Consider the following 72,089-nt stretch of genomic DNA (forward strand, 5'->3'; position numbering starts at 1 on the left):
TTGAAAAGTCTAGTAAAGATCATGTTGTACATGTATATAAGCCCAGATAAACCAATGATAGTGGAAAACTAAGCTTTCATTAAAATATTAAATGTGTACACATGCATTGATTTACAGTGGTGTCTAGGATACTGATAAGTACAAAAAGCAAGTTGCAGAGTAGTGGGTATAGTAAGAATTTATTTTTGTATAATATATATCTGCATAGTTGCCAGGGTCTATGTGTGGGATGGACAGTGTGACTACAAGGAGATAATATGAGAGAGTTCTCAAAGAGGATGGGATTTTTCTGAATTCTAACTATTTTGTGTCCTAAATGTGGTAGTGATTACACAAATATAACTAAACACACACACACGTGTGTGTGTATATTATACGTATCTCCATATAACTGAGAGTAACATCAGCAAGATGGCAGACTTGGAGGCTCTAGGACCTTATTTCCTCATGGAAACACTAAATAAGCAACTAGAAACTAACTAAAGTAATTTTACAGGTGTCCTGGAAATCAGCCAAAGATTTATAGCAACCAAACAGACACTTAATGAAGGGGAAAAAAAGCCACATTTGAAATGGTGGGAAAATTTTATAGCATTTTTATTTACCGTTGCCTGTCTCTTGTGTGGCATGTAACAGGAAAAAAAATAGACTTCACGTTAAAACTGTTACATGACACGAAGAAGGACATTATATAATGATAAAAGGATCAATTCATGAAGAAAATACAGCAATTGTAAACATATATGCACCAAACAGCAGAGCTCCTAAATATGTGAAGCAAACATTTATAGAACTGAATGGAGAAATATATGTATCTACAATAATAGTAAGAGACTTTAATACTCCATTTTCAATAATGAATACAAAAACCAGAGGGGAGATCAGTAAGGAAATAGAGAACTTGAACAGCACTGTAGACCAAATGGACATAACAAGCATTTAAAAAACACTCCCGGCAAAAATAGCAGAATACACATTCTTCTCAAGTGCACATGGCTAGGATGTGGAGAAACTGAAATTCTTTTGTGCTGTTGGTGGGAATGTAAAATGATATATTCACTATAAAAAATAGTATTGTGGGTCCTCAAAAAATTAAAAATATAATTATCATACTATTCATCAATTCCACTTTTGGATATCTACCCAAAAGATTAAAAGCAAATACTTAAAGAGATATTTGTACACTCATATTCATAGCACCGTTATTCACAATAGTCAAAAGGTGAAAGCAACCCAAGTGTCCACTGACAAATGGATAAATTAACACAATAGAATATTATGCAGCTTTCAATATTAAGGAAGTTTGGACACATGCCACAACGTGGGTGAAACTTGAAATGAAATGAGCCAGTCACATAAAGAAAAATATTGTATGACTCCACTTATCTAAGATACGTAGAGAAGTCAAATTTATAGAGGCCAAAGTAGAATGGTTGTTTCCGGGACTGAGGCAAAGATGTGATGAAGAGTTGTCAATGAATAGATACAAAGTTTCAGTTTATCAAGATGAAAAAATTTTGGAAATGGATCATGATTATGGCTGCACAACACTGTAAATGTGCTTTACTCCAGAACTGTACACTTAAAAATGGTTAAAATAGTAAGTTTTATATGTACATTTTACCACAATGAAAAAGCACAAAATCATTGATCTATAAAGACAAAAAAGAAATTCATTTTATTGCATAACAATTAAAAATATAAAAGCATATTTATATGCATATTGCTAAAAATACAAAACTAAACTACCATTAATGTCTGCATCTCTGGAGTAGGAAAATAGACCCGGGATGGGCTTGGATACTGTTACTGTTCATTACAAATCTTGTTTCTTGTTTTAATTATCATGAACATTTTATTTAAGAATAAAACATAGTAATTTAAAATATCCCTCCCTCAGCCAGGAATGGTGGCTCATGCCTATAATTCCAGCACTTTGGGAGACCAAGGCAGGAGGAAGCCAAGAGTTTGAGATCAGCCTGAGCCACAAAGTAAGACCCCCATCTGTACAAAACAAAAGAAGCCAGGTGTGGTGACACATGCTTGTGGTCCCAGCTACTTAGGAGGCTGAGGTCGAAGAATGACTTGAGGTCAGGATTTTGAGGCTGCAATTAGCTGTGTTCATTCCACCGCACTCCAGCCTGGGTGACAGAGAGAGACCTCATCTCTACAAAAACACAAAACAAAAAAAGTGATCTATGTCTCAGCAATGTGGGTTATTCTTATTTGCATCCAACCAGACGGGGCTCAGTGTGAACTCCACTCTGAGAGGCTGCCTTTCAAATGATGAAGCACTTAGGAAAATATTTTTTTTCTTTCTCATAGATTTAGAATAGAAGTAATGCTTGCCTTGGGAGATGTATGGAATTGTACCTAGTGTGTGTATGTGTGTTTCTGTGTACCCATGCACACATACATGCTTATTCATGTGTGTATGTGGGCTTCCATGCATCTCTGGAAGCCAACCGTTATCAACTAGAAATCGGAAGCCTAAAGACATCTGTCTGCCTCTAAGCTGGGTAAGGACACTTGTGAAAGGACAGAACATAAATTGCTTACTCTACATTCTTCTGCTGAACTTAAAGTGAATTCTCCAGCATCTCAACTCTTCTTGATGGCATTGAGTTGCAACCACAAACTGTTCTGTTAGAGCCTCCCTAGGCAGTGTTCTAGACAAAAAATTCAGACTTGGGCAGACATAAAAGTGGCAAAAGGGTAATAAATTTCAAGATGAGGCCAGTTCCTGCGGAATGGAGCTTCTTGAAAGGCAAATGGAAATTTGCATTGCAGAGTATATAACAGTGGTTCCTAGGACAATCTTTTTGGGGACAAATTTGTAACAAAACCCGATAATAGTGTAGTAGTTGAATTCATGTGTACAGTCTAGATTGGAGCAATATCATTTGACAGTATTGGTGAGTTTCTTGTGCAGGCACAGACCAGCCATTGTCAGGCTGATCAGATTCAATAAAATACATTCAGTTAAAAGAAGGGCCCGGGCCAGGCATGGTGGCTCATGCCTGTAATCACAGCACGTTGGGAGGCCGAGGCAGGCAGATCACAAGGTCAGGAGTTCGAGACCAGCCTGGCCAATATGGTGAAACCCCGTCTCTACTAAAAATACAAAAATTAGCCAGGCATGGTGGCAGGTGCCTGTAGCCCCAGCTACTCGGGAGGCTGAGGCAGAATAGCTTGAACCCGGGAAGCGGAGGTTGCAGTGAGCTGAGATCGCTCCACTGCACTTCCAGCCTGGGTGACAGAGCAAGACTCAGTCTCAAAGAAAAAAAAAAAAAAAAAGGGCCCTAAGATGGTCTTGGATGACAGGACTCACATTCTTTGCTGGGCCTTTGCTGCTTGATCTGCCAGACTGCTGAATTCCTGCTCTGCATTTCTCCCATAAGACAAGGCAGATCTAGTTCCTTAGGGACTACAGCCTTCCTTGACATATTCTACTGCACTGTCACCGCCATCAGTGGGCCACACACCCAGGCTGCAGTGGCACGGGCTGTGACTTCCTATTCTTCCTTTTCTTTTCTAGGCATATACATCCTCCTCGTCTTCCTCTCTACTGGCCTAAAGGTAGCCAGGATGTGTCAATAAAGTTTCCTTTTCTTTTACTCATACCTCCTTAGTTCTCAAAATTTTGTTCTCTTTAGTTAGGAAGAGGGAAACACTGTTTCAAATTCTACTTTGGAAAAATGAAATGCATGTTTAACCAATATTAAAAAAAAAGAATCCTTGAGGCCAAGATAGCAACCTTAGGAACTAGGGTATGGCATACAACTCTGTTTTGTTGTTGCTGCTACTGTTTTGGTCACCTTGGGGGTTTTCTTTTTCCTGAGTATTAACCCCTTGACTCCACAAACTCTTACACCAGGGGTGAGCTCTTGATTCTGCCTGGACAAACATAGCACCCCTTTCCTCTGAACACATGACTCAGTGTTATATTATATGTGTTTATTTTTATTGATTTAACAAACATGAAGCATGCTTATTATGTGTCAGGCACTGTTGTAAGCATTCTACAAACATTAACTAATTTGATACTGAAAATAGCAGAAAGTTGAATCCAGTCCATGTGGTACAGGGGACCCTAATGAAGAAATTACTTCCTGAGTTGTGGATAGAGCAAAAGGGAAAAATCAGGGATATGAGGCACTCAGAGACTAGCAAGAGTGGACAGGCTTTGCCACTTCCAAGCCTAAAGGGGCATGAATGGAAGTCGTGTGAGCAAAGAACAGTGAGAGCTGGGGCCATGCAGATGGGCCTCTCTTTGGAAGCTGTGTTCCTGGAAGGACACAGCCAGTGCCAGCAATCCAGCCCACAGTAGGAAGAAAGAAATACCACAGTCTCTGCCTCTTCTTGTCCTCCAGTCTTCTCTCAGGACCTCCCAGTGGTCAAGCCCAGTTTGAAGCCAGTTGGCCAGGTAGCCAGGGTGATACAATCCACAAGAGTTAGCCTCTCTGGGAACAAAACAGAGTAAAGAACGGACCTGCAGCAAATGAAAATAACCAGTGAACATTCAAATCATTTTAGTAAGTAAGCAGAGACAAATAAAAATAATAATAAGTAAACATTAATTATTTTTATTCTGCCTCTAACTTTACAAACCACCCACATTAACCCTTATAAAAAACTGAAGTCATAAACTAGACAAATGTCTAGATTCCAGCTGTTAGAATTCAGCAGAGCATTCAAACATCACAGAAAGAAACTCAGGAAGCCAGCTGGTTGAGCAAAGATTTTACATTTACTACTTCTTTTAGCCAGATAATTCTACGGTAATCCACAGACTTCCCTCACACCAGCCCAGCCTATGATATTGATACTTAAGGAATAAAGAGCTGTTTATATTTTGGTGGGGAGCTCATACTATCAATTTGCACATTAGTGAGGCCAGCTATTGCTCTCTTCTTGGGATCTATTGAGTGGCGGCTGGAGAGATATCTGCTGAAAAAAAAAAAAAGAAAAACCTTAGCTGTCTGATGAAATGTTTTAAATGCATAGGGTTCACCTTGGGGTTGGCTGCTGTTCAGATTTTATCCATTAATAACACACAGGGCTGCCTCTGTACTCTCCAGGGCTGATAGGAAAAATAGTACTACTTACAGGTCCTTGCTTTGCCTGAGGGAGGATATTCCAAATGCTGGTTGTGCTTCATGTACACACACGCATGTTTGTGTGCACATCTACTCGGCTCACATGCATGCAATGGTGCTTCCTGATTTTTTTTTAAATAAAATGACACAGGATTTTCCCATTTTGAAACATTTTAGAAAGGACAATACATGGGTCAAAGTGAATGTGTAAGCTTATGTTTTATCGTGACACCCAGAGCTCTAAAGCATCTTCATTCATTTTAAGTCATTTGGTATTATGTTTGGAAATGGAAAGGGAAGGCTTCAAACTGTTGTCTTCTTTTAGTTTTTGCCTGATTCAACCTTCAGCTGACATTTAATCCTAAAGGGAGAAAATTAGAATTGCTACAAGAAACCAATATAAATGTATTACTTTTAAGTGTTGTCTATCATTTATTTTATTTTATTTTTTTAACAAACTGCCCTTTTTATTCCCTCTTACTCTTTCTTTGAAACATTTAGAGAAAAGGGTGTTTAAATCAAAGTCACTAATTTCTGCCACAAGTCAGTCTTCAGATGCAACCTGCTGTTAAGAATTTGGCATCATTTTGTTAAGAAAAGATTCCCAGCACAATTCTCTGAACATAGATGATGGAGATGTCTGAATTTTGGAAATCAACGATTTGCTATGGAGAAGGGTCATTTTAGTGTTAAGATTATGGGTCATTAGGGTATAAATGCATGTCAATGGAAAGAAACACATAGATGAGGGGTTTGGAGGGTACAGAAGATCCCTGAATTGTTTCCTGAAGAGTTTTGCTACACAATTACATTTAAAATAAGAAGGGGAAAAATAAGAAGTGGAAAATTTTAGCATTTAATAAGTGAGAAGTAATTTACTCATTTTTTTCTATCTCCAAAACCCAAGTGCTTCAAGTTGATTAAAAATTTTCTATCAAGTCATTCTATACTGAATCTAAACTACTCTATTAGCTTTAAAGGAATGTGGAGCTGAAGCAAAGAGGTGTCCCCACTTCCATTCTCAGAAATGAAACTGATCATCTTAGGACACTATATCAAACACTAAAGCAATTGTCAACCTTCAACAATCTGTGTTGGAGTAAGTATTTTAATTCATATTATTTACTCTAAAATATTAGTCTTGAAGTGAATTGCCACAAAGTTACCAAGATAAGCCCCCAAATCCACAGGGGCTAGAAAGAATTGACTCCACAACCAAACTTGCTGTGGAGTCAAGGCTTAATAAATACATATTCCCTAATTAACTAAACTTTGTAAAGATGTTAAACAACACTGATGCCTTAATAATTGTTTCTACACCTATAGCTCGTTTATTTTTATATGTTATTTCTATTTTTTCCCATAACTGAGTAAAAGGGACATTAGACTTTGACATTCTTGGCTTTGAGATTAACCATGTGACTTGGGCAAGCCACTTAGCCTATTTAGGTATTGGGGGGCTTTGTTTGCTTTTTATTAGTACAATAATAAAGACAGTAAATACTTCATCATGGTTATATGAGAATCAAGTGAACTGAAACGTATTTGTGCTTTTTAAAAAGTTTTAGGTGTGAGAGAGAATTACACTGATGACATAGCATGATGACAAAATTGTATTTCTAGATCCAGTCTTTCTACCATCTCAAAAGTCATAAAAGGCACTAGAGCAATAACCATATCATTAGAACAATGGTAAAAGGACAGGCTCCAAATGGCAAAACAATGAGCATTCAATTTAAATCAAAGAAAATCTGACTTAAGGGTGGCTGAAGACAGTGGTGGCAGCCCACTACATGCCTCCTTAATACAGTACAAAACAGACAAAATAAAAAAAGAAAAAGACTGTACTTGAAAATCACATCTTCTGCATAACTTGAGGAAAGATGATGTATAATCTTTCAAATCACTCTAATTAAAAAAAAAAAAAAAGTCAATGATTTCCTGCCAGACCTCCACCCAAAGTAATGCCCCACTGTGGGGAAAGACAGAAGATGAAAGGGTGTGAAGGTGCCTAAACTTGAACTTAAACTGCTTCAGGAAAACAAGGTCTTCCCTAAGTCTGAAAAGTATCTGAGTGGATCCAGGTGATTTGGACAGGAGACAGGGAAATACTGGGTAGAAGAGGGTGGATCCCTGGCAAAGGCCCCACCTTCAAGCCTAGAAACCAGTGGCCCTAAATGGGAACAGGTATTCTTGTTTTCACACCCAGAAGTTGCCTTTTGGCCTGCCATGCCCCACTATCCTGACCAATATAAACCCCAAACCTCAGGCTCCAAGGGCAGATGAACAAAAGAGCAAAGGAGTGGTAGAACAGTGTGGCAGAGAAGGAGAGAAAAGAAGGAGTATCTGAACGTCAAGAGGAGTTCATCTGGGGACAGTCAGAGAGGAGATCAGCCAATGGACAGCCAAATTCCAGGGGAAGATCATCTTCCCACTCCATCCCCTTTCCAGTTCCCCATCCATCCCACTGAGAGCCACCTCCACCACTCAATAAAAGCCCTGCATTCACCATCCTTCAAGTCTGTGTGTGACCTGATTCTGCCTGGATGCCAGACAAGAACCAGGATACCAAGAGGGCACTGAGCTGGTTAACGCTTAAGCCGTCTGCAGACAGCAGAGCTAAAAGACAACTGTAGCACACCCACTGTGGCTTTGGGAGTCACAGGCACCCACCCCTAGGTGCTATCGTGGGGCAGAGCCCAGAAGCGCTTGCCCCCGCTCCTGCACCTGCCCATCTGTGTGATCCCTGTCCCTTAAGGGGTTCGAGCACCCATGGTAGCTGAACAGACAAGCCACATCCCCGTTGCACATCTTGCAAGGGGAGTCAGGGAACTCTCCTATTTCACAGGCATGGGCTATAAGCAAAGGTTTCAAAATATGTGCAAATTAAAGTGGTAGGCTGAATTTAACAGAGCAAGAATAATTTAAAAGGATAGGTGTGATTTAAAGTGGCATAGATTTGAGGAGGGAAAAGAAGAAGAGAGAAGCACAATTTAGCAACAGTAATGAAGAATAAAAAGAGTAAGGTTGGACAGGTGCGGTGGTTCACGCCTGTAATCCCAGCACTTTGGGAGGCCGAGGCGGGTGGATCACCTGAGGTCAGGAGTTCAAGACCAGCCTGGCCAACATGGTAAAACCCTGTCTCTACTAAAAATACAAAAATTAGCTGGGTGTGGTGGCGGGCGCCTGTAATCCCAGCTACTCAGGAGGCTGAGGCAAGAGAATCACTTGAACCCAGGAAGTGGAGGTTGCAGTGAGCCAAGATCGCACCATTACACTCCAGCCTGGGGGACAAGAGCGAGACTATGTCTCAAAAAAAAAAAAAAAAAAAAAAAGTAAGGTCTTGCCAGACAAAAGAGAACCATAAAATTGAAATGCAGCCAGGTTCAGTGGCTCATGCCTGTAATCCCAGCACTTTGGGAGGCCGAGGTGGGCGGATCACCTGAGGTCAGGAGTTCAAGACCAGCCTAGCCAACATGGTGAAAGCCCATCTCTACTAAAAATACAAAAATTAGCTGGGCACGGTGGCATGTGCCTGTAGTCCCAGCTAGTCTACTCGGGAGGCTGAGGCAGGATAATCACTGGAACCCAGGGTGCAGAGGCTGCAGTGAGCCAAGATCGTGCCACTGCACTCCAGCCTGGGCAAGAGGGCAAAACTCCATCTCAAAAAAAATATAAATAAAAATATAAATAAAAATTGAAATGCTTGCAATCTCCTATCCAAACCACAAAAACAAACAGAAAATACCAGCCAAAATATCTGGACTTTTCCTTAAAAAGCTTTAGTTGTGAGAGATAATTATACTGATGAGGACATAGCATGATGACAAAATTTTATTTCTAGTTCCAGTCTTTCTACCATCTGAAAAGTCATAAAAGGCACTAGAGCAACAACCATATCATTAGAACAATGGTAAAAGGACAGTAGCCAAATGGCAGAACAATGAGCATTCAATTTAAATCAAAGACAATCCGACTTAGAGGTGTTAGATGAGGTTGCTACTAAACTAGGAATTATACAAAATGTCTACCATAAAAACAGACAGATGACTGAAATTCACATAGATCTATTGCAGAAAATCAGGAAACAAAATTTCACACATAATAACTGAGGAACATTCCTCTGAGAAGGTGTGGAGGAGGTTTGGAGGAAGAAACAGAACATAACTGTATGTTAGCACTTCAAACAAAAATAAATATACTCAAACAAGCCATAAGTACATGAAAACCCATCTTGAGTCAGAACTTTAAAAATAAAAACAAAAATGAACAACAGCAGCAAAAAAGAAGAAATAAAAAGGGAATTGATTTAATTAGGGAAAGAAATGGAAGAAAAAGGCAAAACTGTCTCACAAATAAATAATACATTGCAAGAGGCCCAAGGAAGGATAGACTCAAATAATAATTTTATAAGGCATGGAAGAAAGATAGGAAAATAACCAAGAAAGTGAAAATGAAAGGGTCAGTGAGAAAGTAGTGAAAGTGGAAGAAAAACAAAGAATAAATAATGTTTCTTTTATTAGAGTCTCTGAAAACAAACAAAAATTTAACAATTGAACTCAGCTAATATTTCAAACTATAAACCCAAAAATGTTCCAGAAATAGAAAAAATGGAAAATTACTAAGATGGCTCACTGGGTATCTGGAAAAGTTAATCCAAAGCTTATTTTTATAGCCTTGATATCTGAAGGATAAATAGATGAGATATAGAAGCTCACTTTTTTAAATTGCATTTTTGTTTTTCTCATTTTAAATGTTGCTTCATTATTGCCTTACTTTGTATATTGGTTTAGAAGAATTTGATGCTTGTCTATTTCTTTCACCTGTGTAAGTTAATAGAGGTTTCTGTCTGGAGGCCTTGGAGATGTCATCTTTGACGTTTAATGTTTTTACCATGAATATTAGTTTGGATTTGATTATTTCACTACTTTGAGTAGAAGGAGAAACACAAACAGAAATTGCACATAGGAAATAATTATACATGTTTAAAAATAACAAACACACTACATATCAGAATCTATGAAGTATATTTAATATAGTGATCAGAGAAAAATTCCTAATACTAAACACATACATTAGTAAAAATTAAAATAAATAAAATTAAATGCCCAGTTCAGAAACTAGAACAATAAGATAAAACTAAAAGGTGCAGAAGAATGAAAGCATTAAAAATAAAGCAGGCCGGGCGCGGTGGCTCACACCTGTAATCCCAGCACTTTGGGAGGCCAAGGCAGGCGGATCACGAGGTCAGGATCATCGAGACCATCCTGGCTAACACGGTGAAACCCTGTCTCTACTGAAAATACAAAAAGTTAGCCAGGCGTGATGGCGGGTGCCTGTAGTCCCAGCTGCTGGGGAGGCTGAGGCAGAAGAATGGCATGAACCTGGGAGGCAGAGCTTGCAGTGAGCCAAGATCATGCCACTGCACTCCAGCCTGGGCGACAGAGCAAGACTCCATCTCAAATAAATAAATAAATAAATAATAAAGCAGAAACCAATAAGGTCAAGAATGGAAAAACAGTAACTACAATTTAAAAATTATAAGTTCTGGTTTCTAAGAAAACTAACAAAATAGAAGAACCACCAGCTAAATTTATCAAGAAAAATAGGATCATACAAAATAGGAAATAACAAGAGAAATAACACTGGGAAAGAAAAGTTTTTAAAAATTGTTAAGAGACTATCCTGCAGATTTCTATGCAAACAAATTTTGAAACCTTCCTAAAGAAATGCAGTCAACTGAAATTGGCCCCAATACAAATAGAATGCTTTTAGTTTCCATTGGAAATATTCCACAAAAAGTATCAGGTCTAGAGGGTATCACAGGGAATTCTACTATATGTTCAAAGACCAGAAAATAGCTTTATAAATAACAAAAGAACATTTAAAAGGAAGGAAAACTTTATAATAATTTATTTTTTGAAGCAGTATAATATTGGTATCTAAATTCCTAAAGCCAGTATAAAAAGAAAACCAAGTTCAATATTTCCCATGCATATTGAAGCAAAAACACTAAATAAGACGTTAGCACACAGAATCCAATGAATTAGCACCAATAACAAGCGGGATTGATCCAAATTATCTGGTCTTCTGCCTTAGCCTTTACGACTCATGATTTCCACTTGCTTACCATAGTTTTCATCATTCTGGTCATGAGTTCCTATTGAGGGTCACATGAACTGGCCATCAAAGAGAAAAACTGGATCATCAGAGCATTTGGAAAGAGCAATGCTGAGATAGACTCAACTTAATATTTCACCCTCAGAATGAAAACTACAAAATCTTGAGTGTTCTAAAATGATTGGTTAATATGAAAATTTTGCATTATTTATGTAGATGTAAGAATTTAGGTAGAGATTCAAAATGCTTCAGGCAATCTTACGGAAAAACATCTACATAGTCATTTTCTCCCATGCTCTCCTGCAGAAACCTTCACCCTTCTGGCTGCTATTTCTCAAAAACTTTTCATAGCTGTTTACGAAAGATTTATCCGGAGTCATTTAAATATAAAGTGACTCATGAATGGTTGTGAGTGAGTCCTTCCATTTTGCCATTTTTCCCTCTAAACTTGTTCAATTGGCTGGATTATTGAGCACTAATTTTGTGCAACCCATGAAACTAGACTCTGGGCCAGCTCCATTTTTTTTCCCTTGAATAAATTATTTTAAAAAGCTCTATTTTCACTGGGCGTGGTGGCTCACGCCTGTAATCCCAGCACTTTGGGAGGCCGAGGCGGGCAGATCACGAGGTCCAGAGATCAAGACCATCCTGGCTAACATGGTGAAAACCCATCACAACTAAAAATACAAAAAATTAGGCGGGCATGGTGGTGGGCGCCTGCAGTCCCAGCTGCTGGGGAGGCTGAGGCAGGAGAATGGCGTGAACCCAGGAGGCAGAGCTTTCACTGAGCCCAGATTGTGCCACTGCACTCCAGCCTGGGCGACAGAGCAAGACTCCATCTCAAAAACAACAACAACAACAAACTCTATTTTCTTAGTCTTACCTTTTTGTCTAAATTTCAAACTGGTATTAAACTTAGTAATAATAATAACTAATTATATAACAAAAAGATCTCTTTATTTAAGTGTATAATTCTTATTCAGGATTTTTAAAATTTCTTCCACTGAGAGTATAACATTTAATTAAAAGGGTCAGATTTTGTGATGATGTGATTTCCAATTGAGGAGCAAAAATGATCCTCTTTCTTTACAGCAGGTCTGAAGTGAGAAATTTCTGTAAGAATTTGTTGCCAGAAAAAGTAAAATCTTTGTTTCCCTAAGGATTCCACTGTGCTTTTTTTCATTCAGATGGTGAAAGCTATGTAAATTAGTGTCACACATTTTTTACCCTCACTTCTGAGAAAAAAATTAGATTCTTATTTGATATTTATTTATGGCAAGAATATTAATCTATAGGGTAGAAGTATTTTTTTTTGCTCTCTATGTCTCTTTTTATTTATATTATTTTTAAACATATGTCTTCTAACATATATATGACCATTACTAAAATAGTAAGATTTTAATTGTTTTCACCATAAAGAAATAATAAGCATGTATGGTGATTCGTGTATACATGAATCAAAGCATCATACTGTACCCAATAAATACATACTACTATTTGTCAATTAAAATCAATAAATAGATAATGTTAAAGAGAAAATATCAGGAATAAAATGTGAATGGTGTTTACTGTTATTAGTGGAGTTTCTCATCCTTTCCCTGTAGTCTGATGGGGCATTGGCAACACCTCATTCATTCATTCATTCACCCACTCAAATATTTATCAAACACCAACTAGATGGGACTGGTTGTGTCAAGGATACAGATCCTCAGAGGTAATGACAAACAAGATCTGTGGCTGTAGACTGCGACTAAGTCAAAGACTCCCAAGAGAATACTGAGCAGGCAGTGTCAGGCCTCTGAGCCGAAGCTAAGCCATCGTATCCCCTGTGACCTGCACATATACATCCAGATGGCCCGCAGCAAGTGAAGAATCACAAAAGAAGTGAAAATGGCTGGTTCCTGCCTTAGCTGATGACATTCCACCACAAAAGAAGTGAAAATGGCTGGTCCCTGCCTTAACTGATGACATTACCTTGTGAAATTCCTTCTCTTGGCTCATCCTGGCTCAAAAGCTCCCCCACTGAGCACCTTATGCCCTCTACCCCTGCCAGCCAGAGAACAACCCCCTTTGACTGTAGTTTTCCACTACCTACCCAAATCTTATAAAATGGCCCCACCCCTATCTCCCTTCACTGACTGTCTTTTTGGACTCAGCCCGCCTGCACCCAGGTGATTAAAAAGCTTTATTGCTCACACAAAGCCTGTTTGGTGGTCTTTTCACACGGACGCACGTGAAAGGCAGAGAGCATGTGTCAGCCACCCAGAACCATGGGGTTGAGCTAGCTGTGACTAGCATATGGGAGCTTAGAGCCCAGTGCAGTCTTATCACTGTAATGCTTACACACTTTGATTGACTTCCAAGTTGGGAAGGCCTGTGCTATAGTCCTGGTTAATTAATAGAAAGGATGCATGGTGGTGGTTTTAGAGAGATTTGGAGGAACTGAAACAGACTGGGAAGCAAGAATCTGAAAGGCATGGCAATCGCATCTTACAGCGAAGAGGCCAGATAAAGAAAATAAAAACTGAACAATGTAAGAAAAACTATGAGAAACACAGACTCCCTCTTTTCTAATCTTCACTCACATTTGATGACTCTGCAGCTTCACTAAAAATGGTAGGTAATTTCATAACTGTTTTAGTTAGAAAAAAATTAACATTTTATAGGACAAGAGAATCTTGAATCAGCCCTCAGCAATATCATGATAATTGGGCAAAGCAAATACTGACAAATTCAGAATGGCTATAACCAAGTTGTCATTAGTTGTGCTCAGTGTTTAGAATGTTCACAGAGTGCTATTTCTTTAAAAAAATAAAATAAAAAGCTGATTTTTTTGGCAAGAAAGTAATTGTGAAGTGTTTAAGTAAATGAAATGAGCTCTCTTTGCATTGAAATGTAAAGCTCCCATTTCCTCTCTTTAAATGTTTAAAGGATTTTTTTTGTCAGTTTCAGCATGAAGAAACATTAAAATTCATCTCATCCAAAACCTGTAGTGGATTTTTAAAAAAGATGTTAAATATCAGCAAATGGATCTGATAATCTGCAGAGTATTTCTGCTGTCAAGGAAGGACCATGGAATAAAAAAACACATGTTCCTGACTTGACATCCCTTGGCATCTTGTAAATAGCCTCCACGAATCCATACCTTAAAACTGCCAACAACAGCAAAATTGTGCACAAGTTTCTAGTAAGTTAAGCAAGCAAAGCAGAGAGAGGAAATGTGGCTAGATTGCATATAAAAACCGAGGGACCCCGAAAACTGACCCCAAAGTCATTTTACTAAAAGATACTCTCTGCATTTCTGCAGAATTGTCCTTTTATTTAAAATCAAACCGCATTTCGTGATATGTATGCATGTCTGAGTAAATAAGAATATAGAGAATAAGTACGTTAGGTGGCGCAGGGGAAGATGATGAGGTAAGTGGGAAGAATTTTTCATGTGAAAAAATAAACTGCTGAGTAATACAAAATAGACTTTTCTTATGATTAAAGGTTTTTACCTCAAGAGGATATTGAAATAATCCTTTAGCCTGGATTTCTAACACTTCAATGCTACCTTCCTCAAAGGGGGAGGAAAATCACATTTATCAGTGTGTTTTCAGATTCAAAACTCAAAAGACGTGTTTGTCTCCTGGAGTTTGGAAGTGCCTTCTTTCTTCCTGTGCAAATTGCAAATGCAAAGGCTGCAGGAGACTAAGCAAAGGCCACATAGGGTATCCTGTTGAGCAAAGCTTAGGCTATCACCACAAACCTATTTCCTTGTTTCCCCCCAACATTGGAGAGATTTGTTCCACAAGTTTGAGAGACTGGTTCCATTAACAGTTTCCATTAAGCAGTAGTTCACTCTTTTCCTTAAATTATTAACCAAGAAAATTGGCAATTAGAGCTTCTAATTAGCATAATGTATATTGACATTACCTACCACTAGTTATTATTCCAGCCCAAAGCCAAAAATATCATTTTTTTATGCTGCTTAAAATTGTACTGAGATAAATATGCATTTCTGTACATCGAAAATGATGATGGCATTTGTTGAGAATACATTGTATGATCTATGATTTATAAATATAATTATTTCATTCCTATGACAAGTCTGCAAGATCAGAATTAGACGACCTTGAGGTCTATAAAATAACATTGTTCAAATCTCATATTAGAGTTGGAAAGCTGAATTTTGAAATCCTATTTGCAGGATGCAAGTATCTATGGCTTTTTTCACCACTCCCTGAAGACTTTTTGACAAATAGCTCAGTCAGCTATAACTTATGGTCCACAAAGTTTCTGGAGACACCAGTTTGGACATATATTGCTTCTCTAAACCCTCCTTAGAGCAAAGCACTCTGATAAAAATACACATAGACATATTCCACTACCACTTCCAGTAAACACAAATAAACATGCAATGTTTAAAAGTAAAACCATTTTGCAACTTACATTTTCTATTAGTACGTATAGATCAACTTCATTTTTTTCAATGATTATTATACTGTACCACAATTTATTAAATATTTCATTATTGATGAACATTTTGATAGCATTTCTTTTTTGCTAGGCAACAATTCTGCAATATATGCATACATTTATATTTTGTGGATTTTCACTAATGTTTCTAATCCCTGCCATTCAAAATTATGGGCAAATGAATATGTACATGTTAACATTAGAAAGACACTGCTTAATAGCCCATCCAAAAGTCATGGTGACGGATTGCTGAGCCAGATGGCTGACTTTCTGGCACTCCTCCTCCCCGACAAAAGAAAACCAAAACAACAAATAAACAATAGTATTTTGATTGGACTGAAGTTACTGAGGCAGTATGCTACAGAGCACAAGGAAAACAGCAAAATCCCTGTGGAACCTAGACACCCATGATAGCACAATGGAGAGGCAAGAAAGTCGTTTTGTCTGCTACACTATCTCCCCTGCTTGGACTGGCTCAAAATCAGGGTAGACTTTCCTACGGAGGAAGGTAAGCTAGAGATCTCCTGCAGTCCTCATTATTACTTCAAATGCCAGCAATCCTTGCTACAGGAGAGTCCTCTAATTCTGACAGGCGTGGAATCAAGTTTGAACAGTAGCCTGAAGTTCCCACTACTACATTACTTGAGTAAAACCTGTGGTGGGTATTCATCACTCCTGTGATCTAAGCTCTAATGGCATGATGCAGTCTTGAAACTGAATTTACTGTGTCCGGAATTTATTCCTCCCCGTAGGTTCTTGGTCTGGCTGACTTCAAGAATGATAATAGCCTCACAGTGAGTGTTACAGTTCTTAAAGATGGTGTGTCTGGAGTTTGTTCCTTCAGATGTTCAGATGTGTTCGGAGTTTCTTCCTTCTGATGGGTTCGTGGTCTCGCTGACTTCAGGAGTGAAGCAGCAGAACTTTGCAGTTAGTGTTACAGCTCATATAGGTAGTGAGGACCCAAAGAGTGAGCAGCAGCAAGACTTGTCCTGAAGAGTGAAAGAACAAAGCTTCCACAGCGTGGAAGGTGACCCAAGCCTGTTGCTGCTGCTGGCTCAGGTGGCGAGCTCTTATTCCCTTATTGGGCCCCACCCACATCCTGCTGATTGGTCCATTTTACAGAGGTCTGATTGGTCCGTTTTACAGAGTGCTGATTGGTCCGTTTTTACAGAGTGCTGATTGGTGTGTTTATAAACCTTTACCTAGACACAGAGCACTGATTGGTGTGCTTTTTACAGAGTGCTGATTGGTGCATTTATAAACCTTTAGCTAGACACAGAGTGCTGATTGGTGTGTTTACAATCCTTTAGCTAGACAGAAAAGTTCCCCAAGTCTCCACCCGACCCAGAAGCCCAGCCAGCTTCACCTCTCACTACCGCCAGAGTGTATCCTGCACTGGGGGCCAGTAGCCACTGCCTCTCTTCATCCTTGAGTCTCTGCTATCGTAACATAATATTAACGTGAGTACCTGATACAATAAAACTCTTGCTGCTTGGAGCCTATGGCAGAAGAAACAAACAAAACCACAATGTTCAAACCCATGTGGCACTCCACTTCCTCCAGGAAACAGCCAGACCTTCACAGCAGGGAAGTTGCTGAAAAGTTGGTTGGCCAACCTCACCTGTGCATACCCATGCAGCACAGCCAGCCTGACGATGAGCCTGCGTGAACCCATGGCCTACCCAAGAGCTGGGCCTGTGGTGGCCTTCACCCTTTGATAGACTGTGGTAGAGTGGTCTGGCCCATCCTGCTCAGTACAATAACCAGTCAAGTGCCCTGTCCTACAACAAAACCGTGCTATCATTATCACAAATTTCCTCAGCTTAGACTACTTGACAATCAGACACACTAGTGACAAAGACTATGGCAGAAGAAACTGCATGAAGTCCATGTAACTGAATCTACCCAGAATCAAAATTAATGTACTGCATCCTACTGATATGCTAGGACCCAGCAACCCATAGGGAAAATGTTTCTTCCTATGAAAGCTATTCCTTGAAATTGGAAAATGCAACTATTCCACTAGATATACAGGTATCAATAAAGGGACACAAGAAACATGAAAAACTAGGAACCATGACACTTCCAAAGGAACACAGTAAGTCTCCAGTAACAGACCCCAAAGAAAGGGACATTTACAAAATGCAGAAAAAGAAATGAAAAATAATGATCTTGAAGCTCAGTAAGATATAAGATAAAACAGACAAATAATCTAATAAAAATCAGAAAAACAATTCATCATCTGAATGAGAAATTCAACAGAGATAGATACATAAAAAAGAACCCAATAGAAACCTTGGAACTAAAGAATTCAATGAATAAAATAAAAATAAATTGAGAGTTTCAACCACAAATTAGTTCAAGCTGAAGAAATAATTTTTTTGAACTTGAAGATAGGGTTTTTGTTATAACTCAGTCAGAGGAGAAAAAAAGACTTAAGAATAAGAAGAATAAAGAAAGTCTATGGAACCCAAGGGACACAGGCAAACAAATCTTTGCAACATAAGGGTGCAAGAGAGGGAAGAGATGAATAAAGACACTGAAAACTTATGTAACAAAGTATTAGCTAAAAACTTTCAAAGTATTGACAGAGATATGGACATCCAGATCCAAGAACCTCATAGGTTCCCAATCAGATTCAGTCCAAAAATATTCTCTCCAAGGCACACTGTAATAAAAATGTCAAAAGCAAAAAACAAAAAGAATTCTAGAATCTGAAAGAGAAAAGCATTAAATTACATATAAGAGAATCTCCAATTTATCATCAGCAATTTTTTAGCAAAAATTGTGCAAGCCAGGAAAGAATGGGTTGATATATTCAAAATGCTGAAAAAAAGAAAAAAAATTCTGCCACGAATACTATAGTCAGTAAAGCTCTTCTTTAAAAATGGAGGATAAATAAACACCTTCGCAGTCAGGCAACCAATGACGGAATTTATCACCACTATGTTGGTTTTAGAAGAAATGCTTAAAGGAGTAAGTACTACAACTCAAAATAAAAAGACAATAATTTCTATCATGAAAACACATGAAGTTTAAAACTCTGCAGCAGAGTTATGTTCATTAATCAAACTCAAAATATTCCAGTGTTGTAAAGTATTATGTAAATCTTTCAATCCTATAGTATGGAGGCTTAAAGACAAAATAATCAAAACAACAATAGCTATAATTAGTAGCTAAGAAACATACAATACATAAAGAAGTAAATTGAGGCAATAAAATATCAATTGTGTGTGTGGGGATAAAATCTAAAGTATTTTTATGCAAACAATGTTAAGTTGCTATTAGTTTAAATCAATCAATTATAACTACAAGACTCTTCATGTTAGACCTATGCAAATCACAAATAAATTACAGCAGATACAGAAAATAAAAATGAAAAAGGAAATAAAGTTTTGAAGCACAGAAAACTACCAAATGAAAGAGGTAAACAACAAGAGAAAAAGACAATCAAAAGATCTACAAAGCAATAGAAAAACAACTAACAAAATGGCAAGAGTAAGTCCTTGTATATCAATAACAATCGTCAATGTAATGATTTAAATTTTCCCATTAAAAGATAGAGTGGCTGAGTGAATATAAAAACAAAATCCAAATATATACTGCCTAATAGAAACACATTTCACCATTAAAGACAAAGATAGAATGAGAGTAAAAGAGTAAAGAAAGATATTTCATGCAAGTGAAAATCAAAAGCAAGTAGGCGTAGCTATAATTTTATCAGATAAAGAAGACTTTAAGTCAAAAATTAAAAAAAAAGACAGGAAGGTCAATACATAACAATAAAGGGATCAATTTAGTGAGAGGACACAACAATTCTAAATATATATGTGCCCAACACTGGAGCACCCAAATAGATAAGGTAAATATTATTAGATCTAAAGGAAGATATAGACAGCAAAACAATTATAGTAGGTGACTTCAACACCCCACTTTCAACAATGAATATATTATCCAGACAAAAAACAACAGAGAAACTGAACAACTTAACTGAAACTTCATAGACCAAATAGTCCTAACAGACATTTACAGAACGTTTTATGCAACAGCTAGGGAATACACATTCTTCTTAGCTACACATAGAAGATTCTCCAGGATAGAACATATGCTATGCCCCTAACAAGTCCTAACGAATTTAATAAGAAGGAGATTATAACAAGTATATATTTTTCTTATACACAGTAGTATAAAATTAGAAATTAAGAAAAACTGCAGAAGTTTTACAAATACATATAAATTAAACAACATGCTCCTCAACAACCAATAGGTCAATGAAGAAATTAAAAGGTAAATTAAAAAAATAAATTTGAGACAAAAATAAAAACACATTATACCAAAACACAGCAAAAGCAGTTCTAGGAGAGAATCTTATGGCAATAAACACCTACATTAAAGAAGAAGTAAAATTTTGAATAAAGAACCTATTAATACACCTCAAGAAACTAGGAAAACAAGAACAAACCAAATCCAAAATTGATAGAAGGAAGGAAATAACAAAAGTCAGAGGAGAAATAAACAAAATAGAAACCCACCAAAAAAAAAAATCAAAAAAATTAATGGAGGAAATAATTGATTTTTTTTCTTCCCAACTTTTATTTTAGGTTCGGGGATACATGTACAGGTTTGTTACATGGGTAAATTGTGCACTGTGGGGGTTTGGTGTGCATATTATTTTATCACCTAGCTAATAAGCATAGTACCTGATAGGTAGTTTTTTGATCCTTACCCTACTCTCACTCTCCACCCTCTAGTAGGACACACTGTTTATTTTTCCCTTCTTTTGGCCATGTGTACTCAACGTTTAGCTTCCATTTATAAGTTAGAACATGCAGTATTTGTTTTTCTCTTCCTGTATTAATTCACTGAGGATAATGGCCTCCAGCTCCACCATGTTGCTGTAAAGGACATAATTTTATACTTTTTATGGCTGCATAGTATTCCATGGTGTTATATGTACAACATTTTCTCTATCCAGTCCACCATTGATGGGCATCTATGTGTTGATTCCATGTCTTTGCTATTGTGTATAATGCTACAATGGGCATACGTGTGCGTGAGTCTTTATGGTATGGCAATTTATATTCCTTTAGTATATAATGGGATTACTGGGTTGAATGGTATTTCTGTTTTATTTTTTTGTTTTTTGTTTTTGTTTTGTTTTGTTTTGTGTTTTCTCTTTTGTAGCGATTGGCAGACTTTAATATTCAAGAAAAATTAATTTCATCATACGCGTTAAAAACATAGGGAATTTCATGCAGACATGAAGCTTCCAATTCAGCTTTTGTGGCAACTTTTAGAATGAGAGTTACACATAAATACAGTATATTTTATAGTTAAACTTTATAATTTTATACTGAGATTTATACAGCTTCTCCTTATATTGTACATATTCCACCTTGCTCACTTGATTAGTGTACCCTATATCTGCACTGCTTCAGAATTGGAAATTAAAGAAAAAAAACCACAAGCACCATGGACTATCTCCTCTCATTTCACAAAGTATATGAAAATGTTTGTGTATATAGGTAATTTAAGAAAAACATTTTAAACTTTAAGGCTTACCTACTTTAGTAGCTAGGACTAAAATTAATACAAAATTAAATAAATCTTCCAGCGATACTTCTGTTACTGATTGATACCACATTTTCAAATTTAGAATATATTAACTGCAAAAGCTGTAAGAAAAAAAGTGATGCAAATTTGTATAGAACATTTAAAAATCAATATTCATGACATGAGGGATAAATTAACAAATGAAGTAACTGATTTCAGAATTAACTAAAACATATGCTATAATTTAGAAATGTAACATTATTAAAGAAAACCTAATAGAAAAAAAATTAATAAAGCCAACCCACCAGTGTCAACCTGTTTTTGCCTGTGAGAAAAACAAGTATTTCTGTTTTAAGTTCTTTGTGAAATCTCCAAACTGCTTTTCATAGTGCCTGAACTAATTTTTATTCCTACCAGCAGTGTATAGGCATTTCCTTTTCTCTGCAGCCTCATGGGCATCTGTTTTTTATTTTTTAATGTCCATTCTGACTAATGTGAGGTGGTATCTCATTGCGGTTTTGATTTGCATTTCTCTGATGATTACTGATGTTGATCATTTTTTCACATGCTTGTTGGCCATGTGTATGTCTTCTTTGAGAAGTGTCTGTTCATGTCTCTTCCCCATTATTAATAATGTTGTTTGTTTTATGTGTGTTACTTTGTTTAAATTACTTATAGATTCTGAACATTAGACCTTAGTCAGATGCATAGTTTGAAAATATTTTCCCCCATTCTGTAGGTTGGCTGTTTTCTCTATTGATAGTTTCTTTTGCTGTGCAACAGCTCTTTATTTGAATTAGGTCCCACTTGTCATTTTTATTGTTGTTGCAATTGCTTTAGAAAACTTCTTCATGAAATCCTCGTCAGGGTCTATGTCCAGAATAGTATTACCAAGGTTTTCTCCTGGGGCTTTTACAGTTTCAGTTTTTACACTTAAGATCTGTAGTCCATGTTGAGTTTATTTTTGCGTATGGTGGGAGAAAGGGTCCAGTTTCAATCTTCTGCATATAGCTAGCTAGCTATCCCAGTAACATTTATTCAATAGGGGGTTTTTCCCCATTGCTTGTTTTTGCCAACTTTGTCAAAGATAAGATGGTTGTAGATTGTGCGGCTTCATTTCTAGGTTTTCTAACCTATTCTGTTGGTCTATGTGTCTGTTTTTGTACCATTATTGTGCTGGTTTTGGTTACTATGGCCTTATAGTATAGTGGGAAGTCAAGTAGTTTGATGCTTCCAGCTTTGTTCTTTTTGTTCAGGATTGTCTTGGCTACTCAGGCTTCTTTTTGGTTGCATATGAATTTTAGAATAGTTTTCAAATAATTCAGTGAAAAATACCATTGGTAGTTTCATAGGGATAGTATTGAATCCCCAAGTTGCTTTGGACAGTATGGACATTTAAACAATAATAATTCTTCCTATCCATGAGCATAGAATGTTTTCCGATTTACTTGCGTCATCTCTGATTTCTTTCAGCAGTTTTGTAATTCTCATAGTAGAGATCATTCACTTCCTTGGTTAGCTGTATTTCTAGATATTTTATTCTTTTAGTGGCTATTGTGAATGTGGTTGCAGTCTTGATTTTGCTGTCAGCTTGGATGTTATTGTTGTACAGAAATGCTACTGCTTTTTGCACGTTGATTTTGTGACCTGAAACTTTGTTGAAGTTGTTTATCATATCTAGAAACCTTTGGGCAGAGATTATTTTTTTTTAATTTATAAAATTATATCATCTGTGAAGAGAGATAATTTGACTTTCTCTTTTCCTATTTGAATGCCTTTTATTTACTTCTCTTGCCTGATTGCTTTGGTTAGGACTTCCAATACTATGTTGAATAGGCATGGTGAGAGTGGGCATCCTTGTCTTGCTCTGGTTTTTCAAGGGAAGTGCTTCCAGCTTTTGCACATTCACTATGATATTGATTGTGGTTTGGTCATAGATGGTTCTTATTCTGAGGTCTGCTCCTCTGATGCCTAATTTACTGCAGGTTTTTATTATGAAATGATGTTGAATTTTATCGAAAGCCTTTTCTGCATCTATTGAAATAAGTATGATTTTTTTGTTTTTAGTTCATTTTATGTGATGAATCACATTTATTGATTTGTGTATTTTGAACCAAACTTGCATACCATGAATAACACCTACTTGATCGTGTTGGGTTAGCGCTTTGATGGTCTCCTGGATTCAGTTGGCTAGTATTTGTTGAGAATTTTTGCATGTATGTTCATCGAGTATATTGTCCTGATATTTTCTTTTTGTTGTGTCTCTGCCAGGTTTTGGTATCAGAATTATAGTGGCCTCACAGAGTGACTTAGGGAGGAGTCCCTACTCCTCAATTTTTTGGAATAGTTTATGTAGAATTGGTATCAGCTATTCTTTATATGTCTGGTAGAATTCAGCTGTGAATTCTTCTGGTCCAGAGTTTTTCTAGTTGGTAGGGTTTTTTTGTTTGTGTGTTTGTTTGTTTGTGTTTTGAGACAGATTTTTACTCTTGCTGTCCAGGCTGGAGTGCAATGGCGCGATCTTGGCTCACTGCAATCTCTGCCTCCTGGGTTCAAGCAATTCTCCTGCCTCAGCTTCCTGATTAGCTGGGATTACAGGCACCCGCCACCACGTTAGCCCAGCTAATTTTTGTATTTATAGCAGAGATGGGGTTTCACCATGTTGGCCAGGCTGGTCTCAAACTCCTGACTTCAGGTGATCCACCTGCCTTGGCCTCCCAAAGTGCTGGGATTACAGACGTGAGCCACAGCACCCGGCCTCTAGTTGGTAGGTTTTGTTTTTTTTCCACTGATTCAGTTTTGGAACTCATTATTCATCTTTTCAGGGTTTCAATTCCTTTTTAGTTTAATTTTGGGATGTTGTATATTTTCAGGAATGTATTCATTTCTTCTATGTTTTCTAGTTCATATGCATAGAGGTATTCATAATAGTCTCTGAAGGTTTTTTTGTCTTTCTGTGGGGTAGATGGTAATATATTCTTTGTCATTTCTAATTGTGTGTATTTTTATTTTCTCTCTGTTTTTCTTTATTAGTCTACCTGGAGGTCTATCAATTTTATTTATTTTTTCGAAAAACCAACTTTTGGTTTCATTTATCTTTTTTTTTTGAGACTGAGTCTCACTCTGTCACCCAGACTGGAGTGCAGTGGCGTGATCTCGGCTCACTTCAAGCTCCGCCTCCCAGGTTCACACCATTCTCCTGCCTCAGCCTCCCGAGTAGCTGGGACTGCAGGTACCCACCACCATGCCCGGCTAATTGTTTGTATTTTTAGTAGAGACGGAGTTTCACCAGGTTAGCCAGGATGGTCTCATCTGCCCGCCTCGGCCTCCCGAAGTGCTGGGATTACAGGTGTGAGCCATCGCACCTGGCTGCGCCTGGCTACTTTTTTGTATATTTAGTAGAGACGGGGTTTCACTGTGTTAGTCAGGATGGTCTCGCTCTCCTGACCTCATGATCTGCCCACCTCGGCCTCCCAAAGTGTTGGGATTACAGACGTGAGCCACTGCGCCTGGCCCATTTATCTTTTGAATGGTCTTGTGCATCTCAGTTTCATTCAGTTCAGCTTTGGAGTTGGTTTGGTTTGCTTTTGTTTTCCTAGCTCCTCTAGTGTCATGCTGGGTTGTTAATTCGACACTTTTCTAGTTTTTTTATATGAGCATTTAGCTCTATAAATTTTCCTCTTAACACTGCTTTAGCTGTGTCCCGGAGATTCTGGTATGTTTTATCTTTGTTTTCTTTACTTTCTAAGAATTTTTTGATTTCTGTCTTAATCTTACTGTTTACCCAAAAGTCATTCAGAAGCAGGTTGTTTAATTTTCATGTAATCATATGGCTTAGAGAGGTCTTCTTAGTATTGATTTCTATTTTTATCTTGCTGTGATCTGTGAGTGTAGTATATATATATATATGTTTAGAATTGCTTTATGTTTGAGCATGTGGTGAATTTTAGATTATGTGTCATGTGCAGATGATAAGCATGTGTATTCTGTTTTGGTTGGGTGGAATGTTCTGTAGACATCTATTAGGTCCATTTGGTCAAGTGTCGAGTTTAGGTCCCAAATATCTTTGATAGTTTCTGCCTTGATAATGTGTCTATTACTGTCAGTGGGATATTGACATCTTCCACTATTGTTATGTGGTTATCTAGCCTCTATGAAGATCTTTAAGAACTTGTTTTGTGAATCTGGGTGTTCCAGTGTTAGGTGTATATATATATATATATTTAGGATAGTTAAGTGTTCTTGTTGAATTGAACCCTTTATCACTATGTTGTGCCCTTCTTATCCTTTTTTGATCATCATTAGTTTAAAGTGTGTTTTGTTTGGAATTAGAATAGCAAACACTGTTCTATTTTGTTTTCCATTTGCTTGCTAGATCTTTCTCCATACCTTTGCTTTGAGCCTATGGATATTATGACATGTGAAATGGGTTTCTTTAAAAGAGCATATAGATGGGTCTTTCTTCTTTTTATTCTTTTTTTGTAAATTTTCTGAATTTATTCTGATGCAATAATCAGTGCACAAAGATGGACATACAAGAATGTTTGTTATAGCAGTATTTACTATTGGATACAAACTAAATGTTCAACATCTGTGACTATTTAAATTGTGGTAGAGTCATAAAATGGAATTTTTATAGCCATTAGGAAGAATGATATACTTGTACATATCTTGACAAGGAAAAATGTTCATGCCATATTATAAAATTAGAAAATAGATTATAGAATATGTGTACTATTATTCCACTTTTGCCAGAATGTTTATTCACATGCATGCATTTGTATAGATAGAAAATGTCTGAAAGTACAAATATCAAAATGCTGATGGTAGTATCTGCTGGGTTGTGGAATTATGGTAACTTTTTTCTTTTCTTGTTTTTTTATTGTTATTTCAATAATTTTGGGGGAACACATAGTGTTTGGTTACATGGATAAGTTCTGTAGTGGTGATTTCTGAGATTTTAGTGCACCCATAACCCAAGCACTGTCCACTGTACCCAGTGTGTAGTCTTTTATCCCTCACCCCTCATCTCAGCCTTCCCCCTAGTCCCCAGACACCATTATATCATTATTATGTTTTTGTGTCCTCATAGCTTATCTCCCACTTATAAGTGAGAACATACAATGCTTGCTTTTCCATTCCTGAGTTACTTCACTTAGAATAATGGTCTCCAACTCCGTCCAGGTTGCTGTGAATGACATTATTTTGTGGGCTGTTTTTTGGTTCCATATGAATTTTAGGATTTTTTTTTCTAGTTCCATGAAGAATGTTGATGGTATTTCAATGGGAATTGCATTGAATTTGTAGATTGTTTTTGACAGTATGGTCATTTTCACAATATTGATTCTATCATCCATGAGCATGAGATGTGTTTCCATTTGTTTGTGTCATCTGTGACTTCTTTCAGCAGTGTTTTATAGTTTTACCTGTACAGATCTTTCGCCTCTTTGGTTAGGTTTATTCATAAGTATTTTAAATTTTTTGCAGCTGTTGTAAGAGGAATTGAGTTCTTGATTTGATTTTCAGCTTGGCCACTGTTGGTGTTTTACAAATCTACTGATTTGTGTAGATTGATTTTATATTCTGAAACTTTATCGAATTCACTTTTCAGATCTAGGAGCTTTTTGGATGAGTCTTTAGGGTTTTCCAGGTATACGATCATATCATCAGCAAACAGCAAGTTTGACTCCTTACTATCAGTTTGGATGCCCTTTATTTCTTTCTGTTGTCTAATTGCTCTGGCTAGGACTTCCAGTATTATGTTGAATAGAAGTGGTGAGAATGGACATCCTTGTCTCATTCCTGTTCTCAGGGGGAATGCTTTCAACTTTTCCCCATTCAGTATAATTTTGGCTGTGGGTTTGTCATAGATGGCTTTTATTACATTAAGGTATGTCCAGTCATGCCGATTTTACTGAGGATTTTAATCATGAAGGGATGCTAGGTTATTTGTTTGTCTGAAAAAGTCTCTCTTTCCCTCATTTATGAAGCTTAGTTTCTCTTGATACAAAAGTTGTGGCTAATAATTATTTTGTTTAAGGAGTCTAAATATATTACCCCTCAATCCCTTCTGGCTTGCAGGGTTTCTGCTGAGAAATCTGCTATTAATCTGATAGATTTTCCTTTATAGGTTACCTGATACTTTTGCCTCACAGCTCTTAAGATTCTTTCATTCGCTGGGCGCAATGGCTCATGCCTGTAATCCCAGCACTTTGGGAGGCTGAGGTGGGCAGATCACGAGGTCAGGAGATCGAGACCATCCTGGCTAACATGGTGAGACCCCGTATCTACTAAAAATACAAAAAATTAACTGGGCATGGTGGCGGAGGCCTGTAGTCCCAGCTACTCGGGAGGCTGAGGCAGGAGAATGGCGTGAACCCGGGAGGCGGAGCTTGAAATGAGCTGAGATTGCGCCACTGCACTCCAGCCTGGGTGACAGAGCGAGACTCTGTCTCAAAAAAAAAAAAGATTCTTTCATTCATCTTGACTTTAAATAACCTGATGACTATGTGCCTAGGAGATGATCTTTTTGCTATGAATTTCCTAGGTGTTCACTGAGCTTCTTGTATTTGTATGTCTCGATCTCTAGCAAAACCAGAGAGGTTTTTCTTGATTATTTCCTCAAATGAGTTTTCTCTTTTAGATTTCTCTTTTTCCTGAGGAACACCAATATTCTTATGCCTGGATGTTTAACATAATCCCAAATTTCTTGGAGGCTTTGTTCATTTTTTAAATATCTTTTGTCTTTGTTTTTGTCAGATTGGCTTAATTCAAAAGCCTTGCCTTCGAGCTCTGAAGTTCCTTCTTCTACTTATTTGATTTTGTTGTTGAAACTTTCCAGTGTATTTTGCATTTCTCTAAGTGTGTCTTTCAATTCCAGAAGTTGTGATTGTCTTTTCTTTATGATATCTATTTCTTTGGAGACTTTTTCACTTGTATCCTGTATTGTGTTTTTTAATTTCTTTAAACTGATTTTCACCTTTCTCTGGTGCCTTATTGAATAGCTTAATAATCATCGTTCTCAATTCTTTTTCTGGTAATTCAGAGGTTTCTTCTTGGTTTAGATCCATTGTTGGAGATCAAGTGTGATCTTTTAGGGGTGTTATAAAACCTTACTTTGTCATATTACAAGAATTACTTTTCTTCTTCCTCATTTGGGAAGACTGTTTCAGTGGAATGATTTTGAACTCAAGGGCTGCTGTTCAGCTTCTTTTTTCCCACAAGATGATCCACTGATGTAGTGCTCTCCCCCTTCCTCTAGGATAGGGCTTCCTGAGAGCCAGACTGCAGTGATTGTTATTGCCCTTCTGAGTTTAGCCACCCAGCAGGGCTACCAAGCTCCAGGCTTGTGCTGGGGAATGTCTGCAAAGAGTCCTGTGATATGATCTGTCTTCAGGTCTTCCAGTCATGGATACCATCAGCTGCTCCATTGGAGGTGGCAGGGTAGTGAAGTGGACTCTGTGAGAGTCCTTGGTTATAGTTTTGTTTAGTGCACTGGTTTTCTCTAATGCTGGTTATGCCAGCAGTGAAGTTGTCACATGGACAGACTCAGGACCTCTGTTTAGCCAGAGTGTTGAAGGTGTTAGCTGTTGTTTTCTCCTTCTTTGGAGCAAGGATGTTCTGTCCTGAGTTGCTGTAGAGGCTTGAGTTGGTTTTCCTCCAGCCAGGAGGTGGCACTTTCAAGAGAGTGCCAGGTGCAGTAGTAGAAGGGGGATATAATCTTGCCCTGTGTTGGCCAGGATGAGTACTCAGGTTTCTCAAGTGATGGGTGGGGGGGGGTCATAGAACTCCCAAGAGATTACATCTTTTGTTTTCAGCTACCAGGGTGAGTAGAGAAAAACTATCAGGTGGGGGCAGGATTAGACAGGTCTGAGCTCAGACTCTCTGGGTGGGGCTGCTACCACTGTGGGGGTTTGGGGGTGGTTCTCAGGTCAGTGGAGTTATGTTCTCCAGGGGATTATGGCTGCCTTTGCTGCTTCATACAGGTTGCCAGGGAAGTGGGAGAAAGCGAGAAGTGACAGGCCTCACCTAGCTCCTATGCAGCCAGCAAGACCAGTCTCTCTCGCACCATGACTCCCCAACTGCACTGAGTTCATGTCCAGGTGTGCAGAGCTGAGATCTTGCCCCAGGGCACAAGCCTCCCTGCTGAGAAAGTGGGTAGGGCTCTCAGGCCTTGCCTCCCCACCTGCCCTCACCATTGGATGTGGCTTCTGTGCTTGTATCTGCACTTCCCATTCGCCCCCCTCAGACTCTGCTCAGGAAAGTTTGTGCTCAGTCAAAATTACTACAAAGTTCAGCTAGGACCTTTATTTGCCCTGTGGCCCCTCCCCAGTTCTGCTGGCCACCTTCCCTTCCAGAAGGACCTCTGTGAGATAAGGCCAGAATGACTTTCCTGGGGCTCAAGCTGAGAACCGGGAGGGTCCTGATGCTTCTTCTACTTTTATATTTTACTTGGCTGCCTAAATCCATTTCAGCTCTAGGTAAGGTTAATCCTTCCCCTGTGATCTGGATTTTCAGGTTCTTCAGTGGGGATGTGTGTTCAAAGGCTGAACTTTTTCCCCCTCACATTTTGGGAACTCACAGTTTTTTGGCTGTCTCATGGGGTTTGCAGCGGCAAGCCTCTTCTTTCAAAGGGTTTGTGAATTCTTCCAGTTTTTCTGGTATGTTCCTGCAGTGGTTCATGGAGCAAAAGTTCACATGTAAGTCTCCAGACACTGTCCTGTCATCTAAGCAGGAGCTGCATGTTAGTCCTATCTCCTGCCTGCCATTTTATGGGAGATCTTTTTTCTTTATCCAAATTGCCACTCTCTGCCTTTTAAGTGGGGGCACTTATCCTGTTTACATTCAAGGTTAATATTGATATGTGCTGATTTGATCCTGTCATTGAGTTGTTAGCTGGTTGTTATGCAGACTTGATTGTGTAGTTGCTTTATAGTGTCAATGGTCTATGTATTTAAGTATGTTTTTGTTGTGGCTGCTAATAGTCTTTAGTTTCCATGTTTAGCCCTCCCTTAAAGATCTCTTGTGAGACAAGCCTGGTGGTAACAAATTCCCTTCATGTTTGATTGTCCGAAAGGGATTTTATTTCTCCTTCACTTATGACGTTTAGTTTGGCTAGATATGAAATTCTTGGTTGGAATATTTTTTCTTCAAGAATGCTGAGGCCGGGCACGGTGGCTCACACCTGTAATCCCAGCACTTTGGGAGCCTGAGGAGGGCAGATCACCAGGTCAGGAGATCGAGACCATCCTGGCCAATGCGGTTAAACCCCGTCTCTACAAAAAATACAAAAATTAGCTGGGCGTGGTGGAGGGCACCTGTAGTCCCAGCTACTGGGGAGGCTGAGGCAGGAGAATCATTTGAACTCAGGAGGTGGAAGTTGCCGTAAGCCGAGATCGCACCATTGCACTCCAGCCTGGGTGACAGGGCAAGACTCCATCAAAAAAAAAAAAAACAAAAAAAAAAATGGTGAATATAGGCCCCCAATCTCTTCTGGCTTGTAGGGTTTTTGCTGAAAACTCTACTCTTAGCCTAATGGGGTTTCCTTTGTAGGTAACCTGCCCCTTCTCTCTAGCTCCCTTTAATATTTTTTCTTTCGCATTTACCTTGGATAATCTGACTGTGTGTCTTGGGGATGGTTATCCCATACAGTATCTCATTGGAGTTCTCTGAATTTTCTCAATTTGAATGTCAACCTCTGTAGTGAGATTGGGGGATTTTCATGGACAATATTCTCAAATGTATTTTACAAGTTATTTGCTCTCTCTACTTATCTTTCAGGAATGACAAAGAGTCATGTTTGGTCTCTATGTAATCCCATATTTCTTGGAGGTTTTCTTCATTGTTTCAAAATTGTTTTTATTTATTTTTATCTGACAAACTTACTCACAAAAACAGTCTTTAAGCTCTTTTCTCAACTTGTTCTATTCTGCTGTTAATATTTCCAATTATAATATTTTTGTAGTGAGTTTTTAGCTTTATCAGATCAGTTTTGTTCTTCCTTAAAATGCCTCCTTTGTCTTTTATGTCTTGTATTGTTTTACTAGATTCCTTCATGTTCATTGCCATCCAGATTCTGAATTCTATGTCTGACATTTCAGCCATTTCAATCTAATTAAGAACTATTGCTGGGGAGCTACTGTGATCATCTGGAGGCAAAACGACACTCTGGTATTTGAGTCACCAGAGTTTTTGTGCTGGTTCTTTCTCATCAGTGTGGCCTGATGTTCTTTTAATCTCTGTCGTTTTTGTCTTTTAGATGGTGCTTTTTGTTTTCTTATTCTTTGATGCTCATGAGGTTTTGACTGTGGCATAAGTTGGGTTTAGTTGACTGGCTTCATTTCTGGATGATATCAGGGGGCCCAGGCTAAGCTCAGCACTTCTGGTCTGCGTGCTCTAACCCTGGGTGTTGGTAGGAGTCCCACAGCTGTGTTCTCTGTCCTTATCTCTGTGTTATCCCCTTGAGGATAAACACTTGCTTCACTAAAGGGGTCAAGTTTTTCAGTCTGCTGGCAACAACAATGGGAGATTCTTACAACAGCACTTCACTGGGGGAGTGATAGTGGGGTTGCACCCATGTGCACATGCTTATGGTTGGGCAGCAGTGCATTGGGGTGCATGTTTGCATGTGTGCCAGCAGCAATAAGGCAGTGGTGTGGTGATATCTGCACATGTGCTCGCCAGCAACAGTGCGGTGGTAATGTGGTTGTGAACCAGTGGCACCAAAATGGTGAATTCCATGTGTGCACCTGTGTAGCAGTGGGGGAAAGCCACAGGCAAGTGCACACTGGCAAAGCAGCGGGAGGAGGTGTTTGGCACCTGTGTGTCTACCGAGGCCTGTCTGCTGAAGCTGTCCAGTGGTTAGATGGGATCTGCTATGATGTCTGCTGCAGGAGAAATCCTGGTTTTGGAATCCAAGCCTGCATTGCAAGTGGATGTGGTCAGGAGGGACCCCCAAGAAGCCAGCAAATGAAGGGTGCTCAGATCAAACTGGCCTTGTCCCCATGGGCAAGACAGCCCTTCTGTGTCCAGGTTAGATAGCCAACGAAGTCCCAAGCCACTTAGAGGAGCATGGCATGCCTTGGAGGATGGGTGTCCCTGGTCATGTTCCATTGCAGCCATTCTCACACCAAACTCTCTGGGCTCCACACAGGCTAGAGTACTGTCCCTGCCACTTCTTCAAGCATCTCTTTCTGCCACCTCAAATGTCTGTGGGCATCATGAGGGTCTCCTGAAGCTAAGATTCTGGAGGTCCATGAAAAGCATGGACCACTCTTCACCTATTTAAGTCTCCCCTTCTCCAGGAATCACTGCGGGCTGGAATGAGACATGGTGCTTGGTAGCACTCTGCAGGGTTTTCACCTTCCTCAACTCAGGGACTCTGTCCTCCCTCCTTTCACCCTTAATGCCTTTCTTCCAAAGATCTACTTGGAGTGTGCCGGTATTCTTGATGGTCTGATGTCTCAGTGGGAGATGCTCTTCCTGGCTGAGTCTAGTCAGCAATCTTGGCTCCCCTATCAAGAATTAATTTTTTGAAAAGAAAAAAAATACACAAAACTTTAGCTAGACTAATTGAGAAAATAATAAAACTCAAATAAATAAAATGAGAGATGAATAGAGAGTCATTACAACAGATATCACAGAAATTCAAAAAATCATAAGAAATTATTGTGAACAACTACATGCCAATAAATTTTATATCAGAAGAAATGAATAAATCCATGTACATGTACAATTTACCAATACTAAATGAAAATTTACAAATATGTTTGAAGAAATACAAAAATCTGAACAGAATAAAAATGAATGAGAAGATTAAGTTAATAATAAAAAGCATTTCATCAAATGAAAATGCAGGATTTGATGGCTTCACTCTTGAACTCTACCAAAGATATAAAGAAGAAGGAATACTAACTCTCCTCTAAGTATTCCATAAAACTGGGGAGGAGAAAATACTTCTAAATTTATTTTATGGGATCAGCATTATCCTGACTCCAAAACTGGACAAAGACACACCAAAAAAAATGACATACCAGCATTGATGATAACCAATTCTCAACAAGATACTAACAAACTGAGTCTAAAACAATATGAGAAAGATTATTCACTATGATCAAGTGGAATTCCTCACAGGTATTCAAAGATTGCTTAACATACAAATGAATAAATGTGATTTACCACATTAACAACAACAACAACAAAAGACCAAAACCATGTGATCTGCTTTTGGATAGATGCAGAAAAAAATTTGAGAAAATCTAGTATCCCTTCATGGTAAAAAGTCTCAACAAATTAGGTATAGAAGGCTTGTCCCTCAACACAATAAAGGCCATATATAATGTTCTCACAGCTAATATCACACTAAACAGGGAAAAGCTGAAGGATTTGTCTCTAAGATCAGAAACAAGACTAGGATGCCCACTATCGCCACTTCTATTCAACATAGAGCTATAAGTTCAAGCCAGAGCAACTAGGCAAGACAAAAATAAAAAGGAACCAAATAATAGAAGAGGAAGCCAAATTGTCCCTGTTCGCAGATGGCATGATCTTATGTAGAGAAAACCCTAAACATTTCACCAAAAAACTGTTAGAACTAATAAACAAATTCAGTGAAATTGGAGGATACAAAATCAACATACAAAAATCAGTGGCATTTCTATGTACTAATAGCAAACCGTCTGTTTAAAAAAATCAAGAAAACAATTTCACTTTAAATAGCTACAGAACAAAGATAACTAGGAATAAACTTAACCAATAAGGTGAAAAGGCTCTACACTGAAAACTATAAAACTTTAACAAAAAAATTGAAGAGGAAATACATAAACTGAAAGAATCCCATATTCATGGATTGGAAGAATTGATATTGTTAAAATGGCCATACTCCCCAAAGCAATCTACAGATTTAATGCAATTCTTGTCAAAATACCAATGACTCACAGAAACAAAAAATCTTCTCAGAAATAGAAAATCAATCCCAAAATTGGGAACCCCAAAAGATCCTAAATAGCCAAATCAATTTTGAGCAAAAAGAAGAAAGCTAGAGGCATTACACTACCTGTTTTTAAAATACATTACACGAACAACATGGTACTGGCATTAAAAAACAATGGAATAGAATAGAGAACACAAAAATAAATTCACACGCCTACAGACAACTTATTTTCAACAACGGTGCCAAGAACACACAATGCAGGAAAGAATCTCTTCAATAAATGATGCTGAACAATTGTATACACACACACCAAAGAATAAGACTAGTCCCCTACTTTTACCGTATCGGAAAATAAACTCAAAATGGATTAAAGATTTAAATGTCATGCCCTAAACTATAAAACTATTAGAAGAAAATATAAGGAAAGCACTTCATGACATTAAACTGGGCAAGGACTTTTTAAATAAGACCTTGAAAACTTAGGCAACAAAAACGAAAAAAGACAAATGGGATTACATCAAACTAAAAACCTTTTGTACAGCAAAAGAAACTGGTAACAGAATGAAAGACAATTGACGGAATGGGAGAAAATATTTGCAAACTGTACTTCTGACAAGGGGTTATATCCAGAACATAAAAACAGCAAACTCCACAAATAACCTGATTAAAAAAATGGGGAAAAGTGGCTGGGCATGGTGGCTCACGCCTGTAATCCCAGCACTTTGGGAGGCCGAGGCAGGTGGATCACGAGGTCAGGAGATCGAAACCATCCTGGGTAACACAGTGAAACCCCATCTCTGCTAAATATACAAAAAGTTAGCCAGGCGTGGTGGCGGGTGCCTGTAGTCCCAGCTACTCGGGAGGCTGAGGCAGGAGAATGGCGTGAACCCAGGAGGCAGAGTTGCAATGAGCAGAGATCATGCCACTGCACTCCAGCCTGGGTGACAGAGCAAGACTCCGTCTAAAAAAAAAAAAAATGGGGAAAAAGTACTTAATAAACATTTCTCAAAAGAATACACAGAAGGCCATCAGTTCAGTGTCACAAATTATTAGGAAAATGCAAATTAAAACCACAATAGAGATACCACCTCACTACATAGTGGAAGATGTGGAGGAAAGGAATCACTTACAGGCTCTTGGCAAGATTGTAAACTAGTACATTCATTATGGAAAACAGTATCAGGGGTCCTCAAAAACTTAAAAATAGAACTATCATACGATCTAGCAGTGCCTCTACTAGGTATATATTCCAAAGGGAATCAAATCTGTATGTTAAAGAGATATCCACACATTCATGTTTATTGCAGCACTATTTACAATAGCAAGAGTATGGAATCAACCTAAATGTCTAATAGTGAAGGAATGAATAAAGAGAATAATGTATAAATACACAATGGAATACTATTGAGCCATAAAAAGGAATGAAATCATGTTATTGCAACACCATTGATGAACCCCGAGAATACCATGTTAAGTAAAATAAGCCAGACATATAAAAACAAATACCACATAATCTCACTCATGTGGAGGAATCTAAGAAAAAAAAAAAGTTATCATAGAAGCAAAGAGTAGAACAGTAAGTACCAGAAACTGTGGAAGAGAGTGAGGAGGGGAGGATAGGGAGAGGTTCATCAATGGGTAGAAAGTTACTGTTAGATAGGAGGAGTAAGTTCTGGTGTTCTGTTGCACAATAGGTTGATGATGGTTAATAGTAAAATATTGTGTGTTACCAACTAGCTAGAAGAGAAGCTTTGGAATGTTCTCACCACGAAGAAATGATAAATGCATGAGGTGATGGGATCCACTAACTAACCTGATTGAATCATTGTATGACAAAAAGTATGTATGGAAACACCTTATTGTACTACACAAATATGTATAATGTGTCAATTTAAAAAATAACAGTAACATTCTTTTTACAGTCACAACGATTTACATTTGCCCCAACACTGTTGGGGACAGCCTGTTGTCCCACTCCACAAGCCAACTTGGATAATATCAAACTTTAAAAATTTTACCAATTTCTTAGGGAAAAAAAATGTGAATATGTTTTCATTGCATTTTTCTTATTTTTAAAAGAATGTGTAGAGTCATTTCATGGATTTGGGGTTTATTTATATACATTTTTTGAGAATTATCTGTTCATATTCTTTAATCTTTTTTTTTATTGATTCGTAGAAACCATGTATATGGTATGAATACCAATGCTTTGTTACTGTCTTTATTTGTCTTTAAATCCTGTTTAACTGTCTCTTGCTACATTAGTAGACCAAAAAATATGTGTAGTCAAATCTCTTTTAAGTAGTATTTCTATGAATTGTGTTCTGTTATTTTCCCTGATGTATGGATGAGAACCCTGAAACACATAGAGACACACAGCTAGCAAACTGCTAACCAGGATTGGAACTTGGGTCTAACACCAAGGCTACTAGAACATAGGAATTTTTCTGTTGATTTTCCTCCCCTTAATGGCTTCTGAAATTCCAAAGATAGGTTAGCAGAATTACTAAGTTCTAAGCTTCCCAGAATAAGAAAGAAAGTTTTAGAATACTTCTCACTTCCCACAAAAGGTTAGGAAAAAGTGTTGGAAAGTGTTTTGCCTTTGACTGTAGCTCTGTGTATTAGTCCATTTTCAGGCTGCTGATAGAGACACACCCAAGACTGGGCAATTTGTAAAGAAAAAGAGGTTTAATGGACCTCCAGTTCCACTTGGCTGGGGAGGCCTCACAATCACGGCAGAAAGCAAAAGGCATGTCTTACATGGTGGCAGACAAGAGAGAGCTTGTGCAGGGAAACTCCCCCTTAAAAAACCATCAGATCTCATGAGACTCATTCAGTATCATGAGAACAGTACAGGGAAGACCTACCCCCATGATTCAGTTACCTCTCACCAGGTCCCTCCCACCACATGTGGGAATTATGGGAGCTACAATTCAAGATGAGATTTGGGTGGGGACACAGCCAAACCATATCACTCTGTTTTGGTCTTCCTATAACAGTGGCCAAATAACCAAGACAGGCATAAAGAACAACATCAAAGTATGTTTTGAGAGCAAAAACTTGTTAAGGGAACAATTAGCAATATATTTTACAAATACATATACACAAGCATGCCCTCCTACACACTTGCACACACATGCTTTTGTAAAAAGTTGGTGAGGATGGGTACAGCTGGGTGGAAACACAAAGCAAACAGAAACCTCAAGAGCAGAAACCTCAGGCTGCTGTAGAAGACCTGATGAGACTGATGTAAGTTAAAATGAGGATTGGAGGTCCTGCAGCAGCCTGTGGAGTTGATAGGTGAGTGAAAGCAGCTTTGCCTGCCCTGGAGCACATGCTCAAGGGCAATGGAATAAACTCCTTGCCTGAGTCCCTGGACTTGTGCCTGAACTGCCTGACCCTATCCACCCCTGTGCCTTCCCCATTCTCTGTGGGCCAATGATCTTCTGCCCATGCAGCAGCCTCTTGCGTTCCCCATTCTTTTTCCTCGAATTTGAGGTTCATTCTGTCTCTGCCTTTCACTCTCCCAGCACCTCTCAGCTGGGTTCTTTCCCTCCATTCTGACAGTGTCCCAAGCTTAGCTCAGTTTGTCTTGCCAGCCTAAGTTCCCAAACTGTGCTTGGGCCGTTCTCCTATTTCATTTTTGACAGGACTGTGATTCCTTCCTCTCTTCTGAGTTTCTCTTTGGAGATGTTTCTCAGAATCGCAGGCCTGTGTCCTTGTCGTGTTCCCTGATAGCACAGACGTCTCGATTCAACAACAAACAGTGGCACCTGGTGCCCCCAACATTTCCTGATTTTGTATGATTTCATTGAAATATACCTACCTACTGTATCTAATCAGGTAATCTGCACAAATATGGTAATTGGAGACAGTGGGTTAATGTTGTTCTGTCCCCCCAAGGAACACATAGGGACTCAACAGGACCCTTCACCAGAGGATGCTTTAACCCCAAAGAATGACTCATATGGTGAGAACTGCAGCTTCCACCCCAGGTGGGCATTTCAGTGTTTATTAAGTTACACTGGATAGGTGAGCCACCCACTGTCTCTGCCTGAGGCTAGGTCTAAACCTAATATTTATGTAGGTCAGAAATTTTTTTTTGTTCTCTCTCTCATTTCACAGATGAGAACTGCTCTTCTCTTCTGTGTTGCATGTGTCGATGCCAGAAAAATGTCCATAATTCTCTGTTCTGCATCGCTTGTTACACAACTACTCAGTGCAAAATTTGATATGTGAAAATTGGTTTTTTAAATTTTTATTTGTATTTTTTTTGGCAGGCTTTGGGAAAGGCCTGTTTCCTGGCACTAAAAGTAGCCAGTCTTGGCGTGAACAGCCCCTGACAATTCCCAGCATATGGTAAGAGAAGACGCTTCTGCCCACCCATCAGGTAGGTGTCATCTTTCTGACTGGAGCAATGATAGATGTCGTGCTTGGAGACCAATGACTGCCGGGAAGGGTGCCAAGCAGCCAACTGGCCAACACTAGTGAGCAGGTCAGAATATACCAGGCCTCTGGGCGAGGCAGGCCTGCTTGTACCCAGCCACACAGAGGCCGTACACTAGAAAAATGAACACACAGACAGGTTTTGACTGTGGTTGCAGAGTTGAATATTATTATTTGTTTTTGCTAAATTAGCTGTAGAGTTTTCAATAAGAATGATAGCTTCACCGACTAAAAATACATGCAAAGCACATCAGCTTCTGCTTTTAGGCCAGAGCCTGTGAGTCAGCCTTCTTATGTATAAAATGGACTTAGCCGTCTCAAAGAGGAGGGATCTAACAATCAAAGTTTCTGCTACTCAGTTTATCAAAGCATTTTGTCTTCAGCACTGACTGTCAATGTCAGTCATTTGATCATTTTCATTCTTTTGGAAACCACTTTGCTGTTTTTTTTTTTAAAAAAGTATGCTCTATGTAGAAAAGTCTAATGATCCAAAAAGTACAAAAAATAACATGAAAATTATCCAAATACCGTTGCCTAGATATAGTCATTGGTAATACTTTTAAAAACAGTCTTAAAGATGGCTGTTCACTGTGGCTCATGCCTGTAATCCAAGCATTTTGGGAGGCCAAGCCTGGAGAATCACTCAAGGCCAGGAGTTTAAGACCAGCCTAGGCAACAAAACGAGACCTCATCTTTACAAAAAATGTAAAAAAGTAGCCATGCATTGTGGCGCATGCTTGTATCCCAGTTACTCTATCCAGGTGCTGAGGCAGGAGGATTGCTTGAGCCCAGGAGATCGAAGTTTCAGTGAATTGTGATTAGGCCACTGCACTCCAGCCATGGTGACAGAGCAAGACCCTGTCTTTGAAACAAACAAACAAACAACAAACAAACATAGCCTTAAAGAAGTACCTATATTCCTAAATACAATATGTTACAAATGCAATTACACCATGAATGCCTGCCTATAACCTGCAATTTTTTATTCAATAATACATTATCAATATTATTTTTTAATGCAGTATCAGAGACCACTGCATGTGCGCACTGATGTTTACTTAAGTGATCCTCTAGAGAGAATATTTAGATTGTTTCCAATTTTTTAATACTATAGCAATGCTGCTGATTACATCTTTTTGTACTTGTGCAGTTATTCCTTTAGGAAAATTTCCTAGAAACTGGACTGTTGAGACAATGGTAGGAACATTCTTCTCTTTGATATATACTGATAAACTTTCCAAAAAATACTTTATTGATTTACATATTCTTAACATTGCATTTTATAAAAATTTATATATTTATGAATTAATTTTTATTTGCAGTCTAGAAAAAGATAGCAGCTGATAGTTTTCACATAACTGGAAAAAAAGTGTTTGCTAAGGAGAGAGAGTAGGAGGCCACTTGGAAGATATTGGTGGGGCCATTGGCAAGAAGCTGAACAAAATCTCTGCTACAATTTTTTGGAAATAAAAATATGAAGACTTCATGATCAGCAACCTCAACCACAATGAATGCAACTCATAATCAAGCTATTTTGTCTCTCAGCATGCTCTCACTCTCCCTAAGACACAGCTCATATTTTTATCTCTTCTCAGAACTCCCATCCATGCTTTTTCCTCCTCCTTGACCTCAGTAAATGACTTCTCTTAAAACTCCCAAGACGAGATAGAAGCCATCAGAAAGGAATGTCCTCTTTGCAAATGAGTTCACAGCTACAAATAGTGGTATGTTTGATATACATTATATGTCTTGTTTTATTTTATAGCATTGATTAGGCCATCTAAAACAATGGTGAATTATAAAAGTCAGGTGCATAGATGTTAATGGGAATGGTTTAATAGTCAACCTAAGTATAATGCTTGCTCTAAGTTTCCGGTGGGTACCCTAGCCCAGTGGTTCTCACCAGAGGCACTGTGGTCATCCCCACCCTGGAGACATTTGGCAATGTCTGCAGAGGGTTGCTACTGGCATCTAGTGGGTAGAGGGCAGTGACACTGTTAAACATCCTATAACGCACAGGAAAGAACCCCACAACAATTATCTGGCTCATAATATCAATAATGTCACTGTTGGGAAAGCCTGCCTTAGCTCTTGGTCCAGCCCAGTGTTTACAGAAGTGGCCTCTGGAGACAGACTGCCTGGATTGCAATCCTGACTCTACTACTTACAAACTGGAGTTCGACCAAATGAGGTTAAAATTTCAATAAAGCCTGAATTATGTACACATGGACCATCATTGCTTTGGGAAATCCTTCTACATGCTGATGACATTATAATTAGAAAATAGCAGGTGTGAAACAAGTGAAAATTAAAAGTGAAGCTATTTGTTGTCTGTCTTGATACTTAATGGAAAATACTTTTGGAAAGAGTTTGGAATGGGTGTGTTTCTCTGACAAAAAAAAAAAAAAAATCACAAGGAAACAAATTGGGTCGTGTATAAATTAGTTAAATTGAACTTGAGTGGAGACCTTCTAGAGCCATACCTCCTGCACATTTTTCCTTCTCCTGACTTTATTGAAAGCCAGTGTAGATAATTAATTTTGTGGCTCTACATCCATGTTGTGCTTCTGTCATCCATTAGCAGCACCCTGCCTGGATAGTGCCCTGAAATAACAGAAATAAGAAAGTTATTCTCTTGGTGACTAATGTGAGTTGGCTTGGGATAGGGGCATGCAACAGCTTGATGCCTATCTTTCTCCCCCTACACTTAACATAACCCAGGAGGGTTAGACTGACCCTTCCTAGAAAGGGAGGTAAGAAGAATGTCATCCACATCTTCCATGTTGCTTCATTTTCTCGATTTTTCTCACATTCTTTGATCTGTGTTCTGGAAGAGTTCTTTTGGTTTTCAGCACATTGACAATTGTTCTTCAGCTATGTCCAGACCGTCCATCCCATCCATTGAACTTCTCAATGATTAGGTTCTAGTTATTTATTTTGATCATTGTGTTTGTCTTTTTCAAGATCTTTAATTATATAAAGCTGTATACATAACCTATTCTTATTTAAAGTATGTGATACAGTCTCTTATCTCTCTAAAGATATTAAATTATCTTTTAACCTGTATCCACATAATAGGGGTGTGTGTGTGTGTGTCTGTGTGTGTGTGTGTACATCCTACACTCTTAGCTCTGATCATCTTCTTCATCGGTTATTTCAATACCCTCCTATTCTGAACCTCTACTTTCTTTCTTGCCAACCTCCAATTGTCAAAGAATGGCCCAAGATGGTTTTTTAAATGTTAACCAGATGATGTCATCAAACTAATTTAAATATTTCAGTGGGTTCTTGCTGCACATGGGACAAAACCCTTGCTCTTTGCTTGGTGATGGCCCCAACACAGCATTTGCCCCACTCCAGAGAGTGAATTTTCCTCAGCTTTTCAGATGCAACAAGCTCTTTTGCCCCTCAAAGACTTGATTCTCTTTGCTTCCTCCTTCATTCTTGGCCCCACTACCTCCTATTTCCACTTCACGTCTAAGGCTTAAATGGTCCTTCTTCGGAGGAAACTTCCTTAAATCATTCCCTTATTATGATTTCAGTAGCACCCTCTGGTTTTCCTTCTTACAATTTATGAAAAATAGAAAGAAAATTGTCAAGTATTTGACAACTATGTTTAATATCTATCTTGTTCTTGCAGGTAGCTCTATTAGGGAACGACCATGCCAGCCAGGTGCACTACTTTATCTTGAGCGCATAGCTCAGGCTGGCCTCACCAATACCGTGAGGAATTCTGTGATAAATGTATGAATAAAAAAATGGTCATATTGGCTGTTCCACTCCAAAGTCTAGTTGCAGGGTTCATTCAATCTCCTGGAAACACATTCTTGACTCCTTTACCCTCCAGGTGTCCCAACATGGCATTATTATGTTGTGTGGAGTATGTTTGCTTGCATTTTGCTACCAAATCAGGCAAAATTAGAAAGGAAGAGTTCACTGTTGCTCTTTGTCATCTTTAGGTGAGGGATCGTTTCAGGAAACCCCATTGTGACCGCAGGAGACACTCCAGCTTTTGTGTGCAGGAGACAGGACATATGGGCAACTGGAAAGCAACATGTCCTCAAGTCCAGCACTTACTGCCGCCTTGGGGAACTCTAGTTCACAAGAAAAAGAAATCTGTTTTCTAAGGCCCCTTCCGAGCTCGGCCTTTCTGCAGATCTCATCAGCAGAGGCAGCAATTAGGGCTCATTAGAAAGGTGTTTCGGGTTTTTAATTTATTTTGTTTTCCTGATGTGGATACCAGGCCTGGAAAGAGTGAACTGAAAACTAATGTGTTTTAGGAAAAGGACACATTGCGGGGAGACAGCAGCTTTCCAGACACCGCAGAGAAAGGCTACCATGGGCCTTAATGAGGACTGTACCACACAGAACTTCTCCACAAGGGAAGGGGAGGAGAGTGGTGGGGCGCCTTTTTACCTGGGGGTCCTGGTGCACTCTGGCTATGTAGATCATCCTCCCACAGATCATTGACACTTCATAGGGATTCCGAGTTCCACCACAGCCCGCAGTAGGAAACAGTTGACGATGCATTATGAAGCTGGAATGGTTACAAGTTGCTAAACTACTTATCCTTTTTGGGCACTGGAGGATAAGGTGGTCTGAGTGGTTTTCTGAATGTGATCCTATCTGCCTTATGGATCAAGAGGGAAAGTAGGTGAGAAGCACTGTGCTGGAACAATGCGGAATTGTACTTTCTGTAATGCATATCTGCTCCCTACTTCTTCCATCTACAATATTTTACAGAATAAGTCCTCCTTTTTCTTGTATAGTTTGTGTTTTGTATGAAATAGCACTGTATGGATAAAGATTAAAAACCAGAGGCCTCCAAAGAGCAGGGGTGTTAAGTCAGAAGATGCTGGTTCCTGTCTAAGCTATCCAATTCCTAGCTGGGTGATGTTGGGCTAATAATGAACCACCCTAAGCCTCAATTTCCTTAAGAGTGGAGCAGAGGTAGTAAGACCTGCCCTACTTATACCACATGGCTATTGTGCATACCAGCAGGGTACCTTATATGAAATACCTGGTACTGTAAATCTAAAGGATGCTATGGGTACAAAGATTTCTACAAGGATGGTCAGTTACTCCACCACTGGCAACTTTCTTTACAAGAATAGCTGAATAAAGCCAGCATTACCCTGATACCAAAACAGTATAAAAAAGAAAAATGAAGACTAATACCTTTCATGAACTTAGGTACAAAAATTCTCAACAAAATGTTAGCAAATATATATACCCCTGAGAGCCCTACTACTGAGTTACACTGACCCATTAATAACCAGTAACTAATCATGACTGCCAGTGGCAGATAAGGGAGCTCGATGTACACAGAAGAGAGGCCTGGAGGTGTAGCTGAGGTGGAGATGGAGAAGAGAGAGCTAGATACTAGGCATGGGAAATTGCCCCAGAAAAGAAAATCTAGTTATGGAACATGAACCACCCATGTGCAATTTTGCCTCTGATTAGACCCTGATATTAATCATTTAATCACTCAATTTGGAATTATTATCTACATCTAAATTATGGTATTTCTCTATTCGTTTATACTCATGCACCAGCAAGTTTTATTTGTTTTTGAGACAGAGTCTCACTCTGTCACCCAGGCTGGAATGCAATGGTGTCATCTCAACTCACTGCAACCTCTGCCTCTCAGGCTGAACCAATCCTCACACCACAGCCCCCATGAATAGGCGGGACTACAGGTGTGCACCACCACACCAGCTGATTTTTGCATTTTTTGTACAGATGGAGTTTCACCATGTTGCCCAGGCTGGTCTCCGATTCCTGGACTCAAGCAATCCACCCTGCTCAGCCTTCCAAAGTGTTAGAATTACAGGCATGAGCCATTGCACTCAGCCACCAGCAAGTTTTACTAAATATAGTTGATACTTACAGTATTGGGACCTAGTAAATACTGTAGTATGTAAACCAACCTCCTGCTTTCAAGGAGTTTATCTACTAGGGAAGAAAGAGACATTAGAAAAGTATGTGTAATACAGAGTAGTGAGAGAGAGTGAGAGAAAACTACTTACATTGCAAATTTCAGAGAAGGAGCTTCCAAGCTCTGGCTTGGAGATTGGGTCTGATTTGGGTAAACGGAGATGGATGGGCAAGGATGCTCCAGGTGCAGAAAATAGCATGTTTTGAGTTTGATCTAGGCCAGGCATGGTGGCTTATGCCTGTAATCCTAGCACTTTGGGAGGCCGAGGCGGGCGGATCACAAGATCAAGAGATTGAGACCATCCTGGCCAACATGGTGAAAGCCTGTCTCTACTAAAAATACAAAAATTAGCTGGGCTTGGTGGCTCGCACCTGTAGTCCCAGCTACTCAGGAGGCTGATGCAGAAGAATCCCTTGAACCTGGGAGGCAGAGGTTGCAGTGAGCCGAGATTGCACCACTGTACTCCAGCCTGGCAAGACAGCGAGACTCTACCTCAAAAAAAAAAAAAAAAAAAAAAAAAAAAGAGTTTGATCTAGCTCACAGATGGGGCCTTCAATAGGGCACTTAACTTTCTGCTCAACAAATCTCAACTGATCTGAAAAATCCTTTCTTTCTGCTTCTTCCTCATCTTCTCCGGGAGAAGCCCAGACTGAATCCAAAGTGCGGCTGGTTTGGCCTATGCGCCAAAGAGCAAGATTGTCACCCCCTTCCCTCTTTTCACTAGTGAGGGGTAACTTAAGTCCAGGTATTTTCACTTCAGAGACTCCAATGGCTACGTTACACTCAGCACTTGGAAGGTAACAAATTTGCTCTGTCACAATTGATAATCAACTCTAGTAAAAGAATGTCCAAATCAATTGAGCTTTAGCAAGGGCAAACCAGCTGGACGCAGGCAGGTTTCCAGCTAGAGCTGGCCAGGCTTGATAAATTTGCCCTTATTATGGCTATTGATGTTTAAATTTCTTCAGGGATGTTGTTACATGGGTGCCTGGTGGTGACAGAGGTACGGTGACCTCCTTCGATCCTTAATCTACACCTGTTAGTTGGCTCCTTGGTTGCCTCTGAGTATACTCAGGCTTAAAGGTTAACAAAAGAAAAACAGGCCAAGTTTACGCGACGGCAGCAGTGGATCAATGCAAGTAAATAACCTTCTCTGTCTTATTTCCCCAAGCATTATTGATCGAAGTTCTTTGTTCTTTGTCATGTTTCTGTCTTCTTTTCCCAGGGGACACTCAACAATCAGCTTCTATTGAACATGTTAACTGGCACATTATGACAGCTACCATTTTGTCACTCAACGTGGTAATATATACACACACACATTCACACACACACAAACAATTTTACTAGGCTGTCTTCTAAGCTGTAGACTAGGAAGTGAATCTCAGATATAAACTTGCTTTGCTCCGATTTATTTTTTTTCTTCTGTAGCAAGCAGGAGGATTCCATGACCTGTTATCTCATTGACAAGTTTATTTATTTGTTTTAAATATCTATCAAAAGGGACAATGATCTGACGGTTTAAAGAAATCACTTAGCGGCTGGAGCTTGGGGCATATTTCTGGTGAGTTGTTCATGCTGATATCTGGTCTGACCCCCGACTTATTTTTCTTTGAAATTGGATCCTTTTCTTTCATTTTCCTGGCACTTTTAAAGGCTATTGTCATCTTTCCTTAGTTTTCTCTGTGAAACACTAAGGGATGTTACAGTGATTGCTCTGGCCATCTTGAACTCCGTCTTTTTCCTAGACAGGTTCTGCTGGTGCCTTAGCAAGATTCGTGCTCCAAGTGAAGACTGCTAATTTGAACATGTCTAGCTATCGTACCAAATTCATTGGATTCCATCCATATGTATATGTTGTATGTATATCAATTGCAAAATAGAATTTTCCACATAAGTCTAAAATTTAAAAATGTTCCACAGGGGCAGGAAAGCTCTTTTTGCTGAAACTCATTATACTTTAAGGCACATATGTCTAGTTGAAAAGAAAAAAATAACTTCCTCTTTGAGTTACAAAATAAAGCTGAGTGAATGATAAAATTATGACAGTGAGTGTTGTACCCCTTTCTGTGGATCTCATCAATTGGGACAGATCGTTTATTTCTGAAAAAATACTTGAGAGAATTTAGGGATAATGTAAAATGTTTTCATGCTCGTTGTCCTGGGAGGCAAGACTGCTACTTTTAAACTAAAAACTAATTTGAATGAAAAAAAAAAAAAAGAACCCAGAGTCTGCAATTGTTGTCCTTGAACTGAACATGTACTATGTCAAACAAAATAAAGCCAATACTAATTACTTTGCAAAAGAATAGTCTATTAACAACTAGACAGTGCCAGTATTTTCCTTGTAGACATTTGAAAAAATTAAGCCAATATTGATGGTCTAATGTGAAACAGTGATTATCCATCGTCTTTGGGGTCAAACAGCAAAGAATCCTGTTCCTTAAATTATTCGACCAAACAAACTTCACTTGCTCAGAGATGTATGTAAATTGTGTCCTTCTCTCTTTCATTTGTCAATCATTAAAATGCCCATGTATATAATTAATACCGTTGCAAACTCCCTTGTCTCCCAGTTTTCAATTTTGTATTCTGTTTAATCCACTGAAGAGTCACCTTTTAAGTGATGTGTTGATGAAGTATGAAAGCTTATTTCTATCATTTCTCTACATGCAGAAATCACTGCAGGCATTGCTGAGGAATGTGAAATTGGTTATCATTAATGTTTAGAGCTTTTCATCTTTGGTGTGCTTTGCAAACACTAATTAATGAATCCTCATGTAACACCCACACCAAATGAAGTTGCTAACAGTTCTATTCAACAAATAAGAACCCTAGGCCTTTGGCAACTTATTTGAGCTACGTAACTCTTTTTGTGAGTACACAGAGCAGGTAATAGCCCCAGGATTATACACTTCTGGTTCTATGTGTGATATGCTAGGGTATCCTCTGAAAAGGCAAATTTTTTCTCAGATACTTGTACCTTAGAACACACCCTCTTGTCTTTCTTGTTTTTAAGTTATGTCATGTCTCTGTTTCATACAATCATGGCATTGAAATGCTGTTAGAAACATTTTATTTGCATATGTTATTCAGGAGATTATACCATATGTTGTAAGCTTAATTTTGGAATTAGCCTTTATTTTTATTTTGAAATTTTTCCAACCACTGGCCCTCTCATGAAGGTCAGTGCAGTTTTAAGCAAACATGGTCAAACTTTGGACAGAAATAAAAATGAAGTCAGCTGAAAGCATTTCAACCTTTGGATTCCTGCCAAATAACCTCTTCTTTTCTATCCCCCAAGCTGTTGTTGGAAGTTAAAGAAGACTAAAAAACTATTTTCAAAGCTTTAAAAGTATTTGGTTTTATAGGAAGAGTCTGTTTGGGAATTGTTTATCCCCCAAATGAGAATTTTGTCAGTTTATACCATACTTTTAAAGAGCCAAGACTTTTCCAGAAATGGTATTCAAAGACACCTTTAGGGTAGAGAATGAAAATACAATCATGACCACTTTTACAATTGCTATAACTTTTCTATTTATTTGTTTTCTATCCTTTTCCAGATATACCTTTCTTATAGAAGTTTTCAATGTTAAAAATAAAGTCTGTAAAGTGTTTAGGTATTCCCCGGGCTTACCCCAGTCATGAAACAGACCCACAGTAGCTTTGCTTAGGGACCATGGCAGTGTTAAAAATTAGAGAAACTGATTCAAGGCAGCCTCATGTATCCAGGGAAATTGGAATAATTTTAATACACAAAAATTGATTTCCCCAAGATATGTCAATAGATTTTAAATGTATTTACATATACTGCCATGGAATATGCATGCTAAATACAACTTTCCGACACATCCATCACGGGTAGATGCTTCTACTTTCTCTTGATCAGTTTTCCCATGGGAGGGCAGACTGAAGAATCCCACAGAAACAAGATGTTCTGCTGCAGGCAGGTAGAGCACATACAACAGTTACAATTGTGCTCCCCTGGAAAGATAATCCACAAATACCAGACACTGTTTATTAGCGGCACATACGCATGGAACCATAATGTGTCTGCATATGATACATATTAGATGATCATTATCATGAACATTCTCACTGACCATGACCTTATTATCAATGTATATCTTTTAGTGCCATTTTTTCTGTGTTAAAGCCCACTATGAGCCTGCTTATTTGTTAATGTCAAGCAATACATCCAAAATGATTGTGAACTTCTTGAGAACGAGGCTGTGTCTTGATCAGTTTTGCATTTCCAGCACCTTGCCTCTTGTCTGCACAGGGATGGTGTTTAGTAAAAGTGTGTTGAATGAAGACTAATACTCAAGCCACCAGTATTTAATTGTTATAATGCTTTACCACTTGTTGACAGTTATTACAAATGGTATCTGGAACATTAGAAACATGAGACCAGATTTGAAAGGATCTTGAATCACATTCATGAGAGCTTGGGGTAGCTCCAAGCTTCAAGCATCGGCCATAATTTTCAAGGCCACAGACAAAATTTGCCTTACTCCCTGGGAGAGATTTCATATTGGGCATGCCCAGGACAGAAACCTAAACTTTCATTTCCATTTCATGTTGAAGTAAACCTCCTGGATGGTTTGAGCGTGGACCCCACTTTTGAGGTCTGTGGCATACAAACAAATTTCCCCAGGTCTTAGAAGGAAATAGCCGAAGAAGAGGAAACAGTTGTTCCTTGAGATGTGCACCCAAGTTGGTTCTGAACCAATATCAAGGAATGATTGCCCCACATGAGGTTGTGGAAAGGCCGTGTGGTATAGCATAGTGGTTTTTAAACCTCACTGTATGCACAAATCACCCACTTGTTAAAATATAGATTCTAAGTCAGTAAATATAGGTCTGGGCTTGAGACGATGCCAGCCAAACAGCCACACACCTGGAGCCTTCTACCACATTAAGACTTCGATGAAAGGCAAGGTCAGGATTCTGGCATCCTTTAAGTCACAGAAGGGAAGAGATGATGCCAATCAGAAATGTGTTTGGGGGTTAAACCCCTCATGGGGTAAACTCTGACCAATGACAAAAATAAAATTTTCTTCTTTGCTACCTTCCAAAAAAGACTCTGAGGTTTTACTTTGCACAATTTCCAGGGGAGTCCCTGATGTTTTCGTAGACAAGCCTGCTGAGAAAGCTGCTGTATCTCATGGTGGTACTTCACACGGCAGCAGCTGGAGTCATATGCATCACTTTGAATTGTTTCACATTTTCCCTTGCCTCAAGTTTCCTTTTCTTCCTCTTGACTGACCTGAGCATGCATTGGGTCAACAAATCTGCTTTGGGTCCTACTTTTACATGGTATTATTATAGAAGTCTTGCCAACTTTAATATTTCTCATTCAACTTGGGGGCAAGCTAGGTCACGTTTTTTTCGGAGGTGATTTTTAGTGGACCTCAGTAGTGCCAAATTAATGTTTTTGGTCAATTTCTTCTTTTTTTTTTTTTTTGAGATGGTCTTGCTCTGTTGCCAGGCTGGAGTGCAGTGGGGCAATCTCGGCCCACTGCAGCCTCCTGAGTAGCTGGGACTACAGGCGTGAGCCACCGCACCCAGCTAAGTTTTGTATTTTTAGTAGAGATGGGGTTTTACCATGTTGGCCAGGATGGTCTCAATCTCCTGACCTCGTGATCTCCCTGCCTCAGCCTCCCAAAGTGCTGAGATTGCAGGCGTGACCCACCGCGCCCAGCTGGTCAATTTCATGTTTGGCGTCTTGGACAATAAATTTATTAAATTATGTCAATAACCAATTTCATCATCATTAAAATCAAATACTATGTTGGCCCTATTGACTACCTTGTTGTGGGGAAATGCCACATACATTGTAGGGTGTTTAACAGCATCTCCGGAATCTATTGACTAGATTCCAGTAGGACCCCCAGTTGTGACAAATAAAAATGCCTCTAGAGCTTGTCAAATATTCTCTGATGGGCAAAAACAAGTCCTGGTTGTGAACCATTGCCATTAACATTTTGGTAGCTTGAACTTTGCAAGGTTAAGCCATGATTTCAAGATATTGAAATGATCTTCCATATTTACATTTCCCATGAGATACTGTCTATATGAATGTGGGTGTTTCAACAAGTTTGATAACATACTTTTCCCCAATAAATTAAATGCAATTAATATGAAAAAGCATGGAAGGGTGCCATTATTAATTAGTGAAGGTATGAACTTTAAGAGTTAGATAGATGAGGCAGAAAGGTGGACGAACAGATAGACAGACAAATAGATAGAAAACACACTACATTAAGAGTATTTCCAAATATAAGTCATGCTAAATATACTTTTTCTCTTTAAGAGCAGGTTATATCTGTTCATTGCATAGTCACTACATTTGTGTACACACAAATAACACTAAATGTTTTAAAATTGTGTGTCCTATTCATTCTTTACATTGTACTCTGATATCGTGTTGGGCTTATTTATCTATTTTTTTTTTCCTATTGGGAACTTTTCTTTCAAGGTAATGAAGAACAGTGTACCTTGTTTAAATTGTCATGAAATTCAAATGAAGAAGTTTAAATTAGTGAGGGTTTTACTACATTTGAACATATGCTGAGGACTGATATCAGATAATCTCCAGATTCTGAACCAATAGCAATTATGCTTGTATCTTCAGTGGTGTCAACCTGAATTAAAAATTGGCCAGCTTTATTAAGAATACCTCTAACAGACTTCTTAATTAATTTAGAGATACTATCAAATAATGTAGTCGAGTGCAATTCCTAAAATGATAACATAAAAATACTTTTCCCTCTTCCTATTACTTTATTATAAATGCAAGGTTTCTTAAAGAACATTGTAATTGCTCAACATAAGCTAGATCCAGTGGGAAAAACTCATGTTACAGTTCCTTGGTTTAAACTATTGGTAATTCCTTTATCCCATAATAATTGTTTCTTTACTGTTACATTTAATTACACTAATCAATTGCATAATCTATGGGTTCTTCTACCTAGTTTTCTTCAATAGTGAGACCGATGTTAGTCGGCTTTATTAAATTGATTCACTTGCTTGAATCATTCTTTGCATGTACTTGATACCTACTTAGAAACAGCTTCAAAATAAAATATACGCATTATAATGTATGTAAATATATAGTAGAATGTCTGAAAGAATGTACCCTAAAAGATTAACAGTGGCTCTCTCTGAACGGTGGGACTCGACAACTCTTTTTCTTTTTTCTTTATATTTTTTCTGCTTGAATTATTTACAATAACTTGCTACTGTTTTTTACCCCAAACTGTTAAATGTTTTCAAAACATAATTTGTACTTATTGATACATTTTTAGTGAATAATGTTTTCAAAATTGCTATTAGTTTCCAATATACACGTAATTTCTCAAAATATCCTTTCAGGAGTAAAATATGATACTAGATATTTGAAAATGCTATGTATAAGTATAATGATAAAACATTAAAGTAATTTTGTCTCATGCTTTTATTTAAATTTGAAATATGACTATTTACACAAAAAACAGGACTTAAAAGTAAAAAATAAAATGCTATTAATTTTCATCTTTTTTTGAAATTTGACATTCTAGTTTTCACTTTTTAATTCTTTTTGAAGTCTATCATTTCCCTCCATTGATATTAATTTGTTACATACATACATACAAGCACACTTATACTTTGTAAACAACAGCAATGATATAATAAATTATTTTGGGAAATTTACAATTATATGGGGATAATTTACTTAAGAAATGATTATTACATATATGTGTATATTATATAACACACACTCATATATGAGAATTCAGTAAAGAAATTAATTCTTAGAAGACATAGCATTGGTTTAAGTCATCATTGTTATAATGTTATTAAATACATATAGATGTAACTAGATAGAAAATATTTATGCTTACAATTCCTTTACAACTAGAAGTTCTAAGCAAATTCATAAATTCAATGCATGCAAAACCATAAAGCCAATAAAATCCTATTAAAAAAATTATTTTTAATATGGTGGATTATTTTATTTTATTTTACTAAAACTAAAAATTTGAGGCTTCTAGTAGAAGCATGTAGCCTCATATATGGCTATGCAAAAAGTTTATGTGTGTATTTCGACTTCAATTTTATTACAGAATTTGTATGTGGTGAAACTATATATATATAGTTATATAATTACAATTGTATAGGGATAGTTCATCAAAGAAATGATTATTATTTATATATGTATATGATATAACACACACTCATATATGATAATTCAGTAAAGAAATGAATTCTTAGAAGACATAGCACTGATTATGTATACATATAACTTCTACATATAAAACAATTTCTATATATAAAACAATTGTTCCACAGATACATGATTTCTATATATATAAAAACAATTGTTCTATATATATATATATATATATATATATATATATATATATAGAACTTTTCTAAGACCCTGTTTGCTATTCTGAGATTACTGAGCCTCAAATTTTATCCAGACTGCATGTGACATACCTCCAAACACCATTTGGTTTGGTACACTGTTTTTCATTACCTTGAACACCAAGAAATATTTGTTATATCTGTAAGACTTTCTTGTTCACTTGAATATAATGCTGGTGTTATTGCATTAGTGATAACTGCATTAAATAGGTATGTAATTCATTCAATTGTTGCTGAAACTGGAAATAGAAATAGAAAAAATTCTTCATTGTCTTTTTAGCATTACACCTACTGCTAAGGAAATGGCGCATGCTGTTATACATAAAAACATGATCCATGCAATATGTCTGTCTTGAAGGTGAATATGGTATTCATCTTAAACACAGTTTAAATAATGAACTCAGATGCAATTTGGCCTTCATTTTGGCTTAATAAACAAAAAAATGTAAATTACAGCACTGAAATTGAGTGGCAGAACTTAATTTCCAGACAGTCCAGAATATGCTCATGTTTTGTTTATAGGATCATTAAAGAATTGCAAAGTAATTGTAGAGGATTGCAATTTCCAGAAAATGGGTCTGTAGAATATGTCCCAGGTTGAAAAATCCTAGTTTCGTCGGAGGCATGAGTTTAAAACTCAACTCCTTTTTGCTCATGAATTCAAAATTTTTCTTGAATTATTCTTATGTCTTAAGAGAATGCTGGTGCTGGGTAAATGGAACAGACTTGCACCAAGCCCTCCTGGAACTCACAATTTAATAGGTGTAGACAACAGTGTAATAGGGGATAAATTAGACCCTGTTACTTATCAAGTGACCTTAAATGAGCTATGAATTAAACTCTCTGAGCCTCAACTTGCTCAGCTGTAAGAAGAGGATGGTACCTACTCTAACCATTAGATGATAGTAAGTGAAAGTGTTAAAGTACTACACAAAAGGAAAACATTAGTGACATTCACTTACGCCAAATTAAATCACATTCAAGATAACAACTAGTAAAATGATTTCTGGCCGGGCACCATGGCTCACACCTGTAATCCCAGTAATTTGGGAGGCCAAGGTGGATGGATCACTTGAGCTCAGAAGTTCGAGACCAGCCTGACAACATGGTAAAACCCCGTTTCTACTAAAAATACAAAAACTAGCCAGGCGTGGTGGCTGTAATTCTGGCTACTTGAGAGGCTGAGGCAGGAGAATCACTTGAACCCAGGAGGCGAGGTTGCAGTGAGCCAAGACAGCACCACTGCACTCCAGCATGGGCAACAGAGAGAGACTCTGTCTCAAAAAATGAAAAAAAAAATTCTAAAATAGTGCAACTTCCATCCTAGTACAACCATTAAGGTCAGCAATATTAATAATTTTATACTTATAATTTCCATGGAAACTAGCATGTTTGGACCCTGATTCCAAAATAATGATTCCAATAACATTATTATGCCTATTATTGAAATCAGTCATGTCTGGAGTGTGAAAAGGCATCTGTCTAGCAGCTGTCTGAAGCACTAGAAATAGATGGGGATGGTAACTGAAAAGCAACTTCTTCCGCTGAAATTTCAGGGGAATGTTCAAGAGAGGTAGCACATGGCTTTCCAGCTTGGAATGCTGCCAGGATCATTAGAACTAACAACCATCCTGCACTGGTGGAACATGCCATGGGTGTTTTAATGATCATCTTGACTTCCCATCTGAAAGACGTCATCTCTGACAACCACGGGTCTGCTGCTTACAGCACAACACATGAGGAATTAGTGGGGTAGTAAATCATTGCTACTCCTTGTGTAAGAGAGGGCTTGCTGTAGACCTTTTGGTGTGGAACTGAAAGAGCCTGAAGAGCTCGAACTGCTAATACCCTGAGATTACTTTTACTCCAGAGCCACTTCCTCTACCATTAGTGGATTTGTGTTTAGGGAGTGCTAGCTAATTTTAATATTGGCTTAAGAAAAGCATAATTAGAAAGGTAAATCTGCTGAGGGACAAATTATATCTTCTGTGTGTGTGTGTGTGTGTGTGTGCAGGTGCACTTTAACCAGATATTCCAAATGATGTCTATTCTCCTAGCACAGTGCTTAGCACACAGTAGGTTTACAATGAATATTTGATGAATGTATCTATTCTTCAAGATAATCAAAAGATAAATTTTAAGGTTATACACATCTAAAATTTGCCTGAAATCAGTTTTGGATCAAGGCAATATACACATAATTTCAAATTATATATATTTTAAATTTTTAAATAAATTTGTATTATTTTTCTGACATCAAAAGTAAGATAAAATTTTGGTAGAAAAATTAAAAATATATAAAAAGTCTTAATCAGGTGGACTAATAGCTATCACTTATCTGTTTATCTGTTGATAACACTAGAGAATTTCCCCATCTTCTATTCATATAGAGCTATAATTTAAATCACACGTGTTTGTAGTAGTATTCTATGTTATCATTGATGGCACTAGTCTTTTCTGCTGTTGTTGCTTTCTGATGCTAGTAAAATTGGAGTCTATTCTTACCAAGAAATGAGGAAAATATTTTCCAGAATAAGTCCAGAAAATATATTAAATTAAATTAAATGTTTAATATAAAAGCAAATTAGCATGTTGTATCTTTAAGAAAAGTCCACTAAGCCAATTTAGTCTTGGGTCAACACAATTCATCAAGAAAGGGCATACAGGACTAAAAATGCTGTAAAATGGTTTTTTCCCCTTAATGTAAAATATTGCTTATTTATGTTCCTTTTTATTCAGTATCATTCTTCCATTTTTGCAGTATAAAGCAGATATGCCTGGAAACCTTATTTAAAAATTTTGGAAAAGAAGTGGAGAAAAGTGTAATGATATTAATGTGTTTCATTAATTGTAGAGAATGTAACCTCATTTACTCAATTGCCCTGGGGATATTGTTGCTGCTTTAAATGGAGAGCAACTGGTAAATTGGGAACCAAGAGTCTTAATGCTTAAAACAGAGCTTCCAGTTCAGAGACAGAAAGTCATGTCCTAAAGAAAGCAGAGTCTCTGCTTTGCCCATTTAATACTGAACAAAACGTAGTGCAACTGAAGAATGCAAGGAAACATGAAACAGCTGTGAAATCCTGGGAAAAAGAGAGGCTGAGTGAAAGTGGAATTTTTGATAACACATCAGCATTATCTTTCCCAGTGGTGATTGCCAAAACTGTATTTGTTTATAGTTACTTGAAGATAAAGAGCTAACTTTGGGCTGAGGGAGGAATACTGTATTTCCCTGAGAAATAAAAGCTTTTGAGATTCTCTTGCAAAGTCTGGAAAGCATGTCACACGAGCCTGCCTGTGGGATATTTCCTGACTAATTTTGAAGTCCTGAGGGGTCATGACATGCTCCAGAAAAAACATCAATATTAAATTGTGCTATTAACTCGGGAAAAGTTTAGAGGTGGGAATAATACACTCAAATGCAGTTTGCTTAAGTAGAACTGAACCTGCAAACTGGGGCGGCTAAGGCTCTTCTTATCAGCTCTGTGGTTTGAGGGCAACATTGATGGCATCTGGTTTGTGAACCTGTAAATCTTTCCCCTGTGAGTCATGAGGATTCTATCACTTCCTGTTACATCATTTATAGAGTTTTGCATAGAAAAGAAATGGAAACTCCAGGATATAGCATATGGGACCCTCCATAATCTGGCTTTTGCTACAACAACCTCTTTCCGTTCTCTTTACCAACATCTTCCTCATGAACCAGTTATTCTCACTTAGTAATTTGCTTTTGTGCTTTAACAGGAATGTGCTCTCTGGGTGTGCAGATCAGGGCTAAAGTTTTGTAATCACTGGATTGAGCACAGATCTTTGTACTCAGCAAGCATCCCATACATGTTTACATACCTCCTGAACTTCCATGCTACTGCAGGCAACAGTGAAATGCCCATTGTGAAACACTGATGAACAGCCCTTGTGGATAAAAATGACTTCCTTTTCCTTTTGGATATATTTCATAGTACCCGATTTTCTTTCATAGAATATGAGTGAAAAGAAATTGTCTCTCCCTGTGGTTTTCAAAGGGGATGATTTTAACAATATGGAAAGATACGATGTGCAATCAAGGTTTGAATAAAAGAGATTTCAGATTTCATAGTGAACTTTCATGAAAAGTCATGTACAGTGTTCAATAACATTGAGCAAGAATTAGTTCTTTCCCATATGGAGCTCACAGGATACTGGAAAAATAGACATTCCAAGGATGATTGATTTCTATCAGATGGACGGTGATAAAGACGACGCAACCCTAAAGAAAGGTGCTGAATTCGTATAGGTTTCATGGACGTAGGGCAGTAAGTTTGGATCCTGACAAACGATAGATTTTGATAGGTGGAGACAAAGGACAGGGAATATTAGGGGAAAGAGATAGGGTGGGAAAAGATCCAGACATGTCAGAAGCTATTCATAGCTAAGGGCACCAGGCATTAAGGATGGAGACTATCAGAAAAAATAATAAATAAATAAAATAAAATAAAATAAGGCTGAAGAAGTAAGGAATCGGTGGAAAAAGTAGAGAATAATTGAACCCTAATTCTTCCACAAGCACTGTGGGAATACTGCAGTAATGAACACAAACCATCGATGAAATGGAGGAGACAGAGCTAGCAGAGCTCACTGTTCTGTGATTTTGGTGCCCAGAGAAGTAGCTCAGCCACAACTCCAGCCTAGGAAGTGACCAGGACCTGAGGAGTCCAGGGGACTTCCTGGCAGTCAGGCTGTACCTGGAGACTCCACCTCACCACTAGAAAGCAGAACACATCTCCTATGATAACGCTCAGTTTACCCGAGCCCGGGGACAGCTGATTCATATACAACATGATTAGACGCTACAAGGAGAGGAAAACAACAGTATACAAGAAATGTACAAATTAACCGGATTACATTCTAGGAGGGGAGCTGTAACACGCAACATAAATTATAGGTCATTGGTTTTCTCAGCACACAGCTAGTGAACCTTTACTGGGTGCAGGTACTGAGCTAGGAACTATGAACAAAATGTTTAATATAGCACTTGTCTCAAAGGCTCTCCTAGAGAGATGCATATACAAATATACACAGAGGTGCATATACAAATAAATTACAATATAATAGGATAGTGATTATCAAACTGAGTCACTGGACTCCCTTACACTCATAAAAAGTATTGAGGACCTTCAAAAAGATTTTGTTTATATGGATTATATCTGCCAGTATTTCCTGTATTAGGAATTACATTTTTAAAAGTTTAAAATATTTATTTACAACATTTATTTTTCATGGTTTTTCAATGTATTTATTTGGTTTAATTAGTAAATAAAAGTTACATATGTTCATGGTGAATAACATAATGTTTGTATATATGTATGCATTGTGGAATGGCTAAATCAAGCTAATTAACATACGCATTACCTCACATGCTTACCAATTTTTTTGTGTGTGGTGAGAACATTTACGATCCATTCTTCCAGCAATTTTAAAGTGTATGATATGTAGTTATTAACTATAGTCACCATGTTTTACAACAGATCTCCTGAACTTACTCCTTCAGTCTGAGATTTTATTACCCTTTGACCATCGTCTCCTTAATCTCACTCCTCCCTTCCCCAGCCCCTGGAAACCATCATTCTACTCTCTACTTTTGGAAGTTCAACTTTTTTAGATTCCACATATAAATGAGACCATGGGGTATTTGTCTTCCTATGTCTGGCTTGTTTCACTTGCATAAAGTCCCCCAGGTTCATCTATGTTGATGCAAATGACAAGATTTCCTTCTTTGTAAGGCTAAATAGTATTCCATTGTGTATATATACCACATTCTCTTTATCTGTTCTTCTGTTGATGGATGCTTAGATTGATTCCATGTCTTGGCTATTGCAAATAACGCTTCAATGAGCATGAGAGTGCAGATACCTCATCAACATACTGACTTCATTTATAAACACTTATTTTAAAATGGACAATTGTAAACCCATCGCATGTTAGCTTCAAGGTGATGACCATCCCATGTGTTCTCTGGAAAACTCCACTGTACAGTTTTGTGAAAATGATAGTAGGAAAGGTAAATAATATTTTGGTATTACTATGAAAATAGTATTGACCTTACAAAATCCTGAAAGAGTGTCAGGTTCCTAGGCCACGTTGAGAGAACCACTGTAATAAGATGGAGGTCTAATAGAAAAAAAAGGGGGAGGAGGGGAGTAGCTGCAGTTCGATCCCAAACTGTATCCAATTTATCCTGTTTGAATAACACAAAATTTAAAAGCAAATGTTACCAGATGTCGGCCCCATATTGTCTCATTTAATATTCAAAACAATTTGCTATGGTCTGGATGTTTGCGCCTTGCCTTCCCCCTCAAATTCCTGTGTTGAAACCTAACCCCCAATGTGACGGTATTAGGAGGTAGAGCTTTTGGGAGGTGATTAGGTCATGAGGGCAGAGCTTTTATGAATGGGGTTAGCACCCTTATGAAAGAGATCCTAGACAATTAGCTAGCCCCTTCCACTACATGAACATACAGTGAGCAGGTGCCATCCATCTATAAACCAAAAAGTGGGCCCTCACCAGACACCTGATCCACAGGCTGCAGCCTTGATCTTGGAATTCCCAGAAGTGTGAGAAATAAACTTATGTTGCTTTTAAGCTCCCCAGTCTATGGCATTTTGTTATAGCAGCCTCAGTGTTCTAACACACAACCATATGAGGTATGATTTAACATCTGTATTTTACAGTTGAGAAAAATTAGTCTCTGAAGGTTTCAATACGTTCTACAGCAACTGAGCAGCAGGTCTGGAATCCAAACCAGGTCCGTCTTACTACAAATCCACGAACATGAGGCTATTCAGCAGGACAGTAAATAATTAAATAACAATATCCAGTTCTTCATCAGCCCTTAGTATTTGCAAGTCCTTGGGCTAAGCCCATTATGTCCAACATTCAATTCCTGCAACAACATTAGAAAGTAAGTGCTATATTTATCCCCATTTTATATACGCATACTCCAGTTGTAGATGTTAAGTAACTTGTCTGAAGTCAAGTCATAAACTTGGGAGAGTAGTAAAGATTCGTACCCAGATCTTCCTTTCCTCCTTTCTTCCTTTCTTCCTTTCTCCCTCCCTCCCTCTCTTCTTCCTTCTTTCCTTTCTTTTTTTTTTTTTTTTTTTTTTTTGACAGAGTCTCACTCTGTCACCAGGCTGGAGTGCAGTGGTGCAGTCTCAGCTCACTGCAACCTCCACCTCCTGGGTTCAAACGATTCTCCTGCCTCAGCCGCCCGCGTAGCTGGGACTATAGGTGTGTGCCACAATGCCCAGCTAATATTTGTATTTTTAGTAGAGACAGGGTTTCACCATGTTGGCCAGGATGGTGTCGATCTCTTGACCTCATGATCTGCCCGCCTCAGCATCCCAAAGTGCTGGGATTACAGATGTGAGCCACCGCGCCCGGCCTGGTACCCAGATCTTTCTATGTCAAAACCAGGTTCTCCACCCCCAACACTGCCTCCTAGAAAAATAACTGCCCTAACAAAATAATAAGACAATAATAGCTAAGATGTATCAAGCACAAAACCCTTTCTATACAGTAACTTATTTAATGCTCAAAGAAAAGTATTCTATGTTTATCACCATTTTGTACAAGAATCCTTGTTAAAGATTTTAAATGATAGAGAATTACAGAAGTGAGACATCTGAATGGCACATAAGAATTGAAAAAATAAGTAAGTAAACCCTTCCAGAAGACACGGGTGAGGAAAAGGCAGTCCATAGGATACATATGCACAAGCTGGGCCTCAGCTATGGGTTTATGGGTTGGAAGTGGAAATGCAGAAACCTGATCTCAGTACTGGAGGAAAAGCCCATGGTTTGGAGAAAAAAAAAAAAAAGTGACCTCAATATTTCAAAAATCAATATTCTTTCTGTCGTTCAAAATCAGAGTGGTCCAATTTCTGCCCTCCCTCTTCTTGCCTTCCTTCTGCACTCACTTTGACTACAAAGTGGATTCCCCCCCATAGCTCTCACGGAGGAGGATGCCTCAGGATCTGCTCCCAGTGGTTAAATGTCACCATGTTCGGCTATTTGCAATGCAAATCTCCAGACTTTGGCATCTGAGATTGATGTCCCTAGTATGAATGTACTTAGTTGCCGGGCTGGAGCTGAGTGGAAACGACACAGGTCTCTTCCCAGCCTCGAGTGGTTGTCAGAGGTAACAAAGCGGGGCTGACGGAGATAGAAGCCGCGCGCCCTTTTGGTACCATCCATTAACCGCACGTGGTATTAATGCATCTAAATTTGGTTGAGGCCACCAAGGCTGGACTGAGGGCAGATGGCATACCCAAGCTGGGGCAGAGGGCAAGGGGACTTTCCACAAACTATTCTGAAGACGAGTGAGAAGGTGCAGAGCCTCATGTGTAGTCGGACTCCCTTGTGCGTTCCCAGTGTTTCTGGGCCTTCAGGACTGTAGTATTTGGCCAGGCTCTGTAGGTGCAAGAAATTCACAGGAAAGCCTGGAAATGCCCTGGAAAAAATAATCCATTTGAAAGCCAGTTTTTCCTCTATGTGGTATTTGTTGCAATTAAAGACATTATTTTATTAAATTTATTGCCATCTGTGGAGGGTTTGATTTACTTACAACGAAGTGGGAGGAGACTGTTTTTACTCAGGGCCCTGGAGATCCCAGTTATATGACTGTGTCTTGGCTGGTTTTTAAGTGAATCTTTCCTTAGATGTATGTTTCTGAGTGCCCTGGGAAAAGAAAACATACAATGAGAAATAAAGCATAACCAGATATCTCACTTAGTAAATTATGAAATCAGTATAGAAAACAGAAAATATTGACAGGAAAAAAATAACTTTTTGTAGAGTCACCAAATATCTAAATACCTAGACATTACAGCTGTGAGCATTTTGTACATGGCTTTCCTAGGCGCGCGCACACACACACACACACACACACACTCTCTCTCTCTCTCTCAGCTTACAATATAGCATGAATACACTGTGATTGCAAGAAGCAGGAAATAATAATTTTCTATCATCACTTTTATCAGCTGCTGAGTATTCCATTGTACACATGCACCATCATTAGACTTACTAATCCCCCAGAGTTATGCACTTAGATTTGACTATTTTTAAAAATTACAATAAATATTGTGCTTTAGTCTTTAGGTATTTCTATGATTAAACATTCCTATTTCTAAATATTAAAAAAAGTCTGGATCATTTTTTATGCTGTTATTTTTGATTGACCCCTCTCATCTGCCTTCATAATTTCCAGGTTGGTTTGGAAGAACTTTTCTCCTAAACATGGCAACATTTCTACCAACATTCAAATTTGGGCCACCTTGGGAACAGCCAAAAACAAAAGGATGATGCAAATGATAAGATCCTGGCATTGCTCTTTATATGCTTTGCAGGTTAAGCATCTATATCCCTCTCTTAGTGTAGATAATGTACGATGCCTGAATATGTTGTCCAGAAACTCATTTACAAATTGGACACTTGGCACTGGGAAAGTGTTTTTCTATATAAATAACATTAAAAATACACGTCTATCTCCCAAGAGAATAGAACAAAGCTTACAGAACTCTTGTAATAATGATATTTAACATTATTGAGCAACTTCTATATGCCAGACAATTTATATACATCACCTTTAATCCATATGGACCCTGAATTATTTATATTTGTAATTTTTCACTGAAGGCAGAATGATGGAGTAATTTTTTTCTTTCTAACATCATAAGTACATTTACTTTATCAATTTCATAATGTGTTAAGAATTTTGAAATTTGTTATATCATTATTTTCATTTTGTCATACACATAAAAAACTAAAAATAGAAGTCAATAAAATTACATGGGAAATAGTCTTTATTTACCTTAAGAGTTGGTGTTTGAGAGTAGAAGGTAGTCTTGAAGAGGCCCTGAAGAGGCCCTCGAAAATATTTTCAAAGACTTTACCGAGAGCCAGGACCATAGATGACATTCACTATATTGAATGTTTTTCATAAAAAAGTTTATGAAACATTTTCCTTGATTAACATAATTAATAGAAGCCTACAAATTGTCCAGTGTGATGTGGGTTTTCTGAGATATGGATTGAAGGCTGATTCTCTTGGACTCAATACAAAAAAAAAAGCTTCTTATATAATGAGACTATACACGGGCACTTAACATGTAGTAAATTCCCATTAAATATTCACTTTTTAATTATTTGTGGATTTACAAATGCACATATATTTAATTACTAAGTATCCTTACCCTACACAATTCTCTGCCTTTGCTCTCTTTAATTCTTTGGTTTCTCCTAGCCCCTCCCAGTGTGTCACTCCTAACTCTTCTTACCTCCTTTCTTTGGTTTAAGGTCTCTTAGTGTCTGTACTGGGTAGTGTTTTCAAGCTTTCTCCTCTGACATGGCCACCTGACCTAGCAGAGAAGGCCAAGGAGATAGGACAAAATGATCCATCTGACAGAAGCCTAAGTCCATATTCTAGAATGTATCCCAAACTTCTCATCTAAAGTAGAAGCCTCTTCTATGACTCTGGAGTTAAGTTAGTATTTGGTCTTTCTTTTTCTTTGTTTAAACTCATTTAAAATAAGCCACTATTCACCTGTGGTCAGGAGTTCCTGACCAGCCTGGCCAACATGGTGAAATCCCATCTCTACTCAAAATACAAAAATTAGCCAGGTGTGGTGGCGGGCACTTGTAATCCCAGTTACTCGAGGGGCTGAAGCAGGAGAGTCGCTTGAACTCGGGAGGCGGAGGTTGCAGTGAGCCGATATTGTGCCACTGCACCCCAGCCTGGGCAAAAGAGTGATACTCAGTCTCAAAAAGAAACAAACAAACAAACATGCATACTATTTAAAACACCTTATTTTAATCTCAAACCATGGAAATTATCCCATGAATGAAAAACATAAATTACATCTACAATGTATCATCAATGATTTTTAAGTTCTTTAAAATGGGCAATAACATAAAGCAGCAGTCCCCAACCTTTTTGGCACCAGGGACTGGTTTCATGGAAGACAATTTTTCCACGGAACGAGGTTAGGGGGAGAATGGTTTTGACATGCAACTGTTCTACTCCATATCATCAGGCATTAGTTAGATGCTTGTAAGGAGCACGCAACCTAGATCCCTGGCATGAGCAGTTCACAATAGGGGTAGCACTCCTGTGAGAATCTAATGCCACTGCCGATCTGACAGGAGGCAGAGCTCAGGTAGTCATACTCATTGCCTCCCAACCTCCCATTCCCCTACCCCTCCACCCCTCCACCCCTCCCCTCCTCCCCACCCCTGTGCTGCCTGGTTCCTAACAGGCCAGGGACTGGTACCTGTCAGCAGCCTGGGGATTGGGGACCCCTGACATACAGCACTTGCTACAGAGTCTTGATTTTTTACAATTATTTCCTATTTGTTTTATCATCCCTACTTAATTTCTAAAAAATATTTCGATGCTTGTTGAACTGCATGTTGAAACCTTAACCCCCAATGGGATATTATTAGGATGTGGGGCCCTTGGGTGACAATTAAGTTTAGATGATGTTATGAGAGAGACAACTCCATTGTGGGATTAATGTCCTTACAGGAGGAGAAAAGAGACTAGAACTCTCTCTTCCATGTGAGGACACAGCAGGAAGGCATCTATCTGCAAACCAGAAAGAGGGCCTACACCAAGAATAAAATTGACCAGCCTTTTAACCTTGGACTTCCCAACCTCCAGAACTACGATAAATAAATGTGTGTTGTTTATGCCACCCAGGCTATGACATTTTTGTTACAGCGGCCCACACTGGCTAAGACAATGATTCTACTTTATCTTGTCTTTCTAAAGCTTGCAATTTAGTTTTAATAGTGGCAACAACTCACATAAATGTAGTATCCATTTATATATTAATTAATTAAAGTATATAATTACAATAATGGTAAACATGGTATGAATATATTTTGAACAAACTTAACTGATTCTTGGTAAGCATCATATTCAAGAAACATCTTGTTGTAAATTTTGCTGTTAAGCAGAAGTGCACTGGCCCACTGAGTAGTCTGCTTTGCACAGAATTGTATGTACTTATGTTATAGTGAGAGAATGGAGAGTGTTTGAGATCCTGTAATTCATTACATGCAGGCTGGTTCAAATCTTCTACTCTGCCTTTGTCCTTGGAGATATCAGAGAAGGGAAGACTTTTTTCTCAAAGAGGAAGAGATGGAGCAAGGAAATTGACTAAGTCCATGGCTATGAGGTGGCATACATTTTCCCCCGTTCTCAGTAGAGCCAAATGTTATCAAGTGAGAGATGAAACAAGCCTGGAGTGTATCCATGAGACAGGGGAGTGGTCAGACCAGAAATGAAAGTGCGGATTTCAACCTCAAACCTGTGGTCAGGTGGAAGGTAAGTCTTTAGGAAAAGGGAGATAAAAGGAAGTACTGATAAGCAGCATTGATAAGTAGCACTCACAAGAAGTAGGTTGAATGGCGCCAGTCCTTCTATGATGGAGATCAAAGAATCCCTATAATAAAACCTTATCACAAAGAGAGAGGTGAGCTTAAGTGGTTCTAGAAAATGTTCAATGACCAGAGAGAAATTAGGGCAATGGAGAAAATGACTGGAAGCTGACTTTATAAGACCACATAATGAACAATTGTGATGCGTTAACATGCAGGTCCTGACTTTGGAACCCCTTTAGAACTTTATTTTACTTTAATATTCAATAATGGTATAGTAAAAGCAAACATATATGAACTACTTACTGCATGCCAGATAGGCTTTTTAAAATTGAAATGCCATTTAATAATTCTGATAATTCCATAAAGATGGTTATAATTATCATTCATGTTATTAATTGATAAGTCTACAGCTTAGAGAGTTTTGAATAACTGAGGTCAAATAGCCTGAAATTCCAACCAAGGTCCCCGACTGCAGAGCCTTCACAAGGAGCCATTGCTAGACTTTCTATTACCGATGCTTGCATGTACCTTCAACGCTCTGGCTTTGTTTTTAACTCTTTGGATGGTGGGAGGAATAGACGAGCATGAGGAAAAGAAAAATTGAGAAAAGTAGACCTGGTGGTCATTTGGTACACAGCCAAAGCCATTCCCCTTCTGCCTGGCAGAGAAAGTGGGTTCTAAATTCCTGTCCACTCTGTCTGTGGTCTCCATTAGAGATTCCGACAGTTACTAGATAAAGTTAAAGACTCGTGTAGTGATCTCCACACTAATTGGACTATAATGTATAGCCTCGGTCAAGCACATCTTTCCCAGCCCTCCTCTCCACAGACGGCAATCAAGCCATTTACAGAAGATGCATTGGCTGCTGAGACCCTGGAGTAACCTTAAGCTGCACTGGCCTTTTAGTGGAAAACACAATTAATTCTGATACTGAAGGGCAATTAAGACTGGAGTTAAAATAAAAATCTTTTGGAACGTAGAATGTCAAAGATTGGATAGGAAATGTTTTCCCCTCATGTATTTCAGAAGCCCATGAGCATACCAGCCTCTGGTTACTCTGAGTCAAGTTGCCAGATTCTCATTTTATATCAGTAAACGCGAATTGAAACGAATACCAGTGTTAGCTGTGTTGCCATGCTGAAAGAAGATTACTTACATCGACTATTTTACTAGCATTAGCTTTAAAAAAAACATGTGTGCCTGGACACCTGTTACATTCATACACTTGTAGAAACACCTACACGGGCTTTTAAAAACACATGCTCACAACCATGGATAATACGCCATGTGTTACAAGTTGCTCTAGCTAATTTCAGCTCAGAGAAACTCTTCCTAGGAAAAAAAAAATGTTTTTGTTTAAATAAAAGGACATTCCAAAAGGAGGGAAAGGATGATGCTGTTACGCATCACTTAACAGAAGCAGACCCTTACTATCATTTGGTAGTTGCTGATTATTTGGAAGAAAAAAAGTGGAGTAGTGGAAAAAGGCTGGATGTGCATCCAAGCTACATTGGGCCACTTATTAACAAGGTTTCTAAAGACCTGTTAGTCAGTCTTGCTCAGTTTATTAGTCATATGGCTTTTAAGTGAATTCTCTTTTCTTTTTTTTTTTTCATTTTTCTAGTGGGAATTTTTTTTTAACTTGTAGGAAGTTTTATTAGATGTATATTTAAGCAGTGATTTTTTAAATATATATATGCACAGAAATTACCTTTTCCTAGACTGTGGGTTGTCTAATTATGCCAATGTGATTAGAAAGCAAGAAATGTTGCTGGAAATGCACTTTGATATCATCAGTTTGAATTGGATATTGTAGGTGCTACAATCCAAAAATTTCATGAGATATGTATAAGGATGTTTTCTGCAGCATTGTTTATAGGAATAGTTAATTCATTCCAAACACTAGCTGATTCCTGATAACTAGTCTAAACTTTTTATTAGTTAAAAACAATACCATTCAGCCTGGGTGACAGAGCGAGACTCTGTCTCAAAAATAATAATAATAGGCCAGGCGCGGTGGCTCATGCCTGTAATCCCAGCACTTTGGGAGGCCGAGGTGGGCAGATCATGAGGTCAAGAGAGCGAAACCATCCTGGCCAACATGGTGAAACCCTGTCTCTACTGAAAATACAAAAATTTGCTGGGCATGGTGGCACACGCCTGTAGTCCCAGCTCATTCAGAGGCCGAGGCAGGAGAATTGCTTGAACCCGGGAGGCAGAGGTTGCAGTGAGCCAAGATCACACCACTGCACTCCAGCCTGGTGACACAGTGAGACTCCATCTCAAAATAATAATAATGATAATAATAATCTAATCCACCAAATTACTATGTGGTCATACAGGGACATAGAGTTTGTTAATATTGGTATAGTATAAGTAAACGAAGGCATAGCAATCAAATAATTTTCCCAGGATCAAAAAAAACAAATATAAGTAACCAAATGAGGGTTAGACCTCAGGAATCTAGCTTCAGGGCTCACACTTCAGAGCTCAGAGTGAGAACCATGCTGAGTTCTCATTATTGTAAGATTGAATACATAGATTTCAGTTGATCATTCAATAGAATACCATTTTGTTAAACTGTGGATTTATATGCATCACTATAGATTAATCTCAAAAAATTAATACCAAGTAAAGGAAAGGTAATTTCAAAGAGCATATATTTATCATAAGGTATTCTTTAAAGAACATGCAAAACTGTACACACACACACACACACACACACACACACACACACACACATTATGCATTCATATGTAAATGAAATAGGTAGTAGAATTAACACATATCAACTTCAAAAGAGGGTCAACCTCTTTAGAGGGAGAGAAGGAAGGAAGATAAAAATTTTTTTCTTTATAAATAGAGGAATTTGAAGAAAATATAGAAAAATATGAACATCTTTGAAATCTGAGTATCTGATGTGTTGTTTTTTCTGCATTTATTTTAAAAATATTCCATAGATCAAATTTAAAAAGAAGCAAGAAGATAATATGTGAGGTCCCTGTTAAAAGCTATTATGCTATTCAAATGGGGATCATTTATGTTATGATCATCAAAAGCAAAGCAGAGGAGCTTGATTTCCAAAATGGCTGATTAAGGACTTCTGAAGTCCACTCCTCTACAAAACCATATGAAGTCTGGAAATTAATTAAGGCTTGCAACAATCTGAGAAGTGTTTACTGAAGAAGTTAACAGAGTGTTAATAAGAACAGTAAGCTTTCTAGTATTTTAACTTGCCCTAATTTCATCACGCTATTTCCAGACCATAATGGCCTGGAAAACCAACAGTATCATAACTACAGTAGTGATGAAAGTAAGTAGGCTACTATCCACTTGAAGGCCCAGAACAGTTTGGAGCTCTCTAAAATCCTCAAGTAACTGTTCCTAGAGAGCAGCACTATTTGACCTGAACGCAGCTTGAGAAAAAGTCCACTTGCCGAGCTTGCTTTTACTTGACCTGATTTGCAACTCACTCTGTGTGAACAGTCCTACCCACTGGGTATTTGTTGAAAAGAATCAGCAGCAATTGTTTAACATTACAATTGCCAGAACCATGATATGTGTTAATCTAACAATGCACCAACCAAAAAAAACTGATAAGGAGAAATTAAGAAATAATATTGCAAAGGGGTCTTTAAAGAGCTATAACATATTCCTGGAAATCTCTAAAGCCATGCATACATGCAAGATTGTGGATATTACCTAGGTTGTGTGTATGCTCAGGAAAGACCTGAGAAGGCCTTAAGCTTGTGCCTCTGGCTGACTTTTAGGCTCCTCACAAAGAAGAAGTGAAGGTTAAGACATAGTGGTAGACTGTCAGAACATTGAAGGCATGCTCAACAGGGTCTCTCTGAAAAGGTGGGGAGACTCATTGGTTCAAGCATTTAAGGTAATCTCTGTCTGCTCATTAGCTTATACTAAATAAACTGAGCAGACACCAGGGGCCACACATGACAAAAAACAATACAAACTTTAAAGAAACAATCAAGGAAAATTACTAAATAATAACTATAAAAAAGCAGGAACAACAAACCATGGTCGAAGATAGGATATGATTTCTAGAGGTTACACATTACATTTTCTTAAATATCTAATTTTCAATAAAAAATTATAAGACACACAAAAATCAGAAAACTACCATCCATGTGCAAGGGAAAAAATGGAGACTTACCCTAAGGAAATTCAGATGTTGAACCTACTAGACAAAGACTTTAAATCAGCTATCCTAAATATGTTCAAAGAACTAAAGAAAACATATACACAAAATTAAAGAAAATATTCAGAAGCATATGTTATCACAAATAAAAATCAATAAAGAGACATAAGCTAAATAAGGAACCAAATAGAAATTCTACATTTGAAAAGTAACATTAGTGCTATAAGACATTCACTAGAGGGACTCAAACAGTGGATTACAACTGACAGAATGAAGAAACAACAAATACGTAGACAAGTAAGTTGAGATTATACAGTCTGAGAAAGAAAATTCAAGAAAAAAGAAAAAGAACTGGCCCTCAGAAACTTAGGGACACCATGAAGCATACAAACACATGCATATTGGGGTCTCCAAAGGAGAGAAGAGAAAGAAAGGGGAAGAAAGAATATTTGAAGATAGAATTGGGTGACTATGATATGTCAGTGTAGGTTCATTAATTTGAACAAGTGTACCACTCCAGTGAAGGATGTTGGTAATGGGAGAGGCTCTAAATGTGTGAGCACAGAGAGTACATATAAACTCTCTGTACCTTCCTCTCATTTTGCTGTGAACCTAAAACTTCGCTCAGAAAATATTTTAAAAAGAATAGCCAAAACCTTCCAGATCTGACACAAAAATATTAATCTGCAATGAAAGTAGTTCAATGAACTCTAAGTAAAATAAACACAAAGACCTATACCTAGAGACACTTAATCCGATGAAAGCCAGAGACAAAGAGAGACTCTTGAAAGTAATCTGAGAAAAGCAACTTATTGCATACCAGTGATTGTCCATAAGATTAATATCTGACTTTTCATTAGAAACCATGAAGCCCAGAAGGCAGTGGGATAGCACACTAAAAAAAATATATATATATATGTCCAGCAAAACTACCCTTGAAAACTGAAGAATGAAGAGGAGATGAAGAGATTCCTAGAGAAACAAACCAGAATTCATAGCCAGCAGACCTGGTCCACAAGGAACACTAATGAGATGACTTCAGGTTAAAATGAAAGGATATTAGACAGTAACTTAAACTCACAGGAAGAAATGAAATGCACTGGCAGTGGTAAATCCATACATAACTTTAAAAAAAATTACAAATATATTTTCATTCATAATACTTTTCTTATTCTATTTCATTAGACAGTAACAGCTCTGTAAACAATCATTATAATCCTGTGTTGACAGGATTATAATGAATAAAGATGTAATTTTTGGCCACGCTCAATGGCTCATTCCTGTAATCGCAGCACTTTGGGAGGCCCAGGCGGGCGGATCACCTAAGGTCAGGAGTTCAAGACCAGCCTGACCAACATGGTGAAACCCTGTCTCTGCTAAAAATACAAAAATTAGCTGGGTGTGGTGGAGTGCACCTGTAATCCAAGCTACTCAGGAGGCTGAGGCAGGAGAATTGCTTGAACCCGGAAGGCGGAGGTTGCAGTGAGCTGAGATCATGCCATTGCACTCCAGCCTGGGCAACAGAGCGAGATTCCATCTCAAAAAAAAAAAAAAGATGGAATTTGTATGTCAATAAGAGTAGAGAAGAGAGGAAATGGAGCTGAAATGGAGCATTTATAAGTTGGTATTAATTTAAACTAGATTAAGTTAACATGTTAATTATGCCTCCCAGGGTACCTGTTAAAAAAAGACACAAAAACATATAGCAACATATAAACAAGAAAAAAAAAACAACCCCATCAAAAAGTGGGTGAAGGATATGAACAGACACTTCTCAAAAGAAGACATTTATGCGGCCAATAAACGTGAAAAAAAGCTCATCATCACTGGTCATTAGAGAAATGAAAATCAAAACCACAATGAGATACCATCTCATGCCAGTTAGAATGGTGATCATTAAAAAGTCAGGAAACAACAGATGCTGGAGAGGATGTAGAGAAATAGAGACACTTTTACACTCTTGGTGGGAGTGTAAATTAGTTCAACCATTGTGGAAGACAGTGTAGTGATTCCTCAAGGATCTAGAACCAGAAATGTTATTTGACCTAGCAATCCCGTTACTGGGTATATACCCAAAGGATTATAAATCATACTACTATAGAGACACATGCACACATTCATTTATTGCAGCACTATTCACAATAGAAAAGACTTGGAACCAACACAAATGCCCATTGATGATAGACTGGATAAAGAAAATGTGGCACATATACACCATGGAATACTACGCAGCCATAGAAAGGATGAGTTCATGTCCTTTGCAGGGACATGGATGAAGCTGGAAACCATCATTCTCAGCAAACTAATACAGGAACAGAAAACCATACACCGCATGTTCTCACTCATAAGTGGGAGTTGAACAATGAGAACACATGGACCCAGGGAGGGGAACATCACATACTGGGGCCTGTCGGGAGGTGAGGGGGGATAGCATTAGGAGAAATACCTAATGTAGATGACGGGTTGATGGGTACAGCAAACCACCATGGCACATGTATACCTATGTAACAAACTTGCATGTTCTGCACATGTATCCCAGAACTTAAAGTA

The 72,089-nt window shown here is 38.2% G+C and overlaps 2 long non-coding RNA genes across 2 annotated transcripts; one reads left to right on the top strand and one right to left on the bottom strand.

The window, feature by feature from the left end:
• The first annotated feature begins 29,260 nt into the window (after positions 1 to 29,260).
• LOC129050591 (uncharacterized) lies at positions 29,261 to 40,377 on the top strand. Its single transcript, XR_008514269.2, has 3 exons — positions 29,261 to 29,335; positions 38,445 to 38,554; positions 40,206 to 40,377. It is a non-coding gene; the product is annotated as an uncharacterized LOC129050591 (long non-coding RNA).
• A 20,508-nt stretch (positions 40,378 to 60,885) lies between these two features.
• On the bottom strand, positions 60,886 to 65,512 carry LOC129050592 (uncharacterized). The gene is made up of 3 exons (XR_008514270.1): positions 65,394 to 65,512; positions 61,563 to 61,675; positions 60,886 to 61,448 (listed from the first exon to the last, which is right to left on the bottom strand). It is a non-coding gene; the product is annotated as an uncharacterized LOC129050592 (long non-coding RNA).
• Positions 65,513 to 72,089: the final 6,577 nt, after the last annotated feature.

The sequence above is a fragment of the Pongo abelii genome, chromosome 16, assembly GCF_028885655.2.
Source record: "Pongo abelii isolate AG06213 chromosome 16, NHGRI_mPonAbe1-v2.0_pri, whole genome shotgun sequence".
Classification (NCBI taxonomy): Eukaryota; Metazoa; Chordata; class Mammalia; order Primates; family Hominidae; genus Pongo; species Pongo abelii.